Raw genomic sequence first — 72,089 nt, 5'->3', positions numbered from 1 at the left:
CTACCGCTCTACCGCTCTCCCGCTCTCCCGCTCTCCCGCGCTCCCGCTCTCCTGCGCTGTTCCTAGCTCCCGCCATGAAGTCTCCGCTGCGCTTTGGAGCGCAGAGCGGAGCTTAGACTAAGACAGTTCGATTTCTGAAGTTCCAGAGAATAAACCGCGGTCGTACCCCCGCCTACTTTTTACCCAGTTTAACTTCTTGTGAACTTTTTATTTCCGACTAAGGGGCAAATACGCGTTCGAGTGGTTTCTCCCCTACAGCTTCATCAGCACCAGCAGCAAACCGCACCAGCAGCAAGCCATCGAAGCCCAGCGAACCAGCCCGCCGACGCCGACCGTTTTCCCGCCGTCGCCTCCCACGCCATTCCACCAGCGCCAGCACAGTACCCCGCTGCCCCCCGGCGTACATTTTGGTCCTTCGAGCCGGATAAGATAAGTAAAGCTTTTCGTTATATTAATTGCCGGTCTGCAGTCAGCCACTCGAAAATAATTCGTTTGACTTTCTGTACGATTTGTCTAAAATCCTAGTCCGATTAAATCCGACAACGGCAATTAAAAATTACTTCGCCATTTTTTTCTTCGATTTTCCTTTTGCTACGTGCGGCCATATTGCCAATTTTTTCCGACTCCTTTTTTAATTGCATTTGGCCGCTCATCCATACTTACATACACATATACAAAATCGAGAAAAAAAAATTCCAAGCTTAGAGAAAATATTGTGCAAATATAAGCCAAGCATACAGTGAGAATTATTAAATTTCTAGTGTTCTGCCAATTCAGGCCCCCAAAACTTTTCAAGATTTTTCTCTCTGTATATCCGCAGCCGCTAAAATACTTGCACATATTTTTTCGTTTTTCCAAATACAGTCCACACACAATAAATCGAAAACTTCCACAACAACACATACCCCGCCGGCAATAATTATTTAACAAATTTAAAACCGGCGAAAATTACATACATACAAATATATTACATCCATACAAATATCTACATCCATACAAATATCTACATCTATACAAATATCTACATATATACACATATCTACATCCATACAAATATCTACATCCATACAAATATCTACATATATACACATATCTACATCCATACAAATATCTACATCCATACAAAAATCTACATATATACACATATCTACATACAGTCACATATAATTTTTTAACTCCACCATCCCGTTCCGACTAATTAAAGTTTTCCGTCGGCCATCCGGTAAAAAATAATAAAATACAAAAATTACACCAACCGACGAGAAAATTTTTTGGTCATTGTGTTTTATTTACCATCAAACTTTTTTAGTATTTTTTTGGTATTTGGTATTTACTCCGTAAAATTTATTTTATTTAAACGGGAAAAATACCAGCACTCCACTGCATGCATAGCATCCTCCGTCCACCATTTTTTTGGTATATTTTTAGTATTTTTTCCTCGAAATATTAAATAAAATTAAAGCAATACTCCAATATTAAATAATCAACCGATCGCATCCTCCGACCAACAAATTTTGGTATTTTTTCTTCATTTAGAAGTTTAAATAAAGGCGAAAATATTACAATTACTCCACCGGGGACTATATATATACACATAGTTGGTATTTTCCCCCCTCAATTTATCCAAACGCAAAAATACCAGCAAAAATATACCAAACTTGATCCCAACCATAATACATATACCAAAAGGGTTAAATATTATAGAATTACTTCTCAACGGGTGATATTCGAACTCATCACTCACTGTTCCTAATCCGTATTATTGGGTTTAATTCCGCAAAGTAACCAGGTCGGTGCTTGCTTCCAATTTCTATTTCTCCGATCCACAACTTTTTTGTCGACACCTCGTTCCACTGTTCCAGAAGTGGGCCAGGTTTCCTATTTATCCGACATAAACAAAGGCGAACAGATTCAGACCCAAATAAAGGTAATTTCTCTTTAAATGTCCGCTGGAAGTGATAACAACAAGTTGTCTATTCCACCTGCCGTAGTCCCAGGCATATCCGTAGATCCGCCCACACCCGAACTAACTGCCAAGACCTCGTCGCCCCGAAAAAGGGTCACCCGTGCAAACGTCAAAATGGCACTAACACCATCCCAGATCGCTCTAAGCAAATTTACTGAGGTCTCAGATCGGCTGAGTGAGTTTGAATCCAGAGCAAACACTCCTTCGCCGATCCCTCCTACTCTGTCTATGCTGAACATCCGCCGCGAAGAAATACGCGCGTTATGGGACCGCATCAAGGCAGAATACGATGAATGCACCGGGTGCATAGCAGAAGCCGGAGACAGTGCAGCTGATAGTTTGCCAGTTCTCAAGGCTAAATACGGCTACTGCTATTCCGTTTACGAGAGATGTGGGGCTCAGATCGCGGATATGATAGCCCAGGCTCCCCAAGTTCAAGCTGTTCCTACCCAGACTTACATTCCCTCTGGATGTCGGCTGCCTCCGTGCGATACCGAGGTTTTCACCGGAGACTATCTGCGGTGGCCGACCTTTAGGGATCTGTTTACGGCCATTTACATAAACAATCCAAGGCTGACGCCAGTCGAAAAATTGTTCCACCTAAATGCCAAAACAAGCGGCGATGCACACACGATAGTGTCAAACTCCCCCCTTACTAACGACGGCTTTCGCTCAGCTTGGGCTAACCTAACTGAGCGTTTCGAAAACAAGCGGTTGTTAGTAAATAGCCAATTGAAAATACTTTTCAATGTGCAGTCCGTTAATCAGGAATCTGGGTCAGCTATCCGTGAACTTCAACGTACCATCCAGGGTTGCCTTACGGCTTTAGAAATGTCCGGAATTGAAACAGAAAATTGGGATTGCCTCCTAGTGTACATGTGCTCCTCCAAACTTCCTAAGCTCACGCTATCCTTGTGGGAACAGTCCCTGCACAATAAGGCAGAGATTCCGACGTGGCAGGAACTGAACGCCTTCCTTACGGAGCGTCACCGGACCTTAGAAGCCATAGACGACGTACGGCCGTCGGGATCGAGTCAATCTCTGCCAAAAACATCCGCCCCCACTGCAGCGCCTCGAAGAATAAATTCATACGAGACAAGGGTAGCACCCAAGCCAAAAGGATGTGACCTTTGTAAGAAGGAAAACCATCCTGTCCGCACATGTGCACGGTTCCTCCAGATGACGGTCGACGAGCGTTCGGCATACATAAAGAAGAAGCAGCTGTGTCTAAACTGCTTCGCACGAGGGCACCAGCTGCGTGATTGTGAGAGCACTCATAGTTGCTTTACGTGCCGCGGCCGCCATCACACCTTACTACACAGAGGCAACTCCTCCCAATCGCCTTCGAATCCCGCCCCAAGACCCAGATCAAGACCAAGCACACCAGTTGCCACCGCTTCCCGGTCCACGGACTCGACAGTACAAAATTACTTCGCGACGGGGTATAGATCCGTCTTGCTGGGCACCGCCATAATTGACATATGTCACTTGGGGTCGAATTTTAAAGCTCGTGCCTTGATAGATTCAGGATCAGAGGCAACCTTCATTTCTGAGCGGCTGTTCAATCTAATTAAGTTGCCTCACCAGGTAATCCGAGCCCAAGTATCAGGCTTAAACCAGACAGTATCCGCTGAATCCAAAAAGCTCTGTCAGTTTACCATCCGTTCTCCGACCAGGCCTGGCTTGCAAATAAACACGACGGCCTATGTTCTTCCTCAGTTAGCGGGAAACCTTCCATCTTGTCCGATTCCGCAACAGTTTCTACGGGATCTTCCCGAACTGTCACTAGCGGATCCAAAGTTCTACGAGAGTGCACAGATAGATATTCTGGTCGGGGCCGACATACTGCCATCCATTCTCCTAAGCGGCACCCGGCCGAATATTTGTGGCTCTCTTCTCGGGCAAGAAACCATTTTCGGGTGGATCCTAACAGGACCCGTTCCTGCTCCAAGGGAAAATCAGATTTCCGTTTTTTCCACACGAATCTCCCACACAGTTGACACGTCCCTGGATAGGCTTCTCACCAAATTTTGGGAGGTGGAGGATCTGCCAGTAAAAGTAACAAAATCTTCCGATTTGGCTTGTGAGGAATATTTTCTCCGAACGACTACGAGAGACGATAACGGCAGGTATGTCGTAAGTCTTCCGTTTCGTGATCCTCAAAACGTAAAATCCGCCCTCGGTCACTCCAGATCCTCCGCGTTGTCGCAGTTCCTAAGAACCGAGCAACGCCTGAAGAGGGACTGTCAGCTGAAAGCCAAATACGACTCCGTGATTCAAGAGTATCTCGACCTCAATCACATGAAAGAGGTCCGTCCCACCCATAATTCTGCCAGTTATTACCTTCCGCATCATGCCGTGCTCAAGCCGGAAAGTACAACCACTAAGTTACGTGTGGTTTTCAATGCCTCCAGCCCTTCAGAGAATGGGGTCAGCTTAAATGATATCCTTCATGCTGGCCCAGTCTTACAGTCCGATCTAACTATCCAGATCCTGAAGTGGCGATATTTCCGATACGTCTACAGTGCCGATATCGAGAAAATGTATCGGCAGATATGGGTAGATCCGAAGCATTCCCCGTTCCAACGCATTTTATTCCGCAACAGCGAGGGGCACATTCGAGATTTCGAATTACAGACGGTAACTTTTGGAGTCAATTGCGCGCCATTCCTGGCCATTCGAGTCCTGCAAAAGTTGGCAACTGACGTGCAGCTCAGCCATCCAAGAGCGAGCAATGTCATTCGAAATAATATGTATGTAGACGATGTCCTTGCGGGAGCTGACTCCGCCGAGGACGCTAAGTCCATTGTTCGCGAGCTACAAAGTGCTCTAGATTCCGCGGGGTTTCCACTGAGAAAATGGACCTCCAACAACAAAGAAATATTAGCTCATATCCAAAGCGATCATCTTCTGACAGCCGACTTCCTCGAGATCGACACTGAGAGCACAGCCAAAACTCTCGGCGTACGATGGAAGGCGACGTCCGATGAGTTCTTTTTCGTCCCACCAGATTTAGCAACGGAAATCTCCCACACGAAACGACAAGTCCTTTCCCAAATTGCCAAGCTATTTGATCCAGCAGGCTGGCTCGCTCCATTTGTTGTGTGTGCCAAAATCTTTATGCAAGAGATTTGGCTTCAGGATCTAGGCTGGGACGATAAACTTCCAATTGAGCTGTGCCAAAGGTGGAACAGCTTTCTCCAGAGCTATTCGGTCCTAGACCAGGTCAGAATACCCAGATGGGTTTCCTTCCGTCCAGAGTTCCGCGTAGAGCATCACGGATTCTGTGACGCCTCGCAAAAGGCATACGGTGCTGCGATCTATGTGCGCGTAGAAGTGGGCCATAAGACGATGGTGCACTTGCTCACGGCCAAGACGCGTGTGGCGCCAGTCAAAACGGTGTCCCTTCCCAGGCTGGAGTTATGTGGGGCTCTCCTTTTGTCCGAGATGGCCGAAGCCATTCTTCCAAATATGCCGAGGCTGACCTCAAAATTCCACTGTTGGACCGATTCCACGATTGTGCTAGCATGGTTAGCAAAACCAGCGTGCCATTGGACTACGGTCGTTGCCAACAGGGTGACGAAGATCACCGAGTCCACTGAGGCGGCCAATTGGTCGCACGTTCAATCCGAACATAATCCAGCTGATTTGGCTAGTCGAGGAGTTCCCCTTCAAGAGCTGGTGGATAACCCGCTTTGGTGGCATGGACCCACTTGGCTGCAACGTCCACGCGATCAGTGGCCCAGCCAGGGAACCGACCTGCCGGTGACTGAGATCGAAAAGCGTGCCGTTAAAGTCCATGTGGCGTCTATGCCGTCAGAAGATTTCCTAGATCGCTTTTCCAATTTAGATAGAGCTTTGCGGGTCCTCGCGTATGTCCATCGATTTGTCCAACGATGTCGAAGACAATCACCGCCTTCCGGGGTCCGTCTAGAGGCCCAGGACGTTGCCGCCGCGGAAGAACTCATGACGATTTGCACTCAGCGCAGGTATTTTTCTGAAGAATACCGCTGCTTGAGTCAGAAGCGTCCTGTGCCCGCGGCGAGTTCGATTCTCTCCCTGAACCCCTTTCTAGATAAGAAAGGGGTAATCAGGGCATGCGGCCGCGTAACGGCCTCCGACAGTTTGCGGTATGATGAACGACATCCGATAATCCTGCCGTACGAATGTGCACTCTCGCGGCTTCTGGTCAAATTCACGCATCTCATTACGTTGCATGGTGGCAACCAGTTAGTGGTGCGTCTCACTCGGTCCAGATACTGGGTTCCGAGAATAAAGAACTTGGTGAAGGCAGTGGTTAACTCCTGCAAGGTCTGCGTTATCCACAAAAAGAGATTGCAAGTCCAGATGATGGGAAGTTTTCCGAAAGAGCGAGTGTCCTTTTCCCGCCCGTTCACGTACACAGGGATGGACTACGCCGGCCCGTTTGACATAAAAAATTATACCGGAAGAGCTTGTCTCATTACGAAAGGGTATGTGTTGGTTTTCGTTTGTTTTTCTACAAAGGCCATCCATCTAGAGCCTACATCCGACTTAACGACTGAAAAGTTTCTGGCCGCTTTCGCTCGTTTCGTCTCTAGAAGAGGGTGTCCTCGCCAAGTCCAATCCGACAATGGAAAGACCTTCGTCGGCGCCTCCACCGTGCTTTCCCGAGACTTCCTGCAAGCTGTTAAGGAGTCTGTGACCGATGCCTATAGTCATCAGCAGCTCACCTGGCAATTCATTCCTCCGGGGGCACCCCACATGGGAGGCCTATGGGAAGCTGGTGTCAAGAGCTTCAAGACCTTGTTTTACAAGTCCACCGCTACGCGGAAGTACACCTTTGAAGAGCTGTCCACCCTCCTAGCGAGAATCGAAGCTTGTCTGAATTCCAGACCGCTATCTCCCATGTCCGAGGATCCAACTGATCTCTTAGCGTTGACACCAGGGCACTTTCTTGTTGGTGGACCTCTTCTATCCATAGTGGAACCTGAAGTAAAGGGCGAATCCAAGTCCATTCTGAACCGGTGGCAGCACTTAAAGTCTCTCCATCAACAATTCCGCACTCGATGGAAGGATGAGTACCTTAAGGAGCTCCACAAGCGCAACAAGTGGCAAGTCCCCACAGAAAATCTGCGTGTTGGCGATCTGGTCGTCATTAAGGATGACAATTTGCCCTCAAATGAGTGGCGACTCGGAAGAATAGACTCCGTTTTTCCGGGAGCCGATGGTAATGTCCGCGTAGTCGACATTCGTACGACACGCGGCATTGTCAAACGTCCAGTGACCAAGGTGGTTCTTCTTCCAAGAGAGCCGCCCAAAACTACCTCGTAACGAGCCGCGTTTCTTACACACCCTAGTCCGTAGCCATTTTCCACGTCAGTGTTAATCAGCCGTTTGTTTTTTTCCTTATCCACACTCTAAACAGGAAAATGGCTCCCCGTCCACGTAGCGCTCAGGCTCTGGATAGCAGACGTACTCGAGGTACTCAGTCCTACCGATGCCGAGTCTGCCGCGGAATCCATCCTCTTCGGAAGTGTCAGAGGTTCCTAAAGCTGAGCGCAGAGAAGCGGCTGCGGGCAGTGCTTATTAACAAGTACTGCGCGAACTGTCTCGCACACGAGCACTCCACCGGGAGCTGTCGTAGCGGTGACCGGTGTAGAACGTGCAACCGGGATCATCACACGCTGCTGCACATGCATGACCTTGGTTCCCGGAAAAAGTCCGGCTCCAAGCAAAAGTCCCGCTCCAAGCAAAAGTCCCGCTCCAAGCCACAGCCCGCTTCTCCGCAGCGTTCGCGCCGGCAAGATCCGCCAACTCGCCAAACGCCTGCTCCTCCATCGCGCTCAGCATCCTCGACACCAGCTCCGTCGCTCGCCGCACTTCTCCAGCGGCATAGCGTTAATGTCCTCCCGACTGCTGTGGTGATCGTCGAGACCGGAGAGAAGAAGTTCGACACCGCCGCACTCATCGATCCGTGCACCCCGACAAGCTCCATTGATGCATCCCTGGCCGCTGCGTTGCGTTTGCCGACAACGAACGTGGGCGACGAGAGCATATGCACGGCGACGATTCGCTCGAAGGTCGACGAGGCCATCAAGCTGGAGGTGGTCCTCAAGATCGAGCCTAACGTGCGCATCCGCACTCCCATCCGTGCGCTCAGTGAGAGCGTCGTCCAAAAATTTAAGGAGCTACCGCTCGCGGATGAGGTTTTCCACCGGCCAGCCACGATCTCATTGATCCTGGGCGCCGACGTCTACCCGAAGGTGATAAAGCCGGGCTTTCACATGGTCGACGAGGGACTGCCGGTAGCCCAGAAGACGGTGTTCGGGTGGATCGTCTCCGGCGCCTGTACGCAGGCTTGAGGCGTAGGCGGCTGGCCGAAGTTCCGTCCCCGTTATTATTTTTGCAACGCTAGCGATTGCAAGGGGGGCGGAATGTTCAGGCCCACTGTCCGGCGAATCTGGACTGGCCCCGCTATCCAGCTGCACCAGCTGCACCGCTCTACCGCTCTACCGCTCTCCCGCTCTCCCGCTCTCCCGCGCTCCCGCTCTCCTGCGCTGTTCCTAGCTCCCGCCATGAAGTCTCCGCTGCGCTTTGGAGCGCAGAGCGGAGCTTAGACTAAGACAGTTCGATTTCTGAAGTTCCAGAGAATAAACCGCGGTCGTACCCCCGCCTACTTTTTACCCAGTTTAACTTCTTGTGAACTTTTTATTTCCGACTAAGGGGCAAATACGCGTTCGAGTGGTTTCTCCCCTACAGCTTCATCAGCACCAGCAGCAAACCGCACCAGCAGCAAGCCATCGAAGCCCAGCGAACCAGCCCGCCGACGCCGACCGTTTTCCCGCCGTCGCCTCCCACGCCATTCCACCAGCGCCAGCACAGTACCCCGCTTATTTCTTACTCCATCCCTCTGTAAGAAACATGTCGGTTATTAATCTTCGTTCCAAACGCAGATTTTCGCTTGGTTCCCATAGATAGATGTAAAATAGTTCTCACAATGTAATCTTTCTCAGATGTCAACTATTTTTCTAGTTCTAGTTTTCTAGTTCTATTATATTTGTATACTATTTGTATGAGTATGACATCATTGTCTAAGATTCTGAATAAGTTTAATAAACTCTTTAATTACAATACTCATCTGATGAGCTGCTTGGACTTTGATTACTTGCTGTTATAAACTGTTATGAGCTATTCTTAGATGGTTACTATCTGCTTGGTAGATGTCTATTAGTTGCTTATTAGTTTATATTAGCTGGTTACTATATGTTTAGTAGATGTATACAAGATGTTTAGTATCTGGTTTCTATATGTTTAGTAGATGTATACAAGTTGTTTACCAGATGTGTCCAAGTTGCTTACTAGCTATTTAGTATCTGGTTTCTATATGTTTAGTAGATGTATACAAGTTGTTTACTAGCTGTTTAGTATCTGGTTTCTATATGTTTAGTATCTGTTTACTTGATGTTTACTTATTATTATTAGCTGGTTACAAGTTGTTATTAACGTCTACGAGCTTTTGTAGTCTTTTGTTAAGAACGATCAAAAATTCCTGATCACTAGACGACTTTCGATGTGAAGTAAAAACTTACACTCTGATTTTCAATGTGTTTGCTATGTACGTGAGAAAGAACGCAAAGCCAAAATATCTTAAGATTTATATATAAAACTTAGAGGAACATATCCGATTATGTTGGGGGAAGATGTATCCTGTGATTGTAAAACTAATTAAGAAATAAATTGTTCACAAGCTGTCTAAAAGCTGTTTAGAAGCTGTTTTGATAAACAATTTTGATTCATAATGACAGATACTAAGAATATATATTAATATCATCCACTTTAACTAGTATATTGTTAAAATAAAACATTTCCATTTTTAATGTTCTTTCATCTTATGTAGGTATAATAAATTAAATCTTAACTACGATAGCTAGCCTTACATCCCATAACTATAGATATTAGCTACAATAAAATGTCTAGAAAGAACAAAATATATGAATGTCAAAAACGATTTAAAACTAACTATAATTGTGAAAGTAATTGAAATCGCTCCGACGTAATACAGTAAAAAACAAAAAACACTGTGATTATCCCATTTTCTATCACCATAACAAATGTGTATACCCACACCTAAATGACCAATTGTATCCTTTCTCCAAAAATGTCACCGATAATTTAAATCCCATTAAGCAAACCACCCATTGCTAACCGTACCATAACCCCAGAGTCAAGTTGGTTACCTACAATAAACACCGATGGTGGTGTAAAGGATTGCTAAAATGCCTCGACGCAGGCGCAAAGGTCATAAAAAAAGGTCATAAAATATATTATTAGGAAAGTATTTATACCCGTTACTCGTAGAGTAAAAGGGTATACTAGATTCGTCGGAAAGTATGTAGCAGGCAGAAGGAAGCGTTTCCGACCCCACAAAGTATATATATTCTTGATCAGGATCACTAGCCGAGTCGATCTAGCCATGTCCGTCTGTCCGTCTGTCCGTCTGTCCGGATGAACGCTGAGATCTCGGAAACTATGAGAGCTAGGCTATTGAGATTTGGCGTGCAGATTCCTGAGCTTCTTACGCAGCGCAAGTTTGTTTCAGCACACTCTAACGCCCACAAACCGCCCAAAACGGTGTCTCCTACAGTTTTGATGCTAGAATAAAAATTTTAACTGAAATGTATTGTTCTCATCAATACCTATCGATTGACCCAAAAAAAAGTTTGCCCCGCCCACTTTAACGCCCACAAACCGCGAAAACCTGTGACGCCCACAGTTTTCATGCTAGATAAAAAATTTTAACTGAAATGTATTAGCCTCGTCGATACCTATCGATTGATCCAAAAAAAAATTTGCCACGCCCACTCTAACGCCCATAACGCTTAAATCTGTATACCGCCGGTAGCTGAGTAACGGGTATCTGATAGTCGAGGTACTCGACTATAGCGTTCTTCCTTGTTCTTATTTGCGAACAATTTATAACTGTTACCAACAACACTAATGCTTGTTCCAAAGGATTTGCTTAAATGGTCAAAGGTCAAGGTATTGGAAAAAATTCATGGAATATTATCCCTTCATAAAAGAGGTCATAAAATATATAATTAGGAAAGTATTTTTTATTTGCGAACAATTTATAACTGTTACCAACAACACAAATAGTTGTTACAAAGGATTGCTAAAATGCCTTGATGCAGGCGCAAAGGTCAAGGTAATGGAAAAATTCATGGAATATTATCCCTTGACCAAATACGAAATTTCTTCTATTTGGATAATAAAAAAATATATATTAATTCAATGCTTTGATTTTTCCATCAAAATGCTTGATAAATCTAGTTGTATGATATTCTCTAACTAACTAACTCTCTAACTATTCTCAACTAACTAATGAAGTAATAAGTTTTCATGTGTCTATTTAAATTACCAAAAACAGTATTAGTCTTCTCTCATAAAATTGATCTTTTGGATCCCTCTTATTCCCCACCGGTGAAATGTATGTTCCTCATATTTAATAATGATGGTTTGTCAACCCCGACCAACCTCCGCAACATAGATGGATACTTGTAATTCATATTTAAGATATTTCCATCCTTCTCTAACTAACATCCTTTTATCCATCATGTCAACAGGTTTAGAATTGTATTGCATGCTTCAACCCCTAGCCACAACCACCACTGTAACAGATTTCACTTTTCCAATGGCTGCCCCAGCTACCTAAACTGTACATTTCTTTTGATTTTCTCTTTTTCTTTCTAAGCAATGAACACAATTTGTAAACTGGTTCTGACCTCCCTCTTTTATGGCATCCTCTACTTTATTTTCGTTATATTTCTGATCTTTTCCTAACAGTAGGTTGTTAAACTTTTATAATTTTATGGGATTATTGAGCACCCGAAATCCCAGATAATAACTCATAACATGTAACTAGCAGAATATAGTCAAAGATATCAGACTCTAAAAAGACAAGATTTACCTACTATTCAATTTACCATCTACAATCCCTGGAGAAGAGTTTAGTATTTGCAGTTTAATTTTCTAATCTATTGATTTCACAGATTCCCGCTGGTAAATACCAATTTTTAACAAATGGCTGCCAACTCCATACCATTCAGACACTGATTTACAACCTCATAGAACTGACTCTCAAGGTATCTGTAATGCACAATATATTTCCGTCTCTCTTCTTCTAATCAATATTAAAAAATTTCAAAAACTGGTTTTGGGGTTCATTTTATTCTTAGAATTAAATTATTAAAAATTATTAAGCCAACAGAGATAATTATGTTTTTGTGATAATATCCCATGAATAATACATAATTCTTCTTTGTATATTTTCAAAATTATTTATTTCAGAAAATTATTCATTAATCGCATTCAAATAATATTCATAATATATCTTACAATTTTTTAGATTTATCAATAGAGTTTCCCAATTATTAATATTACATGATATTGCATCATATCTATTTTTAAGATTAAATATTAAGATAGGGTCGTCCTCGCGAGACATAGCGCTGACCAACTCACATTGGTCTGCCTCACCATTAAGTTTAAGACATTCTAAGTCTGATATTGAATCCCTTATACGAAAAATCATCTCCTTAACTTCCAGTAGCAGTCGTGACAGCGGATTATTTTCGATTTCCGCATCGTGAAGATCAATTTGGTGTTGTAATTTGGTTGTCTCCATCATAAGCTCGGTGATTCGATTTTCCACGTTTTCAATATCAAAGAGATGGGAATCGATATTGTTTTCGCTCTGCAAATCCACCAAGCGCCATTTCAGGATTTCCAACTCTTCTATAGTATCGTAAAAGATACTACCGAATTCCCGTCGCAACTCCTTGGAAACCTTTAAAATTTCCTTAAAGATTTTTATTTCAATCAACAAATTTTCATTTATTTTAAAGTCAGAGTGGTTGATTTGGCTGTTGATTTCAGTCATCTTTTGTCTTTCGATTTAAATTTTGTACTGTTTTAGGTTTTGTAAACTCATCAACCAGGAAAAGTCAGAACGTAGAACCACATTTCTCCTTAACACATACATTTTTTGAAAACTTAAAAGGAAACCGTTTTCTCTTTCTATAAGCGCGTGAGAAAAAATTTTCAAATATGATTAAATAAAAACGTATTTGACTAAATAAACGATCTCATTTGTTTTTATGTATATTCTGTTAGGAACCACAACCACCACCACCATTTTGACCACAAGACCGTAGACAGGTAACACTAATAGATTTCATCTAAAACCCTAATTGAAACAAAAAAAAAAAAACGCCCACGCATAACAAAACAACGTTTTTGTGTATATTCTGTTAGGAACCACCACCACCACCAACACCCCTCTTACACTCCTACGCTCACTTTCCCATCTAATGCTCGCTAAAGAGGGGGAGGTTATCGAACTCACGCTTGTTTCACACCACAAAAGTATGCGGTCTAATATCCCTCAAACCAACACCTTTTGACCACAAGACCGTAGACAGATGTCACCTACAACCCTAATTGAATCAACAAAACGCCCACGCATAACAAAACAACTTCCCTTCCTCCTCCTCCTCCGCCTAAATATAATTTTACAAATTCATACGCATGACAAAACACCCCTTGTAAAACGAATAGTTTTCTAAAACTGAACTACTTTCCACATTTCTCCTTAACACATACATTTTTTGAAAACTTAGAAGGTAACCGTTTTCTCTTTCTATAAACGCATGAGAATAAATTTTCAAATATGATTAAAGAAAAACGTATTTGACTAAACAAACGATCTCATTTGTTTTTGTTCTGTTAGGAACCACCACCACAGTCACCATTTTGACCACAAGACCGTAGGCAGGTTACACTAACAGGTGTCACCTACAACCCTAATTGAATCAACAAAACGCCCACGAATAACAAAACAACGTTTTTGTTACACTCCCACGCTCACTTTCCCATCTAATGCTCGCTAAAGAGGGGGAGGTTACCGAACTCACGCTTGTTTCACACCACAAAAGTATGCGGTCTAATATCCCTCAAACCAACACCTTTTGACCACAAGACCGTAGCCAGGTGTCACCTACAACCCTAATTGACTCAACAAAACGCCCACGCATAACGCCTTCTAACCCAAGTTAGAAGCAACATAGTGACCTGTGTGCAACCATTGCACTCCACAAAATCCTACGCATGACAAGACACCTCCTATCACACACGCAAGCCAGGTGTCACCTACACCCTAATTGACTCAACAAAACGCCCACGCATAACGCCTTCTAACCCAAGTTAGAAGCAACATAGTGACCTGTGTGCAAACATTGCACTCCACAAAATCCTACGCATGACAAGACACCTCCTATCACACACGCAAGCCAGGTGTCACCTACAACCCTAATTGACTCAACAAAACGCCCACGCATAACGCGTTCTAACCCAAGATAAAGGCAACATAATGACCTGTGTGTAACCATTGCACTCCACAAAATCCCACGCATGACAAAACACCCCTATCACACACGCACCTTTAGCGTGAGAAAAAGACAAGACAAAACAAGACATATCAAAACACCACTCTCTCACACTCCTACACACCACTTTCTAACCTCATTAAGTGACCTGTGTGCAACCATGCTCATCTAACTAGGGTCAGCAACACCCCCCTTTTTGACTTAATTATGCTAATTAGGTCATAAAAACACCTGTGTGCAACCATGCGTGACTAATTAGGGTCACCCCCACCTCCTTTTTTGACATGATTTATTACCTAGTGAGCCAGCTCCCGTATTACCTATCTACTACAATGATGACATCTCGGAAATATTAAAACATGAACAAAAACAGATGAGAAATATATCACGCTAGAGCGATTTCCCAAGTCGATGGGAAACAAGTATTAAGCAATCAAGTCGCAAAATGAGCAAATATGTTTTTAATAATTACGGCACTTTAATTAGGGATAAAAAACTTGTTTTACCCGCTTATTAAATGTTCAGAAATCCACTTGTAAAACAAGAAGAACGCTATAGTCGAGTACCTCGACTATCAGATACCCGTTACTCAGCTAATGGGACCAAAGGGAAATTGAGTACGATGAATATGTATGTACGTTCTGGACCAATTTTTCATTGTATGTTCTGGATCAGAATTGTTATTGCTGGTGCGGGCGCTTATCGCGAGCGGAAGTTGTTGTTGTTGCTGCTGGGCGGGGGTGTTCTGGAGAGTTCTGGAATGCTCTGGAATACTCTGGGTCTCGTCTCGCAAACTAGTATAAATTTGAGATGTAGAGTTCTACAGTAATTCAGAAAGCAGAAGTTATCAGCAGCAGCATGTCTTACTTTGCAGATAAGTGGAACGAGCTTGGCGCCATCTCTCTACCCCCAATAAACAGTGTTAAAGCTCTCCCGTTCAACACACCGATCGCGATACAGAACGCCGAAGTAAAACGGACACGCTTGGTGGATAATATTATGCTTATGTGTGAAGACTTTTTGGTATTCCTACCAGAACGCTTTAGTTCGCTGCCACCGAAAGCTGTGAAGCACATTGCGACGGGGGGCTAAAAGCAATTCAAACATCAAAAGGAAGGCGACAATTACACTTTAAACTTTTATAACGAAGAAGAAAAATAAAACGAAAAATCAAAAAAATTTTTTAATTAACATTTAAAAACAAAAAAAAAACAAAAATGGCTGGTGTTTTACATAACAATAACAATCCTGGGCCTAGTAACAATCCTGTCGCTAGTGAAATACGATATTGTGATGTCTGTAATCTAAATGTTGCTAAAATAAGTTGGTCGCATCACTTACGCACCAACTTGCAGAAACAATTATCTGGTGCGCAAATAAGTGATAACTTGCGGTGTATAAGAAGTGCATTTCGCAATCGTATTGAATTTTATATAATGACAAATCACAATAAAGAATGCTTGGATATCAAATTTTTTCAACAATCAATCAAAGAACAAGGGATCACTCGACTCCAAGAAGCTCAAAAAAAACATGTCAATATCAAATTTAATTTTGAACAATTCTGTAATTATGTTTTGATTAAAGTGAGTGAAGATCATTGTGAAATAAATGTAAAGTCATTTCAAACAAAAATGCAAGCCTTAAATCCAACAACGAGTCAGACTGAAAATCTAAATGAAATAATCAATAATTTAAATGACTATATAAAAAGTGAAATGAGCGAGTTTCAAGAACGAGACAGTCGTTGGTCCCTAATTGAAATTGATTTAGAAGTTAATATAAATAAATATCAGCTCATAAAGGGCTTGATTTTCATTGATTTGCCAAGAGAAATAGTAAACAGAAAAGCCTGCATCAACGTGCAAAATAGAGACGAATATTGTTTTAAATGGGCATTAATATCGGCTTTTGTGAAATTTCCTTATCATAAGAATCGACCCAATCAATATAAACGTAAAGGCATTTACAACATTAGGTCGGATATAATAAATATAAATAATAAATCGTTACATTTTAATGGGTTAAAATTTCCCACACCGGTCGACAACATAAAAATATTTGAAGAAAATAATCCTGAAATTAGTATAACTGTGTTGGGTGTAGACACCATATTTTCGTATAGCTATTTAAATTCAGTTGAACGCTTGTCAGATACACAATTACCGTCGCGCGAGAATTTGTATAATCAATTAACTGATAGACAATTTTCTGAAGAGAGTTATCAGCACGCTCACAACGTTTGGAATGCCTTCGAGTGCACAAATTTATTAGATTATTTATTGTTATATTTGAAGGTAGATGTGCTGTTGCTATGTGATGTCTTTGAGAATTTTAGAAAAGTATTTAAAAAAAGCTTTAACTTAGATCCTTGTCAATATTATACAGCTCCTGGTCTGTCATGGGGCGCTATTTTGAAGACAACTAAAATTGAATTAGAACTACTCACAGATATTAATATGTATAATTTTATAATAACAAGTATTAGAGGCGGTCTTGTTCAATGTAGTAAACGTCATTATATTGCAAATAACAAATATCTAAATAACGATTACGACTTTGAGAAAGAATCAAATTATATTGTATACTTAGATGTTAATAGTTTATATTCCAGCTATTCCATATACAAATTTAAAATGGCTAGAAAAAACAGAAGAGGGAAATTTTGAAAATTTTGATTTAAACACGTGCGTAGATGATCAATCAATTGGTTATATTTTAGAGGTAGATTTGGAGTACACTGAAAACTTACACAGCCAGCACAATGATTTACCATTTTGTTCGCAAAACAAAAAAAATGAAAATATGCAACAATCAAAATTGATTGCAGACTTGACAAGCAAACTATAGAAATTTACAGCAATGTCTTCGGCATGGACTGATTTTAAAGAAAATTCATCGAATATTACAATTTGATCAATCTGATTGGTTTAAAAAATATATTGATTGCAACAATCATCACAGAACATTGGCTGTTAATGATTTTGAAAATAATTTTTTCAAAATGCTAAACAATGCAGTTCATGGGAAGACTATGGAGAATGTTGACAAGAGAAAATCATTTAAATTAGTGTCCAGATGGGAGAAAAAATTGGAAGCTAGGGCACTTATCTCAAAATTTAATTTTAAGAATATATTACAATTAGCCGATGATTTCTTTGCAATTCAAATGAAAAAGTGCATGTTCTCTATTATAAGCCTTTCTATATTGGCTTCACCGTTCTAGAATCAATTATCAAAATTTAAAGTGTACAATTTTCACTATGACTATATGAAGCCGAAATATCAAGAAAATATAAATTTAATGTATATGGATACTGATTCTTTTATCTATGATATTAAGACTATAGATTTTTATGATGACATTCGTTTTGAAATTGATCAGCATTTCGATACTTCAGAATATGATAAAGAATATGTTTTTAAATTACCATTGATAAACAAAACAAATTAGGTATGATGAAATATGAATGCAGGGGGAATATAATAAAAGAATTTATTCGGCTCAGAGCTAAAATGTATTCAATAAACACCTGTAATATAAATAAAGCTGAAACAACGGAGATCAAAAAAATTAAAGGAGTAAAGGCGAATGTGACGTCAAAATTAACTATGATGATGATTATGATTTAAAATTAAACCTTTTTAAAAATCTCAAACGTAATGTTAACATTGAAAATTTATCTTTAACAGCAGCAGTCCAGCCTAATAACAAGAGATTCAAATTACCTTTTAATCTGCTACAAAGAGATTCTGTGCTTGAAAAAAAGTCGTAAGGTCAATGGACCCAAATTTCATAGATTAAAAAAAACAGCACAGACATCGTCGTCGAACATTATAAATTTTAAGCCAAGACCACACACAGAAAAAAAAACGAAGTGCTCACACAGAAAATTTACCTCTGCCTCAGTCTTCTTCTTCTTCTTCTTCCTCTAATAAGAGATTAAAATTAATCGAAAAAAGAGACTCTATGCTTGAGAAAAGTTTTTTGATAAATGGACCCAGATATCCAAGATATAACAAGACAAAACAACAACCACAACAACAACAACAATTTGATCAAAAAGGAAAATCAAATTGCAATCAAGAGAAAATTTTCGATGAAATCACCGTTTTTGCGTAATATTCAGCTTTTAAAAAGTCAAAAACAATTGGACATGTTGTATGGTCTGAATATAAACGAAAATGGTGAACGGTATTTTGCCAATAGTAAATTGAAATATAATAATAATACAATTATTATTGATAAGGAAAAATTGGAAATTGACTCCTGGTATATTTCAGCCCACGAAGCCCACGCATTATTCAAATCTGGACTTGAAAAATTAGCGAGATATTCTGTCAAGAACAAACGCACACCAACGAAAATATCATAATAGTTCACAAGTTAAGGGGTCTAAATCATTTAAATATCAGCATATTATAAAAAATCTATTCAAACCGAAAACACAACTTATTGGTAAAGGTTTGCTTACAACACAAACAGCAGCAGCAGCAGCACCAACAACAAAATCTTACTCCCAGGAGGATAGAGGATACAAGTATTGGGATGATCCGAATGAATTAATCGAGAGATTGCGATTACTATTAGCATCCGAGAGTGCTGGAAATACCAATCACAAAACCGAAATTATAACCATCATAGAAGAGCTTAGAGAGGCATATATAATAAAATGAATCAGATTAATAAATTTGGTGAAAGCTCTTCGTGCTCGAAGTCCTTGTCGTCCGGTGGAGGAGAAGGAGGAGGAGGAGCAGGAAGCGGTTCAAGTCTAAAAAAATATATCTTAAATCGACAAGAGAAACGGATATTGACTTAAACAGCTTGAGACAGAGCATAAATATTTTAAAAAGCAAAATAATTACATTAGAAGCAAGCCTTCAATCAGATGTCACTGAAAGTGCGAATTTTATAAAATTAGCGTTAGAGGACTACTCTCAAGTTATTTATACGAAGTATATAGAGCGATTAGAAAAAATATTCAACGGCTTCGGTCGTTCTCTTCAAATTACTCTCTACACAGCTACCAACGGATGAGATAAAAAGAATTAAAGTACAGTTCCCCATTATTGTTAAAGGTATTGAAAATAAACAAAATGAGTGACAACAACAACAACAACTTGAATGCGGATACAAGACAACTCACCGAAGAGTTGCATAGACAAGGACGAAAAAATTTTATCAGACGACGTGTGATAATGAAGGGGATAGATGATTTATGGCAAGCCGATTTAGTTGAAATGATACCCAATCATTTATATAATAAGGGATATCGTTATCTTTTAACTGTTATTGACACGTTTTCGAAGCAAGCATGGGCTGTTGCTATTAAAAACAAAACAGGAGACAGCGTCACAAAAAGTATGAAAAGCATTTTCGATGACGCACAAAGAAAACCGAAAAACTTACAAACAGATGATGGCAAAGAATTTTTCAAGAAGACATTTCAAAATCTGATGAAATTAAATCATATTAATCATTATTCAACGTATAGTATTTTAAAAGCCATCATCGTTAAACGATTTAATAGAACCATCAAAAATATGATGTAGAAAGAGTTCAGCTATTAAGGTAGCTACAAATGGATTAATATCTATAAGGCATTGATTGCTTAATATAATAACACATACCATAAAACAATTCTGATGGCGCCAAGCGATGTAAGTTTTCTAAATAAAGAATTACTCCTCCAAACCGTTTACAATCATCTGAAAATCACTCATAAGCCAGTTTTCAAAGTTTACGATTATGTGCGAAAAGGTAAATATAAACATGTGTTCGAAAAAGGTTATACTCCAAACTGGACAACTGAGATATTCAAAATCAAACGGATACAAAATACCAGTCCCATTACGTATATATTGAAAGATTATCAAGGAAATGATATTAAGGGAGGATTTTACCAATATGAGTTGATGAAAACTAAATTTCCCGATACATATCTAGTGGAGAAGGTTATTAGACGTCGAAATGGTAGAGCATTCGCTAAATGGTTAGGATTCTCATCAGAGCATAGTTCCTGGATTTATTTGTAAATACACACACAATACTATATATGTGTATGTGTAAAGCCTTTAAACATTTCATTCCCTCCCGAACCGTTAAGATGTCGATAACATTAACACTAACAGGCAATACGTCAGTACTTGTTGCAGATTATTTTCCTCCAATTGAACTGGATCAGAACTATCAGTGTGCGTTAATCAGTCTGGACACTTATAATTCAATTCCAAACGTTGACGTAGGCAATAATTTATTTCATATTCAGCGATATTAATGACCTATTGACGCGAAAATATAGAAAGTTAACACAGAATGAACCCGACGGAAGTCCCAAATTTTATCTAGTTCCAAACTATAACACTTTGCAATCGGAAATTTTCTCTGCAACTGATATAATATATTTCAATAAGGAAAAGTAAATCGGTTCTTTATTGGGATTCACTTGGAATACATTAAACCCTAATATATTACAAACTTCTGATAAGGCAATTGATATCACAAAAATTAATACCATTTGTGTACAATGCAATATTATAAATGGAACATTGTAAACAACGAAACAGCACACACACTACATCAGTTTGCACTTAGTCCTCGTTAGTCCTGGATATAAAATAACTGAGGTACCACAAAATGTTATACTTCTACCAGTAAACACAAAAGAAAGACATTCGATAACTTTAAAAATCTGTGATCAAGACGGTAATCTGATTAATTTTCGCGGTGAAAGAATTACAAAAAAAAAGATTATATACAACAACAACAACAACGTCTATAAAAAGGCATTATCACTTACTTCTCCCTCACTCGTTGAACAGATTACCAACGTTGAACAGATTAGCTATTCGACAAAAACAAGAACGACGACGGCGACGACGACAAAAACAAGAACAAATCCCATTAACGGAGTGCAATAAAACATTTTTATTGAGTTTAGGATTCAAATTAAAAAATGGCTCATATAATTAACGTGCTCGAGAAACCGACTATTGATAATTCAATAATAAAGAAAGAATATCATAGTTATACACCCTATTTGCGGTCGTATGAGAACAATAACGAAATTCGGATTGCCATACAAAATCAAGATTTGTATGTGTTGCCAAGCGAAAGTTTTCTTCACATTCAAGGACATATCACAAAAGTTGATGATAAAATCAAAGCCACAATAGCTTTATTGAATAATTATATGGCGTATCTATTTAGTGAAATACGATATGAATTAAATGGTATTGAAATTGATCGAACACGACATTTGGGTGTAACAAGCGATTTAAAAAATTATTTATCAATTAAACAAAATAAGAACACTTGCTCGAAAATTCTGGTTGGTCCATCACAAACAATTTGAAACTTGAAAGAGGAAACTTTAATTTTTGCGTGCCGTTGAACCTGTTACTTGGATTTGCTGAAGACTACAATAAAATACTGCTTAATGGGAAACACGAGCTAGTTCTATTAAGAGGAAAAGATAACGATGGTGTTTATAAGAGCACTGCTGAAGCTTTAACAATGAGTCAATTGAAAATGACGATTTCGAGCATTGTTTGGAAAATGCTTCATGTACAATTGTCTGATGCTTATAAATTGTACATGTTTAATGTGATAAACAAACAAACACCATTATTGATTCCCTTCAGGAGTTGGGATATATATTATAACCCAGTAGTTCCACAGACTACTACATTTATTTGGAGTGTTAAATTAGCTGCTGAAGCTGAACGCCCTCGATATGTTATTATCGCATTTAAAAACAATAAGATTGTGATTTATTCAATGTGAAAGTATATCTAAATTCGGAAGTATATCCGTTTGACGGATTAAATCAATATTTTACTTATAATAGATATGCACTATTATACGATATCTATATCCATTTTCAAAAAGTTACTACGGCTGTGAGTTACAATCGTTATTATCGCTAGAGACTTATAAAAATAAGGCACCCATTATTTTCTTAGATGTAACGCATCAAAATGAAGCAGTAAAAAGTGGACCCATTGATATACGAATTGAGATTAAAACACAAAGTAATATCGCTCCAAAAACATCTGCATACTGTCTCATAGTTCATGACAAATTATTCGAGTATAAACCGCTATCAAACGAGGTTAGAAAAATATAATGTATATGTGAATATTTTTTCTATTTCGTTCTCTGCGAGAATGCAAGCAAGCAAGAAAGCAGTAGTAGTCGAACTGCAATCTAGAAACTACAATCAAAACGGAAATAAAAAAATAAATTAAAATGAGGCAAATAAAAAACATTGCAATTATTTTACTATTCGGTTATAATTCGGGAGAAAACTGTAATCTTCAGCTTCATCCAGCTTCACAGGATACTCAGCTTCATCCAGCTTCACAGGATACTCAGCTTCATCCAGCTTCACAAGATTCTTTGTTTCCAAGACACACAATATGTCTACTTCATTCATTGAGGAAACAAGTCACACAAGAATCGATTTACACAATCGATTACTAGACACCCAAAACGAGCTGCAAGGGAAAATCCAACAGCTCATTAAGAATTATGGCAAGGATTCTGCCGACCGACGCCACCGAGACGGCTATTATTCCGGTAAGCTAAATCAGTTAAACGATCTCTGGCAGCAGTTTTGCGACCTAGATAAAGAAGTCCAGCAAGCGGCATTACCCACTGGAAGTGAGTACTCTTCACGATTAGTAGCACTTAAGGAGGTGGTCGAAAAATATCAGAATATCTTTCTGGACAACATGCCGACTGGAAGCGGGCTTCCAAAGGCCCCGAGACGAACGTCGGCCAACATCAAGATCACAACAAGAGATCAAGTCAAAGGAGATTCCGCAATTGACACGGTGATCCGACAGTTGCAGAGAAGATGCAACGAATTGGAGTCATCATTAACATTAGCCTCGAACGCCCCAACCGTTACCCCAGCCCTACAAAGGCACCTGGATCTGCATTGGGCGTTACTGAGGCAGGCCCACGACGAATTGGACAGCACACCTGGGGCCGCAGCCCTGGCAGAAGCAGAGCTAGCTCAATTCCACACATTATACGAGGAATACGAAATGAACCTGCTTCGGGAAAACGACGCGCCAATGAGCCTAAACTTGGCACTTCCGCCAATTAGCATTCCGGAGTTCAACGGCGAGTATCTAGACTGGCCACGGTTCCATGATCTCTTTGTGGAATTGGTACATAATAAACCATATTCGGCCAGTCAAAAACTACATATTCTACAGAGTTCGCTTCGTGGTGAAGCGAGAAACGTCTTGACAGACACAGCCTTCTCGCAGGGTGGCTATGACGACACCTGGTTGCGTTTAAAGGCCAGGTACCAGAACGGAAAAATACTAGTATTCGCCGCCATAGCAAAAATGGTTGACTATAAGCCTATAGGCGGCTGTTCGCGCCAACTAAGGGCCTTACATGACACTATCAAAAACTCAATGAGTACTCTTAAAAACCTCGATGTGAGCACAAAATCCTGGGATCCACTCCTGTGTTTTATTATCAGAAGGAAACTAGACCAGCAGTCTCTAGCTGCTCTGGAAAATTCAGCGGATGCACCAACGGAAATTCCAACGTTAAAAAGTGTACTAACGTTTATTGAACGGCGCGCTTGCATGCTGGAGACGATAAGCGCTCAACCTACAGCATCACTACGCCATCAGTCAGTTTACAACGAAGAGAGCTGTAAGATTTGTCACCTAGGACCACATAATCTTAGAGCATGTAGCCGTTTCCAGGAAATGGACCCCAAAACACGGCGCCAAGCCATTATTCAAAGAGGAGCATGCACAAATTGTTTCTCTACAGCTCATATGGTTGAAAACTGTGGATCACCGACCAATTGTCGAGTCTGCCAGCAACGGCATCATTCACTGTTACACAAAGGACCGACTAGCAATCCAGTGGCCGGCGCAGTAACCATTGCAGGCTACGACCACGTAGGAGGATATACCATGCTCGCGACCGCCAAGGTCTCATTACAAGGGCCAAACGGTCAATTACAAACATGTCGCGCTGTAATAGATGGTGGATCACAGGTGAATCTTATCTCAAGGAGAATGGCAGATCTGCTATCTCTTAAAGAAAGGTCATCGATTGAAATATCTGGAATCGGAGGAAAGATATCAACAGCAATTAGATCAACACTAAAGCTCTCATCATGTACATCAGGGTTTGAAAAACTATTAGAGGTATTTATTATGCCCACAGTCATTACAGACCAACCGTCAGTACCGATTACAACCGATCTTAATATTCCCGAGGGACTGCCATTAGCAGATCCTGACTTTCGGCAACCTGGACCCATTGACCTAACCTTAGGGTCTGAGGTGTATTCTCGTGTAATAACCGGTGAACTTCTTGAACTAGGACCTAATAAACCTTTGGCACAAGGCACTAGGCTTGGTTATGTAATCATAGGTTATCTCAATAAAGAAACCTCATCTGATACGGAAATCAACCCTATTCTGGTAGAAGGCAGAGGTGATTTTGCAGGACCGAACGCTGCTTATGAGCCAACAAAAGATAAAAATCCGATGAATATAGAACCGACTTCTCATCAATCTAAAACCTACAAGAAGTCTGACTTTGGTTCAACATTTCTAAACCTAACCAAGAAATATCTTAGTTTTGTTGCAGAATGTCCACATACCATAGACGTGCCAAATAATCAAGTTCTACGAGAGCACAATTTCAGTCCCCACGATAATGTCAATTTTATCGCAAAGGGGAGTGTTAAGCAGCATCAAGACGATGTGAAGGACCTGAATCACAAACATGAACCGCAGTTGAAGGAAAGATCCACCTTGGTCAATGATTTGTTAGGTGCTTCCTATACAATTCGGTCAAGGGCTGACCGACATCACGACTTAATTGAGGATACCCCTCAATGGGGGGGAGAATGTTCGTACCCAAAGGTACTCAACACGACCACACCCAACAAATCAAGCAGTAGCCAAGATGGGAACAGTACCAGGCGCTCAGTAGCACCCACTGCATATGAGAATGGCTGATCAGCATATTATATGTCTCACTAACTCACCGTCTCACCGACTCAACGGCACACTGACCCCCCAATGCAGTCAGCATATTTTGCAGTGTCAGCCAACTACGCAAGGTCAACTACGCAAACTGCTACCATAATCATAATTCCCTGACCTACTTTATAATATAGCCTACTTCACTAATCATTACACTAAACTTCCGTGGTCCAAGTAGTATATAAACATGTACCAAATGAAGAATAAATCAGTTATCAACACACCTCTTAACTCCGCGGTTCTACTTCCTACATCTGGGAATAGGGCTCGTAATACACTATCTCAACTAGCAGCTAACCACGTTAGCTCACCCTCAGCGCAGCTCCAGCATCGCCTGTGGTCCGGCATCACAGTAACCATCGTTACCATTGCCGCGACGCGATCGTCCTGCCATCATAGCGTCCCCGTGCCAGCGACAAGTGCTCATTACCCCCTTGTCCCGCGGTGTGACCCGGAAGTGTCTACTTCGGTTAGGCACAAACAAATCTTATTCCGAATCCTGAATTTGCTTCTGTTCTGAATATCACCAATAATATCAATACAAATACAAAAAGTGTGAAATTTAATAAAACATTATCGAACAACGAGGTGTTAAAAGTAAACCTCTCATTCGAATTTATGAGAGAACCATCAACGCCAGCAGCATCAGCACCACCACCACCAACCACAACAATAAAACCCAATGAGTGGATGGAATTGATATCGTCAACACCACCACCAACAACAGCAACAGCAGCACGAACATCAACAGCTAGTTATGAGGACAATGCCGAGGATAATATTAAAGTTACGGTGGATGAAGTAATCGAATTGTTCCAAGCAAACCTAATAGAAAAGGAGAAAAATATTGTAGGAATATTGAATGCAACAGTACCATTCTATAGGCACTTTAATCTCCAATATAAAGAAACGGCTATATAAATTCGTTGTTTGTATAAAAGCAATTACGAGAAGGAAACTCTAAATTTAAAATGCACGCAATATATTGAGACAACCATAATTGAACGTTTGTTGGCAAACGGTGAGATAGAACAAACATTTGTCGAAAAAACCCTCAACACCCTGAAGCACATTATCCTCAACGAAGACATCAACAACTACATATGTGCAAACTGAGACGATGACAATCACTTGAGAGAGGAGGCACGCGCTAGAGGTCGATGGCAACAACAGACGCAGCCAATAATCGATATTCTGTGGAGAGCCGGAGCCCGAGAGAAAGAGCAGACAAAAAAAACTTTTTTAATCTTTTTTATAAATTTACCTATATATATATATATACTTAAGCACAATTCTGTGTGTGTGTGTAAAACTAGTGTTGCTAAGCTATCAGCCCAAAACAGATGCAGCTAATACCTGATAATCAGTTCAGAGCCAGAGCCAGAGCCCGAGAGAGAGACGACAAAAAAAATGTACGAGTATAATCTTTATACCTATATACTATATAGACATACATGCATTCATGCATTTTTACCTTAATAACAAATCTGTAAAACTAGTCGCTAAGCATTCGCCCACAGGGAAAGTATATAATCGCATAAAAAAATTAATAAAATACAAAAAAAAATGAAAATAATTATGGTTTTGATATTATTATTTTTGTACTTTGGGGTCGTCGTCGGAATAGCGCAAGTAAAAAGCGAATATGATATAAAAAAAATTCCTTATCAAACGGAAATTAAATACTTTAGATTTGATCTCGTTTTCAAAGTAAATTTAATTTTTGAACTTAATACCGCATCTGTGGAAGTGATTCGAGAAAACAGAAAAAATTAACATGATAATAGATCTAAACGAGATTTGGTACTATACTAGCGAATGCCTCATTCTTTCCCCACGATCGATGAGGCAGTTGAAAATTTCCGCCGAGAGTTAATTAGAAAAGAAGAGGATATTGGTGGAATAATTGATGCGCCCACTGTGGTTTGTAGATATTTTAAATTAAGATACTTGAGAAGTATTGTCAATATTCGATGCAGTTATCATAGCGATTTCAAAAATAAAACATTACGAATATATTACCAATATAATGCTGTAAGCAATACCAATAAGCGAAACCTTTAGAGAAAAATTATTTGTTTGAACGAGACTTTACCAACGATGAGGAAGATGATGATGAACCCAACCCCACCAGCCTTCAGTTAGTGAGACACATCGGAACGTATAACATCAATGATTATAAACAGGTTTTGCATATGAATATTCAATAATAACAACAACATAAAAACTAAAAAAAAGAAATACGTTTACAAAAAAAATTATTGATTTCATTCAAACATATCTACACAGTCTGTCGCCCGAGGATAAAGAAACTCTCCAAAGTATACATATGCGATTAGAGCATATTAAAAATTTGAATATTACCTTTAATCAAATGGAAACGAATAAAGAGATGAGTACAACTTATGCTGCTGATGATGTAGTAGATTTTGAAAAAGAACAAAATTCCAAGTACGTTCAACAAAAATTGGTTGATGAACATGACGCATTAAAAATTATGACTTCCTATCAAATTTTGTTAGTATACTACTAAGATATATATTTATCTATCACTATATATGGGATACAATTATTTTATTTGTTTTATATATTCTAGATCGACATCATCATCATCATCTAGTATATCCGAATAATAGTGTGTGTGTGTGTTATAGAGCGAGAGATTATAAAAAGGAAAATTAAAGCAAGATAGAATGCGATATATAGTATAGATTCAGCTATAAAATTGACTGTATGTTGGTCAGTAGATTTAGTTTGTTGGAAAATAATCTGGTGTCTCTCTCTCTAGCATTTCGAACAAAAAAAATGCGTTTTCACGTATTCCTATTACTGTTAGTATGCGCAGTCGCTGGAATCACTTCAAATTAAACAACAACAACAACAACACGAACACCACAACCCCCGACAATAACAACAAAAGCAACAAAAAATTTTTATCACACATCTAAAAAATTTAAAGCCAATTTTATTTTTTCTATCATACACACACTTATTGCGCAGTTGTGAATTTAAGTCGCATTTTTTTCACTAAGCATACTGTTATTACACACAGCTGGTATAAATTTAAGAAACTCATTATACCCGTTACTCGTAGAGTAAAAGGGTATACTAGATTCGTCGGAAAGTATGTAACAGGCCGAAGGAAGCGTTTCCGACCCCATAAAGTATATATATTCTTGATCAGGATCACTAGCCGAGTCGATCTAGCCATGTCCGTCTGTCCGTCGGTCCGTCTGTCCGTCCGTCTGTCCGGATGAACGCTGAGATCTCGGAAACTATGAGGGCTAGGCTATTGAGATTTGGCGTAAAGATTCCTGAGCTTCTTACGCAGCGCAAGTTTGTTTCAGTAGACTGCCACGCCCACTCTAACGCCCACAAACCGCCCGAAACTGTAACTTCTACAGTTTTGATGCTAGATAGAAAATTTTAACTGAAATGTATTGTTCTCATCAATACCTATCGATTGACCTAAAAAAAAATTTGCCACGCCCACTTTAACGCCCACAAACCGCGAAAACCTGTGACGTCCACAATTTGCATGCTAGATAAAAAATTTTAACTGAAATGTATTGGTGTCGTCAATACCTATCGATTGATCCAAAAATAAATTTGCCACGCCCACTCTAACGCCCATAACGCTTAAATCTGTCTACCGCCGGTAGGTGGCGCATTTTAATCTCGCTTTGCTGCTTGCATATCTCCATTTCCCTTTGAGTAACGGGTATCTAAAAGTCGAGGTACTCGACTATAGCGTTCTTCCTTGTTTTTTTCTTCGTTATTACACACAACCTAAAAAAAAAAAAAATCATGCAAACCACATACTCAAATAAAAAAAAATTGAGCGTGGGGGTAGAAATAAAAAAAATTAATATTTTTTTTTGCATTGAATGCAGTTATTACACATTCGGTGTTTAAAGGCATATCAAACAAAAAAAAACAAATACTTTGTATTGCAAGTGATTGTTTTTTTTTTTTATATTCATTTATTCCCTACAATTATATACAAGTAAAAATTGAGTTTAAGAACAGGAGTAGGGGGCCGTGGTTGCGCGGTATCACCGCAAGGTATTGCTTCGCGCAATGGTAGCCACCTAGGCTGTAGCTTCTCTCCTCTCGTTGTCGGTGCGACGCAGAGTTCGCAGTACGCTCGCTGCGTAGGCTGCCGTCGCTTCCCAATTCGCCTCCTTCTGCAGCATGAGGGGCACAAAGGTTTCTGGCCGAACTCTTGCCCCGGTGGTCTCCATAAGTATCTGGCGGTCATAGCCAAAGCGGCGATATTCAAAAAGGACATGCTGAGCGTCCTCGACAATGCCACTGCCGCACTCTGGGCAACCGTCCTCCGTGTCGTGCCCAAAGCGCTTAAGGAAGCTTCGGAAGCAGCCGTGTCCACTCAGCGCCTGCGTGAGGTAAAAATCCACCTGGCCGTGCTTCCTATTTAGCCATGGCTCTATGCTGGGGATGAGCTGGTGCGTCCAGCGACCCTTGCTGGAGATGTCCCAGGCTGCCTGCCAGTTGACGACGCTCTGCATCCTGGCCCTTCTCTTCACCTCGGTCTTGGTACTGCTGTCCGCCTGTTCGCCTGCTAGAGCCGCGCGAACCTCCTTGGCCTCCCGCACCAGTTCACACAGGGGAACTTGGCCTGCGATGACAAGGGCTGCGTCGTCCGAGATCGTCCTGAAGGCACTCGAAATTCTAACGGCGCACAGGCGGTACGTCGAGTTAACACCTCGCATGTAGCTGCTCACAGCAGTGGCCTCAGCCCACACTGGAGCAGCGTACAGCAACTGCGACTTAACAACAGTCGCGAGGAGCCTGCGTCTGTCCTGCGTCGGTCCCCTGGTATTTAGCAGGATCCTGCAGAGCGATCCTGTGGTTTCGCTTGCCTTCTTGTTTACGAACTCCAGGTGTTCGCGGTAGGAGAGGCGGGTGTCCAGCATGACTCCCAGGTACCTTATGGCACGCTGAGAAGTTATCGTTGTCCCTCCGATCTGTTGTTCTCATCAATACCTATCGATTGACCTAAAAAAAAATTTGCCACGCCCACTTTAACGCCCACAAACCGCGAAAACCTGTGACGTCCACAATTTGCATGCTAGATAAAAAATTTTAACTGAAATGTATTGGTGTCGTCAATACCTATCGATTGATCCAAAAATAAATTTGCCACGCCCACTCTAACGCCCATAACGCTTAAATCTGTCTACCGCCGGTAGGTGGCGCATTTTAATCTCGCTTTGCTGCTTGCATATCTCCATTTCCCTTTGAGTAACGGGTATCTAAAAGTCGAGGTACTCGACTATAGCGTTCTTCCTTGTTTTTTTCTTCGTTATTACACACAACCTAAAAAAAAAAAAAATCATGCAAACCACATACTCAAATAAAAAAAAATTGAGCGTGGGGGTAGAAATAAAAAAAATTAATATTTTTTTTTGCATTGAATGCAGTTATTACACATTCGGTGTTTAAAGGCATATCAAACAAAAAAAAACAAATACTTTGTATTGCAAGTGATTGTTTTTTTTTTTTATATTCATTTATTCCCTACAATTATATACAAGTAAAAATTGAGTTTAAGAACAGGAGTAGGGGGCCGTGGTTGCGCGGTATCACCGCAAGGTATTGCTTCGCGCAATGGTAGCCACCTAGGCTGTAGCTTCTCTCCTCTCGTTGTCGGTGCGACGCAGAGTTCGCAGTACGCTCGCTGCGTAGGCTGCCGTCGCTTCCCAATTCGCCTCCTTCTGCAGCATGAGGGGCACAAAGGTTTCTGGCCGAACTCTTGCCCCGGTGGTCTCCATAAGTATCTGGCGGTCATAGCCAAAGCGGCGACATTCAAAAAGGACATGCTGAGCGTCCTCGACAATGCCACTGCCGCACTCTGGGCAACCGTCCTCCGTGTCGTGCCCAAAGCGCTTAAGGAAGCTTCGGAAGCAGCCGTGTCCACTCAGCGCCTGCGTGAGGTAAAAATCCACCTGGCCGTGCTTCCTATTTAGCCATGGCTCTATGCTGGGGATGAGCTGGTGCGTCCAGCGACCCTTGCTGGAGATGTCCCAGGCTGCCTGCCAGTTGACGACGCTCTGCATCCTGGCCCTTCTCTTCACCTCGGTCTTGGTACTGCTGTCCGCCTGTTCGCCTGCTAGAGCCGCGCGAACCTCCTTGGCCTCCCGCACCAGTTCACACAGGGGAACTTGGCCTGCGATGACAAGGGCTGCGTCGTCCGAGATCGTCCTGAAGGCACTCGAAATTCTAACGGCGCACAGGCGGTACGTCGAGTTAACACCTCGCATGTAGCTGCTCACAGCAGTGGCCTCAGCCCACACTGGAGCAGCGTACAGCAACTGCGACTTAACAACAGTCGCGAGGAGCCTGCGTCTGTCCTGCGTCGGTCCCCTGGTATTTAGCAGGATCCTGCAGAGCGATCCTGTGGTTTCGCTTGCCTTCTTGTTTACGAACTCCAGGTGTTCGCGGTAGGAGAGGCGGGTGTCCAGCATGACTCCCAGGTACCTTATGGCACGCTGAGAAGTTATCGTTGTCCCTCCGATCTGTTGTTCTCATCAATACCTATCGATTGACCTAAAAAAAAATTTGCCACGCCCACTTTAACGCCCACAAACCGCGAAAACCTGTGACGTCCACAATTTGCATGCTAGATAAAAAATTTTAACTGAAATGTATTGGTGTCGTCAATACCTATCGATTGATCCAAAAATAAATTTGCCACGCCCACTCTAACGCCCATAACGCTTAAATCTGTCTACCGCCGGTAGGTGGCGCATTTTAATCTCGCTTTGCTGCTTGCATATCTCCATTTCCCTTTGAGTAACGGGTATCTAAAAGTCGAGGTACTCGACTATAGCGTTCTTCCTTGTTTTTTTCTTCGTTATTACACACAACCTAAAAAAAAAAAAAATCATGCAAACCACATACTCAAATAAAAAAAAATTGAGCGTGGGGGTAGAAATAAAAAAAATTAATATTTTTTTTTGCATTGAATGCAGTTATTACACATTCGGTGTTTAAAGGCATATCAAACAAAAAAAAACAAATACTTTGTATTGCAAGTGATTGTTTTTTTTTTTTATATTCATTTATTCCCTACAATTATATACAAGTAAAAATTGAGTTTAAGAACAGGAGTAGGGGGCCGTGGTTGCGCGGTATCACCGCAAGGTATTGCTTCGCGCAATGGTAGCCACCTAGGCTGTAGCTTCTCTCCTCTCGTTGTCGGTGCGACGCAGAGTTCGCAGTACGCTCGCTGCGTAGGCTGCCGTCGCTTCCCAATTCGCCTCCTTCTGCAGCATGAGGGGCACAAAGGTTTCTGGCCGAACTCTTGCCCCGGTGGTCTCCATAAGTATCTGGCGGTCATAGCCAAAGCGGCGACATTCAAAAAGGACATGCTGAGCGTCCTCGACAATGCCACTGCCGCACTCTGGGCAACCGTCCTCCGTGTCGTGCCCAAAGCGCTTAAGGAAGCTTCGGAAGCAGCCGTGTCCACTCAGCGCCTGCGTGAGGTAAAAATCCACCTGGCCGTGCTTCCTATTTAGCCATGGCTCTATGCTGGGGATGAGCTGGTGCGTCCAGCGACCCTTGCTGGAGATGTCCCAGGCTGCCTGCCAGTTGACGACGCTCTGCATCCTGGCCCTTCTCTTCACCTCGGTCTTGGTACTGCTGTCCGCCTGTTCGCCTGCTAGAGCCGCGCGAACCTCCTTGGCCTCCCGCACCAGTTCACACAGGGGAACTTGGCCTGCGATGACAAGGGCTGCGTCGTCCGAGATCGTCCTGAAGGCACTCGAAATTCTAACGGCGCACAGGCGGTACGTCGAGTTAACACCTCGCATGTAGCTGCTCACAGCAGTGGCCTCAGCCCACACTGGAGCAGCGTACAGCAACTGCGACTTAACAACAGTCGCGAGGAGCCTGCGTCTGTCCTGCGTCGGTCCCCTGGTATTTAGCAGGATCCTGCAGAGCGATCCTGTGGTTTCGCTTGCCTTCTTGTTTACGAACTCCAGGTGTTCGCGGTAGGAGAGGCGGGTGTCCAGCATGACTCCCAGGTACCTTATGGCACGCTGAGAAGTTATCGTTGTCCCTCCGATCTGAATATGCGCCGACTCCACTGCTTTCCTGCTTGAGATCAGCACCGCTTCGGCAGGAGCAGAAGTTTTTGACGCTTCCATCTGTCGGGGAAGGTCCCTTCCAGCAGGCACGAGTTGTAGAGCGATGCTACCAATGTTCGGTGTTCGGGACCAAATCCGGCCCGGGTGCCTTCCTGCTCTTCAGGTTCCTTGCCACGGACAATAGTTCCGTCATATCTGGCTCTCAATTTGTCGCGTCCATCGGGGGATGCAATGGCGGCGACCCTCTGGAAACAGCACTTGGACAATGCCTTCCAGGACCGCCGGGTCAGTAGGCGACCTGTTGCCGGCATTCACACGCTTGACCACCGTCTTGTAGGCTCTTCCCCATGGGTCGTTTTCCAGCTCGTCACAGAGCTTGAGGTAGCTCTCCCTCTTGCTGTCCCGAATCGCCAGTTTGAGTGCCTTCTTTGCACTCTTAAAGCTAGAGTTGCAGGCAGAAATGTTTGCGGTGCCTCTCGCCCTTTGGACTAACCTCCCGGCTCGAAGGCAGGTCCTGCGCAAGCTAGCGATTTCCTCGCTCCACCAGTACACTGGCGCGTGATGTTTCCGAAAGGTCTTACGCTGCTGCATGCTTTGGTCACAGGCTTCCTCCAGTCTGGCTGCCAATTTGTTCGCTGCTACATCTGCCGAGTCCAGCTCAGATACAGCCAATCCCTCCAGCTGGCGAAGGTCTGTGTCCTAAAGTTGTCCTGGCGGTAGGCTTTTCTTGGCCCGGTCATCGGCTGGCTTTGGCACGGTGGACCGTCAACTGTCAGCAGGATGGCCTCATGGTCGCTGGCCGTGAACACCTCGCCTATCCTCCAGCGTGTGCTACGGGATAACGAGCTGCTCGCGAACGATAGGTCTATGATTGAACCGGCACCAGCTCTGTTGAAGGTGTGCTGGGAGCCCTCGTTCAACAGGACGATGTCCAGTGACGCAATTGCTTCAAGGATGGTGCGCCCCTGGCGTTGGTATAGAGGGAGCCCCATTCCTCGGCCCAGGCGTTAAAGTCGCCTCCGATCACCACGTTGCTCCTTCCTCTCAGGTCGCTGATCAGCTCGTCCAGGATCCTGCTAAAGGACGCCAGTGGTAGGGGGGCCAGGTAGCAGCTGTAGATCCATGTGCCGCCTACGTTCGCTTGGACAAATCCCTCTACTGCCCTCGTGTCCCGCATTGGTGGAACACTCACACCGCAGAGCCACAGTGCCGCTTTGCCTGTGCGATCCGTGACCCAATCGCTGCTGCTTTCCACTCTGTAGGGCTCACTGAGTATCGCCACCTCAGAACCCAGCTCGCGCACCGTCTGCTTCAGGAGGTCCTGCGCGGCCCTACAATGGTTCAGATTTAGCTGAATCAATTGCATGACGGTCGAGGTCTCCCTGTCCCGCTGGTTGTGGCTGGGCAGAGTCAGCTTCCTGCCTGGTGCCTGGTCTCCTTTCTTCCTGCCGCAGAGCAGAATAAGCATGAAGGCTCCTTGCTGCACTTGGCTGCCTTGTGCCCTTTTTCACATCTTATGCAGCAATCGCTCCTGTCCACTAGGCTCTTGCAGTTAACTGCAATATGCCCGGATTCCAAGCATTTGAAACATCTTGGGGAGCCTGTTCTTTCCCGGATCCTGCAGATGGTCCATCCAATCCGCACCTCGCCACGATGGAGGACGGCTTTCCCCAGGGAGTAGGGCAAACTGAGCACAGCTAACTGCGACTCCGCGTAGCCTCGACGCAGACTCCAAACTCTGATGCGCTCCGCGTCGATACCATACTGGCTCGCAATCGCAGCGCAGATTTCCTGCTCCGTCGCGATGGAGTCGATGTCTCTTATCTCCAGAACGAGCAGTTTATTCTCGTCCGACATGGCTCGCACTGACGCTGCGTCGCCTAACACCCTCGCAATGCTCTCCTTCATGGCTTCTGCACTTTCTGCGCTACCTTTGGCCACCTCGAGCAGTAGGTTGCCGTTAATGGTGCGGCGTACCTTGGACACACAGCTTCCCAAGTCCGACAGCTGTTTATCTTCCCTTCGAGTCACCATGGCTAACACCTCGCTGTACGATTTCCCGCTCGCCTGGACAACGACGGCGTCGGGTCTGGCGTGACGCGTGGCCCTCGGCTTTTTCTTGACCACCTCCCACTCAGCGACCGGAATTGCGGGGCTCACAGTCTTACTGGCGCCAGCGTGCGTCGCATCTCTCTCTTGTGGCCCTTTTGGCGGGTTCTTTCGGGTGCTCCTGGGAGCTTTGGCACTTTTCTGCTGCGTTGGGCGCGTGGATGGTGGGGCCACTTGAGCCGCGGATCCTCCAGCCACAGTCGGCTGGCTTATCCTTCGCCAAGGCTCCGTTTGCGCTGCAGAATTCCTCCTCCAGACAGGCGTTGTCTGCTGTTCTTTGTCGGCGCTCTGCAGTCTTCGAGAGCATTTCGCGCACATAATTGCAGCATCTTGCCCATTCACCCTGGTACTGTCGTCCTTGCCGCCCTCTCTGTTCGCCTCTACGATGTTCGTGTGAAGCGCCTTCATGCGCACGAACGTCTCCCTCGTGGCGACAGTTATGTGGCGCGCCGTCTTGTCCATCATCTTGGTGGATACCTCCTGCAGAAGCTTCCCCAGCTCCATGAGATCCTCCAGGCAGGTTGCCTCGTGGGAGGCCTTGCTCCTTTTGGCCGGCGTTGTCCTCTGCGAGTTAGCTGGGCTCGCAGGATCACGTGTCCTCTTAGGGGTTTCCTTAGCTTCCTCGGGCAAGTGATTGTGTGTGTGTGTGTGCACACACTTATTGCGCAGTTGTGAATTTAAGTCACGTTTTTTTTCTCAAAGCATTCTGTTATCACACACAGCTGGTATAAATTTAAAACACATTTTTTTCTTCGTTATCACACACAACTTTAAAAAAAAATTCAGCAAGCCACCTACTCAAATAAAAAAATTGATAGAAGAAAAAAATAAATAATTTTTTTTTTGCATTGGATGCAGTTATTACGCATCCGGTGTTCAAAGGCATATCAAACAAAAAACACATACTTTGTATTGCAATTGATTGTGAAAAAATACAGCATCCTCATACAATCAAGCAGAAATTCTCAATAAATAGCGCTGGGCAGTCAAATTCAAAGGCAGTTCATAATTGACTTACATTGCCTAAGTACGTGAACAATATAACCCACCACCAACATCCAGACTTAGAACAAGAACTAAGCAAGCAGAAAACATGGAGTCACAAAAATAACCCCAAACAATAAAATTCAAGCAAGTAGTAGTAGGAGCAGAAGAAGCATCCGGTTCAAATTGGATCAGCAAACCTCCACCGAAAGTGCTTCGATGCGGCAGTTGCAAATGCGTGTGTTACAACGGGGGTGTTGTTACGTAAGCTCAGAAGAAGAAGAAGACAACGATGACTTCCAGATCTTAACTAAAATTCCTGAGGACACCATTGAGGATGATAACGTAGGTCTCCACCATAATCATACCTGCTGCGCCTAGACAAAAAAAAACATAAAAAAAGAATGTAAAACTACAATTTATTCTTCATCTTATTTTTTATTTATATTTTTTTAATCAAAAAAAATAAAGGACCCCAAAACGCACGTTTCTAAATCTAACATTGATGGTGATGGTGATGGTGCTGGTACTGATGATGGTACTGCTGCTGGTGCTGCTGCTGCTGAAAAGGAAGATCCGCGACCCAATAAGATGCTTAGATCCACCATTGTTAACTCTGTTTCTAAACGAGGATCTAACAACATTGAAGACGCTGTTGATGTTGCCGATAAAGAAATTCAAGACCTAAAGGACGAAATTGAAGAATTTTGCAGGGACTATGATGATGTAATATCTAGCACCGACCTGAGGACCTTACATACCATAAAAAAACTGTTGACAGTAGGAACAGTACTGACGCCAGGAGACTACAGGGCCTTACGTCCCATCAGGGGGCAATTCATGTGGGGAGCCTTTAATCTAATGCAACGGTATCGCTTTTTGCGTGAAACTTGTCAAAAAACACTAAAAGTATTATTGAAGATGATGACTACATTTACGGTGCGGGGTACATATTAAAACAAGAATTTAGTAGTTACGAGAAAGAAACCTGCGTTAATACAGATGATGTTGACGACTTAAAGAAAGAAATAGATTAATTTTGTATTGAGTGTGAGGATATTCTACCCGGTTTTGAACTAAAGACCTTACGTAACATGAGGAAATTGATGACGGTAGGGGCGCATATATCAGACACCGATATGAAGATTTCGCGCAACATCAGAAAACGCTTCAAAGTAGGAGTTTATATTTTAATGCAACGCTATCAGGATTTGGATGAGAGAATTGATAGACGTTATTAATTATATACACATATAATAACCTATATATATATATATATATAAATATCAATAAAAAAAACTTATTTACTCCTGAAAATGTAATCTCTTAATATGCAACGTTCTCATTTCAGCTTACAGTCACAAAAAAAAACAAGGAAGAACGCTATAGTCGAGTACCTCGACTATCAGGTACCCGTTACTCAAAGGGAAATGGAGATATGCAAGCAGCAAAGCGAGATTAAAATGCGCCACCTACCGGCGGTAGACAGATTTAAGCGTTATGGGCGTTAGAGTGGGCGTGGCAAATTTATTTTTGGATCAATCGATAGGTATTGACGACACCAATACATTTCAGTTAAAATTTTTTATCTAGCATGCAAATTGTGGGCGTCACAGGTTTTCGCGGTTTGTGGGCGTTAAAGTGGGCGTGGCAAATTTTTTTTTAGGTCAATCGATAGGTATTGATGAGAACAATACATTTCAGTTAAAATTTTCTATCTAGCATCAAAACTGTAGAAGTTACAGTTTCGGGCGGTTTGTGGGCGTTAGAGTGGGCGTGGCAGTCTACTGAAACAAACTTGCGCTGCGTAAGAAGCTCAGGAATCTTTACGCCAAATCTCAATAGCCTAGCCCTCATAGTTTCAGAGATCTCAGCGTTCATCCGGACAGACAGACGGACAGACGGACAGACGGACAGACGGACATGGCTAGATCGACTCGGCTAGTGATCCTGATCAAGAATATATATACTTTATGGGGTCGGAAACGCTTCCTTCGGCCTGTTACATACTTTCCGACGAATCTAGTATACCCTTTTACTCTACGAGTTACGGGTATAAATATATTGTTTCTGTGCAACGATCTATGGCTAATATTAATATTCACATAATATGACACTAGAGCGTTGAACAGAAACCATATCTAATACCTTTGACGACCGTTTTTTTTTGTATTCCTTTTTTACTTTATTACTACTACTAATAAATATACATTTAGAAAATAAATGGGCGTAAACTGCAGAAGTTGTGCGGTACGGCCGCAAAGCAATGCTCCGCACAACCGCGGCAGCTTACGTGTCCAGGCCTCTTCTCTCTCTCTCGGCTATCCTGAGTTTTCGCATTACAGACGCGGTGAATTTGGCCGTCGCGTCCCGCTCCATTTGGCCTCTTAGCATGGTTTGCACTAGCGTGCTGGGGCTAGTGCTGACACCGGTCCCTGATTCCAGGGCGGCCCTGTCCTCTACGAACCGCACGCACTCGAATAGGACGTGGCGTGCGTCCTCCTCGATTCCAGAGCCGCAGGATGGGCATCCGTCACTCGTGTCGTGTCCGTACTTCTTCAGGTACGACCGGAAGCATCCGTGACCACTCTGGATCTGGGTCAGGTAGAAGTCCACCTGCCCATGCCTCCTTTCCAGCCAAGGACTCAAGACGGTAATGAGAGCGTGGGTCCAGCACCCAGAGGTCGAGGAGTCCCATCTCTCCTGCCACCGAGAGATGGATCCCTCTCTCGCGGGCCGTCGCGCCTCGCGCCTAGATTGGTCTAAAACTTCTGCAGCCTCTCTTACTAGCTCTTGTACTAGAACTAGATCAGCCATGACCAGCGCCGCTTCCTCGGAGATTGTCCGGAAGGCACAGGATATCCTTGTGGCACATAGTCTGTGCGTGCGAGCCACGCCACTCATGTACGAGGGCGTCTTTAGCCCATACCGGGGCGGCATAAAGTACTTGGGACGTAACGACGCTCGCTATGAGTTTCCTTATATTCAGGAGAATCCGCGCGAGCGATCTGGCGGTCGCTGCAGCTTTTTTGTTGGCGTACTCCAGGTGCTCTTTGTAAGACAGCCTGGTGTCTATCATGACGCCTAGGTATTTTATAGATCTTTGAGAGACTATGTCAACCCCTCCGATCGTCAGCTTGGCCGTCTCGACGAGTTGCCGGCTGCCTATAAGAACGCCCTCTCTTTTATGTGCCGCGAGTTGGAGCCCGGCAAGTGACAGCCATGACTCCACCTTCCTTACCGCAGTGTTGGCCATGTCCTCCACTTCGGCTATCGTCTTGGCCACGATCGTGATGGCGACGTCGTCCGCGAAGCCAGTCACGTGGACGTTGGCAGGCATGGGAAGCCTCAGCACTCCATCGTACATGGTGTTCCACAACAGGGGGCCCAGGACCGATCCTTGTAGGACCCCAGCAGTAACAATGTACTCTTTCGGGCCGTCGCTCGTATCGAAAAGCAGCACCCTTTCGCCGAGGTAACTGTCGACAATCCTGGTGAGCTACTCCGGGATCCGTAGCCGCCTTAGTGCCTGCATGATCCTCGTCCAGTTCGTGTTGAACGCGTTTTTGATGTCGAGAGTGACTAGAAGACAGTCCTTCTTCGTGCCGCCTTTCCAACGCTTCCCGCGTATGGCTTCCGCAGCTGTCCCGGTGACCGTTCGGATCGCGTCCAGCGTGGACTTTCCTTTCCGGAAACCAAACTGGGTGGCGGATGGGCCACCAGCCGCATCTACGGCCAGGTTTAGCCGTTTCGAGATGAGCTTCTCGAACACTTTGCCAACAGTGTCAAGCAGACAAATTGGCCTGTAGGAGAAAGCTTTACCAGGCGGCTTCCCAGGTTTGTTGATAAGTAGCAGCTTCTGTACTTTCCATCTCCGGGGAAATGTTCCCTCGTGCAGGCATGCCTTGTAGAGCTCCGCGAAAGTGCCTGGCCGAAGCCCAAGCGCCAGCTTCATTGCTCTGTTGGGCACTGCATCGGGTTCTGAGGCTTTATTGTTCTGCAGGCTGCGACCTGCTTCAGCAACCTTGGCCTCCGTTACTTCCTCTATCTCCCCCGTAGGCGCCGTTTCGTGTTGTATGCTTTCCTTGGCGCTACCCGAAGGAAACAGTGTGCGAACAATCTCGCTAAGGGTTTCAGGGTCCTTTGGAGAGCGGCTGCCTGCGTTTACTCGCTTTACCACGGATCATGTTCAGCTGCGTCGCACAGCTTCAGGAAACATTCCCGTTTGCTGTCCAGGATGGCGTGCTTAAGGGTCCTCCTGGCTTCGGCCCTGTCGGTCCTTCTTGACCGTTGAAGAGCTCCTCTGGCTCTGAGGCATGTCCTTTTAAGGGTCGCTATCTCAGAGTTCCACCAAGGTACCGGCTTCTGAATGGTTCCCGCATCAGCATCCCTCCCCTGCACGCATCCTCCAAGCTGGCTGCTATCCCATCCGCGTTGGTGTTTGCGTCTGCTTCCGTGAAGCAGTGCATGTCGGCGAGGCACCTGCTCATCTCCTCGGCGTTTAGCGTCTCCTGGCGGTAGCCCTTGACTGCTCTGTTCCGGGTTCCTGGTCCTGTGCGTGTGCCCACTGTGCATAGGATTGCCTCGTGGTCGCTGGCCGTGAAGAAGTCGCCGATTCTCCAGTGAGAGCGTCGGGCTAACGCGGAGCTCACAAATGTGAGGTCTACGATAGACCCAGCTCCAGCCCGGTTAAACGTCTCCTGCGCCCCTTCGTTCAGCAGCGCAACGTCTAGCGTTGCAAAGGCATTGAGTAGGGTTTGCCCCCTTATGTTGCTGCTGGGGCACCCCCATTCTTCGGCCCACGCGTCGCCTGCGATGATAGCGGGGTAACGGCCCCTTGCGTCGAAGGCGATCGTGTCCAGTGCATGGCTAAAGTCCGTCCGCTAGATAGCAGCTGTAGACCCGCCTTACATTCCCTCACTGACTGCAGGAGTAGGTCCTGCGCAGCCCGGCAGTGATTCAGGTTTATCTGGATCACTTCCATTCGCGGGGTTTGGCTACGGCTCTTTTTGCGGCGTGAGGACACCGCCTGCTTCCTGCTTGGTGGTTCCTTGACTTCGGTCCTCCTTCGGTGCATAAAAAGCATACGCTCTCGTTGGGACATTGAGCGATTTTGTGCCCCGTCTTGCCGCACTTAATGGAGCACCCGCTTCTGTTCACTTTGCTATGGCACTTTATAGCAATGTCCCCAATCTCTAGGCACTTGTAGCACCTGGGCTGCGAGTCCCTCTCCTTTTACCCTTGCAGAGAACCGCTTCTGCGTCTTTGCTGGGCAGTCCAACCACTGCCGTCTGAGTGTCTCTGTGTGATGGACGTAGACTCCTCAATATAACCGATTCGGCGTTCATGGCGAATTGGTCCACCAGAGCTTTGGTGACATCTTCGGCCTCAACTAGCGGGTCAAGGTCGCTAATCACCACCGTCCTTGTCCTCGCACTTTCGGATAGCGATCGCACCGCAGTCGCTTCTCTTAAAACCGCCTCAAGGCTCTCTTTTCATGCATCCGTGCTGGTGTCCTCGCTTCTGTTGAGCTCCAGAAGAAGGTTCCCGTTCGCTGTGCGCCTGACCTTGTTTACTCGGGTGCTGAGGTCATCCCTACGGATGACCAACGCTAGGACTTCGCTCTAGGTCTTGCCATTCGCTTCCACTATAAGGGCGTCCGGGCGTTGAGGCTTTCGCGCCCGCTTTTTTGGAGCAGCCTTTCCCCAGGCGGTGGTCGCGTCCTTTCCAGCGCTGCCTCTCGCGGCTGTTTTTTCTGTGGGGCCTCGGTTTTTGCTCCTCTTGTGGATTTATCCTCTTTTCCTGCTGGGAACCCGATGGCGCTCTTCGCGCAGACGATTGCGCTGGTGGAGTTGGGGGCTCTCCCCCGTCTAGAACCGTGCCGGGTTGACTTAGCCTTCGCCACGGGTCTGTTTGCGCCGCGCTGCTGACCATGGGGCCTTGTGTCGCGTTTCGCCAGAACTCCGTTTGAGCCGCATTGTCCTTTTGGAGACAAGCCGGAGTCTGTTGCTCCTTGCTCTCGCTGTTTCGGAGAGGGCCTTTGCATTTGTTGCACTCCGTAAGCTCTTTTTGCTGGTGGGAATCTCCAACTTGGTTGAAGGAGATCACTGCACCTTCTTGGAGGGACTTCATCCTCGAGAACATCGCTTTCATGGTCACATTGATGTGACGCACCTGCATTACGCTCGTGAGGTGGAGGACTTCGTCGAGGAGCGCTCCAATCTCCGCAAGCTGTTCTGGTCCTGCTCCTGGTCCGCTTTGGTCCTCTTAGCAGAGGCAGTTCTTTGCCCACCGGTTGGGCTGGCTGGGTCTGCATTTTATACCTACTGCCAGGTTGTTTGCATTTTAAACCTACTGCCAGGTTGTTTGCATTTTATATCTGGTGCCAGGTGACGTGACTGCCGGCCAATATGGCACAGACGCAGACCACGCAGCCCCCCAGTATGGGTCAGACGCTACGTGGGTTCTTGGCGATAAGATCGGTGTGCGCGGATCGAGGTTTCCACCGGTGGCCGCGGATTTCCCCACGACTTTCCGATGGAGGTTATTCCGCCTCTACTCGGTTGCCAGAACCCCGTTTCACGGTGTACCGCGTTAGCGGGGAGGTTGGCAATCAGTCTGCTCCTTGACCTTTGATACCAGTAAGACTTCTGCCGTGCAGAAGTGGTGTCACTTGTTCGGCCCCGGACTCCTTGCCAAGGAGTTCGAGCAGCAGCCCGATCGACAAGTGCAACCCGTAGCGGGTAGCAGTCGTCAGCTAGCAGCAACGCACAAATGTAGGCAGTACATTCCTACGTTGGGTGCCGCACCAACACGACATCTATATGTAGGGTCTCGGTCTATCATGGCAGGGAGCTTTTGCCAGCTTGCCCTGCGATCAGCTGGATCTGCTGACGTTGTGCAACACTGCTCAGGCTAGCTGAGCGTAATGCGGAACAAAGCGTGGGAAGCTGAAGAGAAGGTGCAACAACAATATTTACCCGCCATCTAGAATCACTCAAGAGAGTGCTTCTTGGTGCCCCTTGGTTCCCGAGGTATCTCGATGTCAGCCTAGATGCCTTCTGTAATTCACGGTGGGTTTGCCTTCATGTGCAAAAACAAGTGAGTCCCTGAGCCGCCCACTGGAAGCCGCGTGCTGCCGCGCCGCTGTATGTGGCGCACCTTCACTCACTGCACACACTTCTTCTGAATTGCAACGACCGTGTGTGTGTGTGACGTAAGTTGAAGAGTATATTTTTTTCTGTGTCGAGGAGGAAGACCTGCTATATTTAAAAGATCTTTTTACGCGATTAGAAAAAAATATATTTTTAAAGCCTTCAAAAATGCGGAGAAAGTGACGTGAGATAAGGAGTATTTTTTTTATATATTTAATGAAAGAATTCTTTCGGCGACAACAAAAAAAATATATTTTTAAAGCCTTCAATAATGTGTAGAAAAAGCCTTTAAAAATGTTTTTCGTAAAAAAAATGAGGAAAGGGAAGTGAGATAGAGTTTTTTTTTGTGAAAAAGATTTGCTATATATTTAGTAGAAGAACTCTTTCCGCGATAACAAAAAAAATATATTTCTATAGCCTTCAATAATGTGTAGAAAAAGTGAAGTGTGTGATGCTATCATGAAAAAATATCTGGTATATATAATAGATGTTTTACCCGTGATTACAACAAAAAATATAATTTTAAAGCCTTCAAAAATGCGGAGAAAATGAAGTGAGATAAAGAGTATATTGTTTTATTGTTATAGTGAGGAGAAATCTAATAGATTTAATAGATCTTTCGTCACGATAACGTCAAAAATGTATTTAAAGCCTTCAAAAATGTGGAGAAAGTGAAGTGAGGTAAAAAGAGTAGATTGTTTTCTACACTCAAAGGAAAAACCAAGCACATTGGCCTTTTTTCAAGCCCAAATGGTCACAAAACTTCGACAGGTACGAAATGGGCTTATTTTTCAATTTCAAGAACGATATGTTCTTAAACCGGCATTCTCAATTTGAGAACATTTTTGGGCGAAATTAAGAATGTGTTCTACTTGATTTAAGTAAGAAATCTTCTTTATTTAAGTATAAAGACAACTTTATTTTAGTACGAATTGTACTTTAAATAAGTTTTAGAATTCTCAAATCAAGTATGAATTGTACTAAAATAAAATATAATTAATTCCGTAATATAGCCATATTTATTCTTAAAACAGGTCAAAAATGTTCTTAAATGAACTATGGCCAATGCTTATATTAAGATGATATGCAGCTTGCATCAAAAATGTATAATTCTCATTTTAAACTGGACTTAGTCTTCAGAAAAGAATTATTCATACTACACTCAAAAACAGTATGTAGTCATTTTAAGTATTAAAATGCATTATCTTTAACATAACTTGGCCTTATAATAAGAACAAAACATGCTCCATTAAAGAGTTTAAAATTCTATAATCCAGCCGAAAAAGTTCTTCACAGAAGAACTTATAATTATTCAATTGAGAAGGCATTGGGCTTGCAGGAAAAAAAGCTGTTTTTTTCTAGTTTTTGTTTTATTTTATTGTTTTAATGTATCGCATCATTGATTCTTATTGTAAAGGAAAGGAAAGGAAAAGGAAATAATACAAACAGTTTTGTAACTTGCGCTATATGTTATATATACTTCAGCCTTATATAGGATATAAACTCTTGAATGTTTTTTACGTATACATTTTCAGTGTTATTTCCAACTTGGTATGCACAAAAGTGGTTATCATAACTCAATAAACTAATTTCTTCGCAAACAACAAAAACGTTATTACCAAAATTAAAAAAACTTAAAATTTTAAATAATTTTGTATGGACTTCTCTAGCCACAAGGAAATATTTTGTCTTATATATTGTACCCTTATACGTAACTTGCTTAAAGAGATTACATAATTGATAAAGAGTAATGTTTTTTTCACAGCTCGCAATTCTAGTAAAGTAGTCAATGTTCTTTAGAGCTACATTCAAACTATTGGAAAAAGAGAAAATTGGTTCAAAAACTTAGCAAATTTTAAAGCCGCCTTTTTAGCAATAGAACATGTCGGATTGATTCTGGAATGAATGTTATGGGTATATAATATGGACTCCCTTAATTTAGACTCGAGGCGCATACTCCATAGATATTTTAGTGGGCCGCACTTCTTTATTTCCGATGCGTAGTGCACCATGAAGTGATTTTTAGGCTTTAAAGCTCCATACAATTGAGTATACAAAACATGATGTGATTTTACGTACTCCTCTAGCTTTGACAAATCTTCCGATACTAGCTCTGGCTTAAAAAGTAGATTAACAATTTTTAATAAAATTAATATTAATTGCCAGTCAGCATTATCAGTTGGAACAAGGTCGCCAATCATTAAAGGCAAAAAATGAAGAAAGCCTTTTGTTTGTGCCTAACCGAAGTAGACACTTCCGGGTCACACCGTGGGACAAGGAGGTAATAAGCACTTGTCGCTGGCACGGGGACGCTTTGCTGGCAGGACGATCGCGTCGCGGCAATGGTAACGAAGTTACTGCGATGCCGGACCACAGGCGATGCTGAACTGCGCTGAGGGTGAGCTAACGTGGTTAGCTGCTAGTTGAGATAGTGTATTACGAGCCCTATTCCCAGATGTAGGAAGTAGAACCGCGGAGTTAAGAGGTGTGTTGATAACTGATTTATTCTTCATTTGGTACATGTTTATATACTACTTGGACCACGGAAGTTTAGTGTAATGATTAGTGAAGTAGGCTATATTATAAAGTAGGTCAGGGAATTATGATTATGGTAGCAGTTTGCGTAGTTGACCTTGCGTAGTTGGCTGACACTGCAAAATATGCTGACTGCATTGGGGGGTCAGTGTGCCGTTGAGTCGGTGAGACGGTGAGTTAGTGAGACATATAATATGCTGATCAGCCATTCTCATATGCAGTGGGTGCTACTGAGCGCCTGGTACTGTTCCCATCTTGGCTACTGCTTGATTTGTTGGGTGTGGTCGTGTTGAGTACCTTTGGGTACGAACATTCTCCCCCCCATTGAGGGGTATCCTCAATTAAGTCGTGATGTCGGTCAGCCCTTGACCGAATTGTATAGGAAGCACCTAACAAATCATTGACCAAGGTGGATCTTTCCTTCAACTGCGGTTCATGTTTGTGATTCAGGTCCTTCACATCGTCTTGATGCTGCTTAACACTCCCCTTTGCGATAAAATTGACATTATCGTGGGGACTGAAATTGTGCTCTCGTAGAACTTGATTATTTGGCACGTCTATGGTATGTGGACATTCTGCAACAAAACTAAGATATTTCTTGGTTAGGTTTAGAAATGTTGAACCAAAGTCAGCCTTCTTGTAGGTTTCAATTTGATGAGAAGTCGGTTCTATATTCATCGGATTTTTATCTTTTGTTGGCTCATAAGCAGCGTTCGGTCCTGCAAAATCACCTCTGCCTTCTACCAGAATAGGGTTGATTTCCGTATCAGATGAGGTTTCTTTATTGAAATAACCTGTGATCACATAACCAAGCCTTGTGCCAAGGGTTCATTAGGTCCTAGTTTAAGAAGTTCACCGGTTATTACACGGGAATACACCTCAGACCCTAAGGTTAGGTCAATGGGTCCAGGTTGCCGAAAGTCAGGATCTGCTAATGGCAGTCCCTCGGGAATATTAAGATCGGTTGTAATCGGTACTGACGGTTGGTCTGTAATGACTGTGGGCATAATAAATACCTCTAATAGTTTTTCAAACCCTGATGTACAGGATGAGAGCTTTAGTTTTGATCTAATTGCTGTTGATATCTTTCCTCCGATTCCAGATATTCAATCGGTGAACCTTCCTTAAGAGATAGCAGATCTGCCATTCTCCTTGAGATAAGATTCACCTGTGATCCACCATCTATTACAGCGCGACATGTTTGTAATTGACCGTTTGGCCCTTGTAATGAGACCTTGGCGGTCGCGAGCATAGTATATCCTCCTACGTTGTCGTAGCCTGCAATGGTTACTGCACCGGCCACTGGATTGCTAGTTGGTCCTTTGTGTAACAGTGAATGGTGCCGTTGCTGGCAGACTCGACAATTGGTCGGTGATCCACAGTTTTCAACCATATAAGCTGTAGACAAACAATTTGTGCATGCTCCTATTTGAATAATGGCTTGGCGTCGTGTTTTGGGGTCCATTTCCTGGAACCGGCTACATGCTCTAAGATTATGTGGTCCTAGGTGACAAATCTTACAGCTCTCTTCGTTGTGAACTGACTGATGGCGTAGTGTTGCTGTAGGTTGAGCGCTTATCGTCTCCAGCATGCAAGCGCGCCGTTCAATAAACGTTAGTACACTCCTTAACGTTGGAATTTCCGTTGGTGCATCCGCTGAATTTTCTAGAGCAGCTAGAGATTGCTGGTCTAGTTTTCTTCTGATAAGAAAACACAGGATTGGATCCCAGGATTTTGTGCTGATATCGAGGTTTTTAAGAGTACTCATTGAGTTTTTTATAGTGTCATGTAAGGCCCTTAGTTGGCGCGAGGAGCCGTCTATAGGCCTATGGTCAATAATTTTAGCTATGGCGGCGAATACTAATATTTTGCCGTTCTGGTACCTGGCCTTCAACCGCAACCAGGTGTCGTCATCGCCACCCTGTGAGAAGGCTGTGTCTGTCAAGACGTTCCTCGCTTCACCACGAAGCGAACTCTGTAGAATATGTAGTTTTTGACTGGCCGAATATGGTTTGTTATGTACCAATTCCACAAAGAGATCATGGAACCGTGGCCAGTCTAGATACTCGCCGTTGAACTCCGGAATGCTAATTGGCGGAAGTGCCAAGTTTAGGCTCATTGGCGCGTCGTTTTCTCGTAGCAGGTTCATTTCGTATTCCTCGTATAATGTGTGGAATTGGGCTAGCTCTGCTTCTGCCAGAGCTGCGGCCCCAGGTGTGCTATCCAATTCGTCGTGGGCTTGCCTCAGTAACGCCCAATGGAGATCCAGGTGCCTTTGTAAGGCTGGGGTGACAGTTGGGGCGTTCGAGGCTAATGTTAATGATGACTCCAATTCGTTGCATCTTCTCTGCAACTGTCGGATCACCGTGTCAATTGCGGAATCTCCTTTGACTTGATCTCTTGTTGTAAGCTTGATGTTGGCCGAAGTTCGTCTGGGGGCCTTCGGAAGCCCGCTTCCAGTCGGCACGTTGTCCAGAAAGATATTCTGATATTTTTCGACCAGCTCTTTAAGTGCTACTAGTCGTGAAGAGTACTCACTTCCAGTGGGTAATGCCGCTTGCTGGACTTCTTCATCTAGGTCGCAAAACTGCTGCCAGAGATCGTTTAACTGATTTAGCTTACCGGAATAGTAGCCGTCTCGGTGGCGTCGGTCGGCAGAATCCTTGCCATAATTCTTAATGAGCTGTTGGATTTTCCCTTGCAGCTCGTTTTGGGTGTCTAGTAATCGATTGTGTAGATCGATTCTTGTGTGACTTGTTTCCTCTATGAATGAAGTAGACATATTGTGTGTCTTGGAAACAAAGAATCCTGTGAAGCTGGATGAAGCTGAGTATCCTGTGAAGCTGGATGAAGCTGAAGTTCCTGTGACGCTGGAAGAAGAAGCGTATCCTGTGAAGCTGAATGAAGCTGAAGTTCCTGTGACGCTGGAAGAAGAAGCGAATCCTGTGAAGCTGGATTAAGCTGAAGTTCCTGTGACGCTGGAAGACGAAGCGTATCTTGTGAATCTGGATTAAGCTGAAGTTCCTGTGACGCTGGAAGACGAAGCGTATCCTGTGAAGCTGGATTAAGCTGAAGTTCCTGTGACGCTGGAAGACGAAGCGTATCCTGTGAAGCTGGAGTAAGCTGAAGTTCCTGTGACGCTGGAAGAAGAAGCGTATCCTGTGAAGCTGGATTAAGCAGAAGTTCCTGTGACGCTGGAAGAAGAAGCGTATCCTGTGGAGCTGGATAAAGCTGTGAGTCCTTCAGTGGGAAGGGGGTTGCTTGAGTGTGATCTTTTGTTGTTAAAGGATCACGTCGGGGTCACCAATGTTTGTGCCTAACCGAAGTAGACACTTCCGGGTCACACCGTGGGACAAGGAGGTAATAAGCACTTGTCGCTGGCACGGGGACGCTTTGCTGGCAGGACGATCGCGTCGCGGCAATGGTAACGAAGTTACTGCGATGCCGGACCACAGGCGATGCTGAACTGCGCTGAGGGTGAGCTAACGTGGTTAGCTGCTAGTTGAGATAGTGTATTACGAGCCCTATTCCCAGATGTAGGAAGTACAACCGCGGAGTTAAGAGGTGTGTTGATAACTGATTTATTCTTCATTTGGTACATGTTTATATACTACTTGGACCACGGAAGTTTAGTGTAATGATTAGTGAAGTAGGCTATATTCTAAAGTAGGTCAGGGAATTATGATTATGGTAGCAGTTTGCGTAGTTGACCTTGCGTAGTTGGCTGACACTGCAAAATATGCTGACTGCATTGGGGGGTCAGTGTGCCGTTGAGTCGGTGAGACGGTGAGTTAGTGAGACATATAATATGCTGATCAGCCATTCTCATATGCAGTGGGTGCTACTGAGCGCCTGGTACTGTTCCCATCTTGGCTACTGCTTGATTTGTTGGGTGTGGTCGTGTTGTGTACCTTTGGGTACGAACACCTTTCATTTCACTCGCAGACATGTTGAGATTACAATTTTTTAAGCGGGCATCATATTTTGCAACCCCTTCAAAAATGTCATGCATTATATCAAAGCTGAATCTTTCAGTTACATGAAAATTGGCTAAATCATTAAATATACACTTAGAATTGACTCCTGTTAGTTTCACATTATTGTCAAGCAAATCTGAATTATAATTAGTTTTGTTTCTTAAGGAATCTTTCTTTTCATGCGAGTCAAATTGAGTTTCTTGCTTTGATCGTTTCCAAACACGACAAAATCGAGTCGAGTTAAACAAACGAACAAAGCCGTTCACAGAATTTACTGCTAAGATATCCCCTATAACTACACCTAATGAAAAATAAACGTTAACCGCTTTAGATCCTACCTTAACTGATATGCCATTTTCTAATTCCTTGAGCTTTTGAACTAGTGGAGAAGTGCTCCTTTCTATTCCATATTCTTTTATATCAGCTGTTAAGATAAAAGCAGCTGGAAATATGTATTGTAACTTTGATAGAAGATAACGAGGCATTGTTGGAAAGCTATTATAAGCTCCACAAATGGACATTTTATGACTTCACAACGGATTGTCTATTTCAAAGTCATCGAAGTACAATACATACGAAATCATAACTTACTTTGTTTTCTTTTTCCTTTTTCTTCTTATTCGATTCTCAATGTAACTTTGCGACCACGCTACTTTGAAAAACAAGTTCAGAGTGACCAACTATTACAAAGGCCGTAATAACGCGCATTTTTTTTTAGTATTTTCCTAGGCTGTATCGAAACGGCCTCCATTAGGCTACATTTAAGTGGCCACTCATAACATTTTTTTTTATATTCATTTTATCTTATTTTCTTATTTTCGTAGGCTGTATCGAAACGGCCTCCATTAGTCTACATTTAAGTGGCCACTCATTTTTTTTTTTATATTCATTTTATCTTATTTTATTATTTTCGTAGGCTGTATTAAAACTGCCACAATTAGGCTACATTTAAGTAGCCACATTTTTTTTTTTAGTATTTCTTAGGCTACATTTAAGTGGCCACACCTTTTTTTCCGTTTTTTTTTTTTTACCATGTATGTACATATGTACCAAAATAACACACATACAGCCGAAACGAATTTTATTCTTTATCGGTCTTTTTCTATTTTTTTTTCGGTTTTTTCTCTCGTCGCCAATGTAATGACCTGCAAATTGCCCAATTATTACAAACCAACTGCACGCAATTACTAAGATATACAAACAATATTTATTATTTCTTCGGTGCGATCCGCACTTTACAAGTGTATATAAACGACTGACTCAATGAGCGCCAGTATGCTCTCCGCTCTCAGCAACGCTCGTAGTGACAGGCTGCCACAGTTACAGTTTGTCAAATAATTCTTTGCAAAAGGAAAAATGTCATTAAAATTCATTTTAAAGTTGTATTTTTATTAACAAGAATAGGACCTATTTAATTTTTTCTTTTATATTATGGTTAAGGTGCTTAATATCTACAACTATGAATAAAAAACAGAACATATTTCAGCATGAAACATAGGAAAAAACAACAAAAACAAAAATTCAGAACATAATCAGTTGTCAATTAATTCTTTGCAAAATGTAAACAGTAGCTAAAGAAAGACACAAAACAAAGTAACGGTAACTAAATTTCGAGAAAAATGAACACGTTCGTTTTTGTTATGTTCTTATCTCCCATGATCATTAAGAATTAACTATTAACAAGTGCACAAGTGATCCTAATCCGCTGTTTAAACAATGCCCGGCAAAAGAGTTGATGAAAACCTTATTCAATTAGTTTATTACAACTATTACAATAATAAAACGGCAAAGGAATTATCAACTATGTTTGATATTAAACTAAGGACAATTTACAACATAATTAATCGAGCGAAAATACAAAACCGTCTGCATTTAAACAATTCTCCAGGCAGGCCACCAAAGCTTACCAGACGAGACCATTCAAAAATTTTGAAAAATATTAATAATAATCCGCAAACTACACTTAGGCAGTTGGCTCTGGACTTAAAAAATGATTGCAACAAAACAGTGAGCCACGAGACCATCAGAAAAGTTCTCAACACACACAAATACTCTTCCCACGTAGCCAGAAAGAAACCTTTGCTTTCTGCTATTAACATCGATAGGCGGCTAAAATTTTCTATTGCCAATGCTAACAGGCCGGCGGAGTACTGGAATGACGTGATTTTTTGTGATGAGACCAAAATAATGTTGTACTATCATGATGGACCCAGCAATGTTTGGAGAAAGCCCAACACAGCCTTAAAACAGAAGAATATCATACCAACAGTGAAGTTTGGAAAGCTATCCGTAATGGTTTGGGGATGTATTTCATCCAAGGGCGTCGGAGAACTCCGAATTTTTAACGACATTATGACCAAAGAATTTTATTTGGATATTTTGAAAAAAGAATTGACCAAAAGCGTCGTTGATTTTGGCTTCATTAACCCTCAAAACCCAAATAAGCTTCAGTACAAGCTTTATCAAGACCCCAAGCACAAATCGTGGATTTGTAGGAACTGGCTGCTGTATAACTGCAGCAAAGTAATTGACACTCCTGCCCAGAGTCCTGACTTGAACCCCATCGAAAACTTGTGGGCTTTATTAAAGAAGAAGGTGGCTAAACGCGGTCCGACCAATAAAAATGCTTTGATCAAAGCGATCCATGAGGAATGGAAGAAAATACCTGAGTATTATGACTTAAATCAACTTATTCAATCTATGCCTCGTCGCCTGAATGCTGTCTTGGATGCCAAAGGACACCACACTAAATATTAGAAAAATAACGGTTATATTTTATATGATTTCGTTTCGAATTTAACCAATGCTTACATTTTGCAAAGAATTAATTGACAACTGATTATGTTCTGAATTTTTGTTTTTGTTGTTTTTTCCTAAGTTTCATGCTGAAATATGTTCTGTTTTTTATTTATAGTTGTAGATATTAAGCACCTTAACCATAATGTAAAAGAAAAAATTAAATAAATCCTATTCTTGTTAATAAAAATACAACTTTAAAATGAATTTTAATGACATTTTCCCTTTTGCAAAGAATTATTTGACAAACTGTATGTTTGTGAAAAGCAACTGCGATTCACCATCTGGTCCAAGCTGCATTCAAAAATATTAAATACTTGTTAAAACTTCAGAAATTACTTACTATTGATTTTCTCCAAGACAGCAGCTTCTCTCGAAATCTTAACTTAGGACCCAAAGGTGGAACGGCTTCCTTCAAATCTTCCTCAGTTAAAATATTTTTTAAGTCATCATATTGAATTTGTTTACCTAAGAATGTTTAATTAATTATATTTCAGTCTTAAATCTGTACATGCTTACAGTGTATAACATTAATATTCGGTTTTTTTTAACCATGTTTATTCTTCAAATTTAAAGAAAAGTATTAATAAATAAGCTTTAATTCTGCATCATTACATTTTTTGTTTTTCTTAGTTTTAAAACATTTGTTGACGTTTGAAGTTGAAAAAAAAACCGAATATTAATGTTACACACTGTATATATGTAAATATATAGATACACTGGCAAAACACATGGTCAGGTTTGCTTAAGTTCTTGCGATAAAAATGATAATTCTGTAAGAATCTTTAAAAATGTAGTATAACTTGTTAAATAAAAACCCGCAAAACTTTATTACTGGATCGCAATTATTAATGCAAGCCTAAACATGTGCTTGCCAGTGTATCTACATATGTATATATGAATGTGTGTTGACAAGCCACAACACGCGGTTTTTTTAGTATCACTCAAAACTGTACAAATTCATATGTGCATAAGCAAAAAACTACGAAAAGCGCGGCTTTTCTTGCGGTATGCGTCTATGTACATGCATACTTATACATGTAATTGGTAGTATTTTGTCAGATGTGTGTATGTTTAGAGAAAACGAAAATGCGCTTTAGCACTCAAAAATGTACACACCCATATACAATGTACATGTAAATATGTACATAAGTATGCACATAAATAAGTACATAAGTTAAAAGTTTGGATAGTATTTTTATTTAAAAAAAAATACAAACTTTATTATTTGAGTTCAGATTTACAACTAACTTTTCTTATGTTAATAATTAATAATGTAACCTAGGTGCTGCTGCTGCTGCCTCTGCTGACGTTCTCTGCTATCGTCATTGAACATCGCTGCTGTTGTTGATGTGGTCGGTCCTAATTGGTTGCTGTCGCTGATATTGGTCAACTTAATTTGGCAATAATTGTTGTTGCCAAATGCACTCGGCGTTGGGTTCAATCACCCAGCGTTGAAGCTTTCCCACGATCGTAAGGTGGGAAGTGCAAGCTCAGCGCACGTGGCTGCTGAACTCAATTGGGGGCCTATTGGGCAACGTTCTGGCCAGTATAGGGTTACTGTTGGGAAATTGGTGCCTATGCTTTTCTCGCGCTTATAACCAATTTGTTTTTGTTTGGGATTTTGCGCGTGTGGCGATACTCTTACTTGAGCATTTAGCATTCTAGGTGTTAACTCCTCCCCCCTTAAACGCGACTGTCCTCGGTCGCAACGTAAAAGAGTACAGATCCGGAAGGGGATGGCTCTTCAGTTGTTTTCGCTGGAGCTGGCAAGCCTTCTGTTGGTTTGCGCCTTCGCATGAATCGTATGATCAGTCCTAGGGTAACTACAAATAGGATGATGGCGGATCCATAATTCAGGGAAGAATCTATAATTCCTTCGCTTCTGAGTTTCTCTAGTACTCTTGTGTTGTTTATGTTAAGTTCCTTGACCATTTGTAGTGACAGTACTTCATCTATTTTCGACTTTTCCGCTGTTAATTGAAAAAGTGGGGGTTCCGGTTCGACCGTGCTGGTTTCTTTTGACTTGTAGATGTTTTCTCCAATTGTTACTGTAGAGTTCCTGTATTGGATTATAAATGAGCCCTGTAGTTTTAAGAGTTTTTCGTCCAACGATACAAGTCCGCTAAAGTCGTTCAGCAGTAGAGTTCCTGGCAATATTTCCTCGACATCGGGAATGTGTTGATTGTTGACCCTTTTGCATACTGGTTCCTTAAGGTTGAGCAGAGCATTTACGCAAGTATCGTTACTTAAGTCTAGCAATTTTTCGGAATTACAAATAGTTTTATCGTTATGTGCCTCGCAAGGTTCTGTTATTGCGAATAGCTGTTTCTTACATTCTAGTAGATTTTCATATTTTAGATCGTTAATTATATGGGCTTTTTTTAGTGCTTTTACTTTTAATGTTCTGCAAGTATCTTTATTAATTGTTGGTAGGCTAATAATGTAAATGAGTTCGTGGCCGTTGGTGGCAAGTTTGACTTTAGCAAATTCTAAAAGTTCTTCTATGTCGAAAAATAAACTGTTTTCTTCTTTAAAAATGTTTTCTACAATGTTGGTTTCTTTTGCTGAGAAAATGAATGAATTCACTGTGTTAGATTTTGCCCAAGTTATTGCGTACAGAATGTTTGTAATTTCTTCTTTAATTAGTTGTATTTTGTATTTTAAAATATTGGCATTTTGGTCTATTATTCCTTCCGAGCTTTGAGTAAATTTTATAATTGCATTTGTGGCATTACTGAGTTGATTTATTTTTTCGTTAATTAGCCGGTTTATTACTACTTGCCTGTTATTATTTTCTAGCTGTTCATTTATCTTATTTTCTACGACCTCATATTCATGGTGATCTGGTGATCCTGCCAGCCACTTCCATGCTGTCCCTATTGCTTCTATTGCTCTTTTTGGTCTTTTTTGTGTTTGCAATCTGCGTAAGTCGGATTTGATTTGTTTTAGTTCGTACGACAGATATGGTTGAAGCGGGTGAGATGAAGTAAGTGATTTAAATGATTCCTCTAAAGTTGTAAATGTCTCTTCGTAGCTGGTCAAGTTGAAAATGTGGATGATTTTAAACGTTCCGTCTTGTTTGGCTGCTAGTCCGGTTTCAAGTGAAATGAGTTGGGAGTTTGAATAGTCGAGGACCGTGGTAATACCCAGGCAGGTTGGTAAAAATAGTCTGCAAAATTATGTTTTAATATTATTTTTATGAATTATTTTTCCGCTTTGAGTTTTAATGGTGGTGTTTTTATTTTCTGCTACTTTTTCTTTTTTATACCTAGGTGTTAGTTTTGACCCTAATCTTTTGTCGATTTTAACGTGTACTATTTCGCCTGGCCTGAAATGTTTTGGTAGGTTCTTGTTTTTGTTGTGGTATTCTAAGTCATAAAGTTGTTTCTTTTGAATTTTTTGTATTATTTCCTCTCGTTGATTTCTTATATCTTCTGGTGTATTAGGGATTGTGTTTCTAAAAAAAATGTCTATGGGCTTTTATTTTGTTACTGAATGTATTGATTTATTGTATTCCTGGACCGCCTGAAAAAGTAAATATTCTAATACCATGCTCCCGTTGTGTTTTTTTAAGCACTTTAAAATTTCGGATAGTGTCGAATGGAACCTTTCTACTTGTCCATTACTTGTTGATGCGTATGAGGCAGTGGTGTGCACTGAGATTTTAAGTTGGTCTTCAAGCATGAATTTTATAGCTGCAGAACTTAAAGAACGTTCGTTATCCATTATTATCCATTTCGGCATACCGAAAGCTATAAGCATTTCTCTTAAGGGGTTTTTAATGTCTTCAGCTGCTCTTGACTGTAAAATTTTTACTTGAGCGTATTTGGAAAATTTGTCAATACCTGTTAATACGCTGTTTTTTTCTGTGATATAAATATCTACATGGACTATTTCTCCTGGATATTTGGGGATAGGTGTTGGTTGAATTTCGCCCTTTGGCGGATGCCTATCGTATTTAGATTCTTTCCAGATCTGGCAGGACTGAACTATTGCTTGAATTTTCTTTTGAGCTTGCGGGAAAAAATAATTCTTAAGTATTTGTATTTTATTTTCTTTCGCATCTCTATGCGCTCTCTTGTGTTCTAGAGTTATTAATTCATTTTGTTGTAATTCGGACGTGACGTCGTCTACTTGTTTTCGCGTGAACCTTACTTTATATGAACTGAAATATGTGGGATAAATATTTTGTATTTTTCCCATTACTTCTTCGGAAGTAAAAATTCCGTTTATTAACCTGGGATCTAGTCTGCAGTTAGGATTGCTATTATTTGTTCTTCTGTGTACTCTCTTCTTTTTACTATGTGTCTATGGTAGGTTGGGAATGGAATTTCAAAAGTATCTGAGTCCGTGTCGTCCATGAGTAGGAATAATTGATTTTTGAAAACATTAATGGGAGTTTCTACAGAAAATATAAGATTGTGAGATGAGCTTTCGTCGCTATGAATGGTTGCTGTGGAGCTGAGTGAATTTATTTCGGCCGGGGCCCTAGAAAGTGCGTCAGCTACTACATTAGCTACTCCTGGCTTGTATTTAATTTCGTGATTATATTCGCCAATAAGGTCTCTCCATCGTTTCAGTTTCGCGTTATGGTTATTGACACTATTTGAAAAACTTAGGGGCTGGTGGTCTGTGTATATTACCACTTTCGAATATCCGTAAAGATAATGTCTTAGGCTTTGAAGTGCCCACACGATGGCTAACATTTCCCTTTCGTTTGTTGCGTAATTTTCTTCGGTTTTTGTGAGTGTACGTGAGATAAATGTTATTGGTCTATGGTTTTGTTCTAAGACTGCGCCTATCGCATAACTTGACGCGTCGGTTGTAAGCTGAAATTCTTTTCCAAAATCTGGGTATGCTAGGGTGACGTCTCGGGAGATAAGTGTATTTTTTAATTTTTCGAAAGCATTTATTGCTTCCTTGTTTAAGTTAATAGCTGTCCTGCTTGATTTATTTTTTGATATGCGACCTTCTTCTCCTCTGAGGAGAATGGTTAGTGGTTTTGCAATTTTTGCATAATCTCAAATAAATCTTCTATAATACCCTGTCATGCCTAAGAAAGATCGTAGATCTTTTAACGTTTTCGGAATCGGAAATTTTGCAATTGCTTTTATTTTGTCACTATTTGTCTTAACTCCGTCTTGTGAGATGGTATACCCTAAAAAATCTACTTCGTTTTTGAAAAAATGACATTTCTCTATTTGTACCCTCATGTTGGCATTTTGTAGGGTTGAAAATACTTTTTCGAGGTTCTGACCGTGTTCTACTTCGTTTTTGCTAAAAACGATTATGTCGTCCACGTACACATAGCAAAATTTCCCTATGTATTCCCTCAGGATGTCGTCCAAGGCTCTTTGAAAAATAGATGGCGAGTTTTTTAGACCAAATGGGAGCCTGGTGAATTCATATTTTCCACCGTTTACTGCAAAGGCTGTTTTTTCGATATCCGTGTCCTTTAATGGGATTTGATGAAATCCACTTTTAAGGTCTAACATTGAAAAGTATTTATTATCCCCTAGCTGTGCGATAATTTCGCCAATCTCTGGGATAGGGTACCGATCAGAGATAGTGACGTCGTTGAGTTTCCTGTAATCTATTACTAATCTATACTTTTTTTCTTCGGACTGACCTGACTTTTTTGGAACTACCCAAACGGGTGCATTATACGGAGAACATGAAGGTCTAATAATGCCATCTTCGAGCATTTCGTTTATTTGTTTTTCTACTTCCTGTCTTAGTGAAGCTGGGTATGGGTAGTGTTTTCCATAGACTGGGGAGTCTGATGAAGTTCTTATTTCTCCTACTACTTTAATTGTGTATGCTAATTTTGTGTCTGGGTCGGCGAATAAGTTTTTGTGGCTTTGTACAAGGTTTTTTATAATTATTTTTTGTGACTCGGTCATATGACTGACTTGTGGTCCTATTGTGTTAACGGCTTGTGCGGCTAATTGGTGAATTTTAATTTTCCTTTTGTTTTCAAGAATGAGTGTATCGTTTTTGACATCTATAATTGCGCCTAATATTTTCATTGTATCGTTGCCTAATATGCCATGGAATGTTTTTAGTGTATCTAGTAGAAAAAATTTCATTGGTTTATCTGAGATATTGGGGAGTTTAAGAATCGTGTGTTGTGTAATATTATTGTTGCCTCCCACAGAGCTAACTGAAAAGTTTTTCTCGTTTGGTTTTGGGTTTGGTACCAGTTGTGGTTGGATGTAATTCTGGTTTGAGCCTGTGTCTATTAAAAATTTTAAGATTTTTCCGTTCCCCGTCGTTACTTTAAAATAAGGTAGTGAGGAACGATTTATTCTAAAAAATAGAGCTCGGACAAGTCAATGTATTCTTGTTGTTCTGTATCAGTTTGCCAAGTAAATTCTTCTTGAAGTTCGCCTATGTTATTATGTTCTGCCATTTCGTAATATTCCTGCTCTGCACTATTTGTATCTTTTTGCGTTTCCTGTTGTGTAGTAGTTTCGGACTCGGTTTGAATATGAAATTGTCTTGGCATCTTGCTAGTGTTCTGAACATTAGCAGTGCTGAGAGGTCGTTTCCCAGAATAATCGTTGTTCGCCGACTTATTCATATATTTAATATGACGCGATCGAATTGATTGATCAACTTCCATAGGTATTGCTTTTGGTTGGGGTCGGGGGGGGGGGTGTCGGGGAAATATAGGGTGTTAATTGTCTTGCTTGGCCTGAATTAGCTTGATTGTAATAATTAGGTTGGGTGGTTTGTGTGAAGGGGAATTTCCCGGTTGCGGCTACTACTTGCATCTGTTTAGGGTTGTGGTATAGATGGGGATGAAAATTTTGTTTCGCTCCTACCATTCGGAACGGTTGGTGAGTTCTTGGTGGTAATGTAGGCGGTTTTCCAGAGTAAATGTTTTTAGATGTTTGATTGTTTCTAGTGGTCTAGTTCTCGAGCAAACTGCATAGGTGTAGTGCGTGCCCCAAGTCGTGCGATTCTTTGATTGCTAACAGTTGGGCTAGATTTCCGTTTAGGCCTCTAACAAAAGTGTCTAGAGCTTTTTCCCTGTACATAGTTGTTAAAGATTGTATGGTTTCTTGTGAAACGTCCATGTTACTAACTTGGTTCAGGATGAGGGATAGCTGTTGGTAGACTGTTTGGTAGAACTCGACTATAGTATTGTTTCCTTGAGCGAGGGCATAGAGCTGGTATTCTAAAGTTTTACACTCTTTTTCCATGAGGAATATTCGCTTTTGTGATGATGAATTTATATTTTAAAAAAATTTTTCTGATAGTTACTCAGAATTCGGAATGAAAATAGTTATTTATTTCGTGCTGTAAAAATTATAAGGTTTGATTTAGAGCTTAGAATTTAAGTGCTCTGTGTTTTCTTAATTCTTAATATAGATTTTTGATCCTTAAATAATTTTCTTTAAATTTGATAGGTAACGATTATTTGTAAAAATTTTTGCGATCGATTTAATTTAATTTTAAAATTCTTTGATTCTTTGTTTATCAATTTAATTATTCGTTAGTTATTATACTTTTCCTTTTCACGGAATTTGTTTGTCGCTTGACAATTATTGTTTCCTTTTTATACCCGTTACTCGTAGAGTAAAAGGGTATACTAGATTCGTCGGAAAGTATGTAACAGGCAGAAGGAAGCGTTTCCGACCCCATAAAGTATATATATTCTTGATCAGGATCACTAGCCGAGTCGATCTAGCCATGTCCGTCTGTCCGTCTGTCCGTCTGTCCGTCTGTCCGTCTGTCCGGATGAACGCTGAGATCTCGGAAACTATGAGAGCTAGGCTATTGAGATTTGGCGTGCAGATTCCTGAGCTTCTTACGCAGCGCAAGTTTGTTTCAGTAGACTGCCACGCCCACTCTAACGCCCACAAACCGCCCAAAACTGTGGCTCCTACAGTTTTGATGCTAGAATAAAAATTTTAACTGAAATGTAATGTTCTCATCAATACCTGTCGATTGACCTAAAAAAAAGTTTGCCACGCCCACTTTAACGCCCACAAACCGCGAAAGCCTGTGACGCCCACAATTTTTATGCTAGATACAAAATTTTAACTGAAATGTATTCGTCTCGTCATTACCTATCGATTGACTCAAAAAAAAGTTTGCCACGCCCACTTTAACGCCCACAAACCGCAAAAACCTGTGACGCCCACAATTTTCATGCTAGATAAAAAATTGTAACTGAAATGTATTGGTCTCGTCGATACCTATCGATTGATCCAAAAAAAAATTGGCCACGCCCACTCTAACGCCCATAACGCTTAAATCTGTATACCGCCGGTAGGTGGCGCATTTTAATCTCGCTTTGCTGCTTGCATATCTCCATTTAGCTGAGTAACGGGTATCTGATAGTCGAGGTACTCGACTATAGCGTTCTTCCTTGTTTTGTTTGGAATATTTGCTTAATTTTATGCTTACAGAATAATCATATCTCGGTGTGCTCTCGTGCCGGTAATCTTGGTGTTTTTCCTTTTTGTCCCACGTTGCAGCGTTTTCTTCAGAATGCGGGTCTACTGGGGCACCTCCTTTACACCTTTGTTTGCACGTTCCCTCCGAACGGATACTAAAGGGAATCACAGCGATAAAGTTTTTGCCTGATATGTCCACCAGGTACAAGTCCTTTTTGCAGGAGTGTCACTTTGTAGCGTTTTCTGGAACGGCACTTTAATTGTGGCACTTCCGGGCTTCGGTGGTCGGTTTTTTTTCGTACGGATTAGGCAGGATAATTTTACCGAACCGGCAGGATTTTTTTACTGCTCGTCGCGAAGCGCGGAACTTGTATCTTTCGCGAACTTTTATATCAGGTCCCTGTTCGGGCGCCTGTTAAAAGTTTAGATAGTATTATTATTGCAATTGACCATTTCTTATTCTGATTGGTCAACTTAATTTGGCAATAATTGTTGTTGCCAAATGCACTCGGCGTTGGGTTCAATCACCCAGCGTTGAAGCTTTCCCACGATCGTAAGGTGGGAAGTGCAAGCTCAGCGCACGTGGCTGCTGAACTCAATTGGGGGCCTATTGGGCAACGTTCTGGCCAGTATAGGGTTACTGTTGGGAAATTGGTGCCTATGCTTTTCTCGCGCTTATAACCAATTTGTTTTTGTTTGGGATTTTGCGCGTGTGGCGATACTCTTACTTGAGCATTTAGCATTCTACAATAGGTGTTAACTCATATGTATTTAGCGAAAAATAACTATAAAAAGTGCGCCCTTTTCGCGGAAATGTTCTATGTATGTACATATTTAATTTGTAGTATTTTGCCTGTATAAGTGTGTTTGCTCAATGTAGTTTTCCAGGAAAAAAACCACGTGCTGTGCTTTTCGCAGGAATACCAAGTGCACCATTATTACTTAACTTTAATTCACAATAACACATTGGATGTCGCATTATTATTACTTACTTTCGAGGTAATCCCGAACATCACTTTCGTCACTTTTTGCACTGATTTTCACATAATTTTGGCACACGCGATCAGATCAAAAGTGAATGGCTCCTTTCTAGAGCTGGGGCTACCATTTAATTGTATCGATATATCAAATATCATCTCGCCTTGGTATCGAGATTTTTGTTCTATAGCAGTGCACTAGTGGTCGGTACAGAAGTGGGGGTGTCGCCCACATTTATACCAAGAAATCACTTGCTAAATTTATAAATTGTTTGAAAAATACACATAAAATAAGGAATATATTCATTTTAACATATAGTACACACATGCAGAAGAAATATCCATTTCAAATTTGAAGGATTTACCTCTTGTCGTTCAAGAGATATAAGTGCTGTTCGCTTGCAGCGGCTGAGTTTGACAGCTGTTTTTTAACAGTGGCCTGTTAAGTTAACATTTCCGTTATGTAACATAACATTTTGATCTGTTCTTAATTCGATAACATCAATTTTTTCGCAATTTTGAATACTTTTGAAAAACAGATTTATGCCAAAAAAACAGGGCAAAGTCCCCATAGTGCAGTGGTCGGGACACACATATCATCACAAGTTTGTCTTGTATTAGTGTGAGTGTAACAAACACAAAGTTTGCGGCGTGCTGAACCCTGACGATTCTCTGCTTTGCACTGAGATCCTCTGTCGCAGCAACAAAAAAGCGCGGCGAAGCTGAGAAAAAAATGACCCGAAGACCCATGCCGAAGTCACACGACCATCTACGTTATACGTGAGCGAGCAGAGGATGGGCAGAACACTTCCCTATGCTCACTAGATAGGCCGCTGCCGACCCCTGTTCTATAATAAACTTTACCTATTATATATATTTATATATTATATATATATATAATATATATATATATTAATATATATATTAATTAAGGGTTCTTTATACGTTTTTAATGTTTTAATTCAAATGAATACTTTTAGTTTTGGGCAAGCTCCAAACTATCGATATTTTTTTCAGCCCATCGCTTACATAATAAGATAACACTTACACTTGTGTCAATTGTTTTACAACAAAATTGCACAATTGTGGAAAAATCCAGACGTATTTTTGTTTTCCGTTCGACAGTGCATATGTATATGAGGACAATTATAAATTTTATATTTCTTTCTCCGATCTAAGCACAAAATGTGGTTGTTTGGAGAACTTCATTATTAATTATAAATACTTTTCAATTCGTTATGTTTTTTGTTCATATGTACAATTTTCAATGTTTTGAATATGCGATTCAGAGTATATATGGGCAAATATTAATTTTCTATTTCTTTCTCCGATCTAAGCACAAAAAGTGCTTGAGGATCTGTTTTATAACATTTTTTAATGTTTACGATCGAAATGGGAAATATTTTTTATATATTTTTGTCTACATTACACAAAATGCAAATGCTCTTTAAATTAAGCAACTTTTGTTATTTTATAGCAAACATAATAAGTGCGTTCTATTATTGACTTAAGCACAATCTGTACTTGTTGATATACTTTTTATTTTTGAAGTTTTGTACTATTAATGAGAATAATTCAATCCTATTTTAAGGATACTAAAACCTAGGCTAGGCGATCGTCTACCGTCATTTTTAGGAAGCGTGGACATATACGCACGGAGTAGTTGGGGAAGACGGATTCTGGGACAATTAGCATATTAATTTTATTTTTATTTTATTTATTTTGTATCATAATAATACATTTGTTCATTTATTTTGGTATTGCGAACATTTTTGTTATATATAGAAATTAATTTTCTGCTTTGATTCCGGCGATTTGCATAGAAGAAGCAGGCGCACGTTTCCGACGTCATTTCTGGATTACAAAATGTAAAGTGTTCACCATAATTCGTAGTTTTGAGGTCATGTCCACCTCGATTCATGAACCTAGTTTTTGTGTTAAGAAGGTATTGAAAATGCTGACCAATTATCTCTCCTTCAAATTGTTCAATAAATTGGTCAATTTCCACATGAAATTTTATTTTGTTGTTTTTATTTTCTTGTAGGTCTTTACACATCTAGTCTCAACTTTAAAATGATGTATAACAATTATTTTATTGTTTTCGAGCTACTTTTAAAAAATGTCAAAATAATGTATGCATTGTTTAGAGCACAAACCCCGCCCCTAAGGTGTGTTTCACAATAGGGAAACCGGTTTCCTTTAAACCTGTTTAATGACGGACAGCTCATTTCCTCGATATTAATGAGCTGACGACTCCCAAAAAACTTCTGTAGAAATCGTTCATTTTCCACACCTTTACAAATAATTTGTTTTCCGCTTGTAATTGTCCTTAGATACTTTCGAGTTTGTGGAAAACTGTTCTCTCCATCGTTCCAAAAAATTTTGTGACGTGTTTTGGTTAACCAAATTGCAGTCTTTCGAGATTGGAGAGAGCTTGGTAGTACTAATGGGAATAATTCATTCCTATTTTAAGAATACTAAAACCATTTTTTCTGAAATTAAGTACTTTTAGTGATCACATTAAGAATGTTCGTCCTTACCAAGAAACATTTTTTTTTCCAGAATATATTATACTTAGGTTAAGCAGAAATCGTGAGCGCTATCGCAGGGCAGAGTATTTGCAAACGAGAGTGAGAGTGTGAGGACAAGTCCGATGACAAGCGGGAGGGGAAGTGGGAGGGGAAGTGAGCGCGGTTGCAAAGTCGGAGGACAAGCGGGAGGGGAAGTGAGCGCGGTCGCAGAGGGACAAGTCCGCTGACAAGCGGAAGGGGAAGTGGGAGGGGGAGTGAGCGCGGCCACAAGAGTGTTTCACAACATTCCAGAACACTCCAGAACACTCCAGAACACCCCCGCCCAGCAGCAACAACAACAACTTTCGCTTGCGATAAGCGCCCGCACCAGCGCTAACTACTCTGGTCCAGAACATACAATGAAAAATTAGTCCAGAACATACATATTCATCCCACTAAATTGAGATATGCAAGCAGCAAAGCGAGATTGAAGTGCGCCACCTACCCGTGATATTAATATGTGATTATGTGGGCGGTAGACAGACTTAAGCGTTATGCACGTTTGAGTTGGCATGGCAAACTTTTTTTTATCTGTCGATAGGTACATTTCAGTTAAAATTTTTTATCTAGCATGAAAATTGTGGGCGCCACAGGCTTGAGCGGTTCGTGGGCGTTAGAGTGGGCGTGGCATATTTGCGTAACAAACATGAGCTGCGCAAAAGGCTACGGAATCTAAATCTGAGAACTCATTTCTCTATCTTTGATAGTATCCGAGATATCCACGATCAAATTTATGATTTTTTGAAGTTTGTGGGCGGTTTGTGGGCGTTAAAGTGGGCGTGGTCCCCTCCTGAATCAAACTTGCGCTGCGCAGGAATCTCAGGAATCTGCATGCCTAATCCCAGTATTGAAGCTCTTATAGTTTCCGAGATCTCAGCGTTCATACGGGCAGACGGACATAGCTAGATCGACTCGGCTAGTGATTTTGATCAAGAATGTATATACTTTATGGGGTCGGAAACGCTTCCTTCTGTTTACCCCTTTAGTCTAGGAGTAACGGGTATAAAAATAAGAGAAAAAAAAAAAAAAAAAAAGACATCAGACAAGATTTGGCCATTTAAATAAATGGTAACAATATTGTTAACAACTCCCACTTAAACGGTTCATTTTTGATAACATTTAATAGTACAACCGAAATTAATAATATTTCATATACCAATTTGGAAAACAAAATTCTTAACTACATAACTACGAACCACTTCAAAAATGATGAAATATCCGATTACATATTATCAAATAACTCAGAACTTTCTTTGGATAATATAAACATTTTAAATCCTTTCATTAAAATTAATAATACTATACGAACTTTGGGGTTTTGACGGGACGTCCGTATGTAGGAGAGTGTGGTGGCCCTTTCCACACTTGTGGCAGTGATGACCACTGCGGCAGGAGTCCTTGGAATAATTGTGAGCCAAGCAATTGGAGCAGTACTTTTGGATATGTACTTCCTGAAGGCGATTCTGGGGGCTTAGCCGTAGAAAGTGGTGGCACTTCCGTAGAGGATGGATCTTTTGGCAGACTCGGCATTGGTAGGATTTAATACCTCGAGTACGTCTGCCATCCAAGGCGGGTTATGGAACGCAATATTCGGATGGAGTATTCTTAGGAGGGACTTTTTGTACGGAAACTTGCGCTGAATAGGACGAAATGTGTGGAACTGGGACGGATACTGGCCTTGGAGGGTCGGATGGGATCGGCGGAGTAGTAGGGCCGCTGTTTCGATGCAGCAATGTGTGATGCCGATCTTGGCAAGTGAGACAGTTGTGAGCGCTTGTGCGATCCCGGAATTGATGGCTGCTTGCAAAGCATTTGGAGCACAACTGCTTCATTTTTAGGAAGCGTGGACATATACGCACGGAGTAGTTGGGGAAGACGGGTTCTGGGACAGTTAGCATATTAGTTTTATTTCTATTTTATTTATTTTGTAGCATAACAATACATTTATTCTTTTACTTTGGTATTGCGAACATTTTTGTTATTCTCTCCAACTCTCCCGTGTGCAGTCGCTTTATTGAACGCTCTATAAAATAAACGATATTCCACGGAAAATATCATTTATAAAATTGAAGAAAGTCTAAAACTGCCTAATATACCACCAGCCCTATCCGCGAACAACACAACATAGTGCTAATAAACAAAGTTGATTCTATAAATCAGAAAATAAATTCTTGCTGAACAACAAGTGCGGTTGTGCGTGCACCTTCAGTGAGAGACAATCGGTGCGGCAGCATCTTCGGAGTGCAAGAGAGAATCAGCTACGCTATTGCCGATAAGGCAGCTATTCACTATTGTCGATAAGGCAGTTTGTCGGTAAAGCAGTGAGTGGTTGCAAGCTAAGCTATTACTTAAACTTAAAGATTAAATCCGAAAGATACAATACAAACACAACCGACCTAACCTTAACCAAATCAAACAATAAATACACTTAAAAAAGTCATGGGTTCTTCTGCTCCACCTACTAAACGTACCCGCAACAATGCTGGAACTGCCAGCGAACGCATCTCGGATGTAAATTCGCCTCAGCTTCTGGAGCTCCTAAAGACTCGCTTCGAGGAACAAACCGAGAAAATTGAGTCGGCCGTTCGGGAAGCTGAACAGCGAATGCTCAGAAGCCTTATGGAATATAAACTATAATGAATTAAAAACGGAATTTTTGTGTTGTGACTGGTCATGTATTTACCATCTTCGTCATGTAGATTGTCAATTAGAGGCTTTAACCAACAATGTCCAGTATTTGTTCAACAAGTTTGTGCCCCTAAGGACCAAGGTGATTAAGCCAATGCAAAATCCATGGTTCAGTAGTGAAATTAAAAACCTAACCCGTCAGCGAGATGTAGCTTACCTCCGGTGGAAGCGATACAAAACTGATGAATTTCGAAAACAATACAAAGAGGCTAGGGTAAAAGTAAACAAAAAGATAAAATCAGCAAAGAAAGAGCATTATAACATACAATTTAATAATTGTGTTAACTCAAAAAAAAGATGGAACAAACTAAAACGGTTAGGTATTGGAAAGTGTAAGCAACAGACAGAGTCTGAGGTGGATGTCGAATTAATAAACAAAAAGTTTTTGGAAATAGATGTACCTGAAGCAACATGCAATCCGTACCTGAATACTCAACCCCTCTGTGATAATAGTTTTAGCTTTATATGTATAAACCAAAGTGATGTCCTAGCTAGTATTCTGCATGTCAAGTCTGATGCTGTTGGTCTCGATAATATGAGTCCAAAATTTGTTAAGCTTTTGCTCCCCTTAATGTTGCCCCATATTACATATATTTTTAACACGGCTATTACAACGTCTTCATTTCCGTTAATATGGAAAAACGCCAAAATTTTCCCAATTCCTAAGCCAAACAATGACTATAGACCTATTTCAATATTACCTTTTCTATCAAAAGTCTTTGAAAACCTTATGTCCTCACAGATTCAACTATACTTAGCTAATAATTCTCTACTTGACGAAAAACAATCAGGATTCCGTAAGAAAAGGAGTTGTATTACTGCAATCACAAATATTGTAGAGGATATAAGACAAGAACTGGACAGTAACTGCGTAACGTTGGAACGCAAGTTTCTTCTCTCCGGAACTTATCCAGGGGAGTGCCACAGGGATCTGTGCTAGGCCCTTTATTGTTTTCTATATATGTCAATGATCTCCCTAGTATCCTGTCTGAGTGTGAAGTACATTTATATGCTGATGATGTCCAAATATATGTTAGTAGACCCGTAACTGAAATACATGACTGTGTCCGTATAAGTAATTGTTCACGCCAAAAGGGCGTTTAATTTCAGGAGGCAGTGTCGAGCGGCAGTTTTATCCAGATGTCTACATCTCGCGCGCTCGCACTGCCGTCCGCTCTCCCTCTCCATCTCTCCCCTAAGTCTCCGCTCTGCTCTGGAGCGCTTAAGTTAAGTTAGGCTTAAGCAGTTCATGTTTCAAAGTGATACAATAAACACCTACGCACGTCGCGTAAAAAACCCAAAAGTACCCGCGTATTTTTATGCGTACCACTCGATCTTGGGGCTTCAACTATTTCACCGATCAAGCCGCACCGCCCCAACATTTTGGTCCAGTTCGAGCCGGATTTCAAAATCTTTGGACTTTCCTCTCCTGGAGTTTCCTTTGATTTTGTCCCAGCAGGCTTGAAACACTCCAGATAAGTTCCGCTTACTATAATTGCCGGTCATACAGCCAGTTTTTCGAACCCTATTTCGACTAACTTTCTGTATGATATATTGTCTAAATCCAAAAGAGATTAATCCGACGCAACGGCATTTAATATATGTATGTATTTCAATTCCGTTACTTGTGCCCGACAATATTCCAGTTTCCTTTGCCCACAGTTGCACACTTGAAACAATTCCAGTAAATATTTCAGTGCTACTATTCAACGAAAATATTTGTCAAATATATTTTCAATTCCAATCGTGTGTAAAATATAACTCAGCCGCAGTAAAAAATTCCCGGTCATAAAATTTTCCCTTAAGACTTGCACTCTTTATTTTTTTACTGTGTTCCAGCTGCATGTGTATATTTACAAAAACAATCTAATACAGTCCACTCCAACTACTTTTCTCGACCTATAAATACGGCTAAACTATTTCTAAAATTAAAAACAAAGTGACAATATCCACAAATTTACTCCAGCAAATCGTTTGCAATTTAGTTGTGCAGGTGACAAACAAACGCACCGACATACAAACATAAGCGAAGTCTTTCCAATTCCCGCAACGTTATTCCGCTATTCGCACTCCACATATGTACATATGTACAGTGTACATACATACGTATATCGCCAGTGCACAGTGGGTCAAGAGCTCACAAAAAGTGTTCCTTTCAAACAAACAATATTAAAGTCCTTAAGTCCGACCATCCGATATATTAAATATTTATTGCCTATCCGACAGTGTGACCGTATATATTTACAATCTTAATTGGTTCCTAAATTCCAATTTGATTCCAATCCGTTTCCTTACATCTGAATTAAAATTCGAAATTATTTAACGTCATGGCAACATCAGTAAAATCCGCTTTAACCCGATTTATGGCCACAGCTGACTGTCTGATTCACTTTGAGGCCACTGTGAACGCTCCAGGTGCTCCTACCCCAACGTTATCCGCCTATGAAATCCGTCGCGATCACCTCAATTCCTTGTGGCAAACGGTAAAGGCAGCATACGACATATGCTCCGACTGCATTATAGCTGCAGGCGAGAGCGCCGCAGACACAAAATCCATACTAAAGTCCAAGTATTACCAAACGTACTCCACTTACGAAATATTTGCCGCGCAGCTGATGGAACAAATCCAAAAGGGCTCCTCCCAAATACCTCAAGCTCCAGTAACTCCGTCCCAAAATTCCACGTCTTATGGCTGTCGGCTCCCTCCTATCGACACAGAGGTTTTCTCTGGCGATTATCTTCGCTGGCCGACTTTCCGGGACCTTTTCACGGCAATATACATAGACAATCCGAGTCTAACGCCCGTTGAAAAATTATTCCATTTAAACTCAAAAACAAGTGGCGAAGCTCACTCCATAGTTTCGAGATCCCCACTCACCAATGATGGCTTTCGCTCAGCCTGGAATAACCTAACTGAGCGTTTCGAAAATAAGCGATTGCAGGTGAACAGTCACCTGAAAACACTTTTCAATGTGCAATCCATAGCACAGGAGTCGGGAGCAGCCTTAAAGGAACTTCAACGCACTTTTCAAGGTTGCTTAACTTCCTTAAAATTTTCCGGTGTTAATATTGAGAGTTGGGACCCTATCCTGGTTTATATGTGCTCGACAAAACTACCAAAGCTCACTCTCTCATTATGGGAGCAATCCATTCAAAATAAAGCCGAAATTCCTACGTGGCTTGAGCTTGATTCATATTTGACGGAGCGCCATCTAACTCTTGAGGCCGTCGATAGCTTCCGATCTGCCAATTTCCACCACGTCCAGTCCAAAGACACAAATCGAGAGGCAGAATTTCCAAAAATAAATTCCTTCAACACAAGGTTAGTTCCGATAACCAAAGGCTGCGATCTGTGTTCGAAGAAGAACCACCCCGTGCGTATATGTCCACGCTTCCTACAGATGACGGTAGAAGATCGCTTAGCCTATATCCAAAGGAAGCAGTTGTGCTCCAATTGCTTTGCAAGTAGCCATCAGTTCCGGGATTGCACAAGCGCTCACAACTGTCTCACTTGCCAAGATCGGCATCACACATTGCTGCATCGAAACAGCGGTCCTACTACTCCGACGATTCCATCCGACCCTCCAAGGCCAGTATCCGCCTCAGTTCCACACATCATTTCGTCCTATTCAACGCAAGTTTCCGTACAAAAAGTTCCTCCTAAGAATACTCCATCCGAATATTGGGTTCCATACCCCGCCTTGGATGGCAGACGTACTCGAGGTATTAAATCCTACCAATGCCGAGTCTGCCAAAAGATCCATCCTCTACGGAAGTGCCACCACTTTCTACGGCTAAGCCCCCAGAATCGGCTTCAGGAAGTACATATCCAGAAGTACTGCTCCAATTGCTTGGCTCACAATCATTCCAAGGACTTCTGCCGCAGTGGTCATCACTGCCACAAGTGTGGAAAGGCCCACCACACTCTCCTACATACGGACGACCGATCTATACTTCCAAAATATTCCTGAGCCTACTATCCTGAGGTTCTTGCTACGGGTGTCCTCGCAAGGGGGGGGAGAATGTTCACGCCAAAAGGGCGTTTAATTTCAGGAGGCAGTGTCGAGCGGCTGTTTTATCCAGATGTCTACATCTCGCGCGCTCGCACTGCCGTCCGCTCTCCCTCTCCATCTCTCCCCTAAGTCTCCGCTCTGCTCTGGAGCGCTTAAGTTAAGTTAGGCTTAAGCAGTTCATGTTTCAAAGTGTACTAATAAACACCTACGCACGTCGCGTAAAAACCCCAAAAGCTACTCCCGTATTTTTTGGGTACCACTCAATCTTGGGGCTTCAATTATTTCATCGATCAAGCCGCACCGCCCCAACAGTAATAAAATGTTGTGGCTAATTGA

At 41.8% G+C, this 72,089-nt stretch overlaps 2 protein-coding genes and 1 long non-coding RNA gene across 3 annotated transcripts; all 3 read right to left on the bottom strand.

Moving 5' to 3' along the window:
- Window positions 1-38,921: 38,921 nt before the first annotated feature.
- On the bottom strand, window positions 38,922-39,999 carry LOC139352859 (uncharacterized). The gene is made up of 2 exons (XM_070995496.1): window positions 39,874-39,999; window positions 38,922-39,578 (listed from the first exon to the last, which is right to left on the bottom strand). Exons 1-2 carry the CDS (start codon window positions 39,997-39,999, stop codon window positions 38,922-38,924), a joined length of 783 nt encoding a protein of 260 aa, XP_070851597.1.
- Window positions 40,000-40,131: 132 nt separating this feature from the next.
- On the bottom strand, window positions 40,132-41,736 carry LOC136117687 (uncharacterized). The gene is made up of 4 exons (XM_065868664.2): window positions 41,436-41,736; window positions 40,992-41,361; window positions 40,810-40,902; window positions 40,132-40,723 (listed from the first exon to the last, which is right to left on the bottom strand). The coding sequence occupies exons 1-4, from the start codon at window positions 41,734-41,736 to the stop codon at window positions 40,132-40,134; spliced, it is 1,356 nt and encodes a 451-aa protein (XP_065724736.1).
- Window positions 41,737-51,438: 9,702 nt separating this feature from the next.
- On the bottom strand, window positions 51,439-53,552 carry LOC136117680 (uncharacterized). Its single transcript, XR_010655244.2, has 2 exons — window positions 53,438-53,552; window positions 51,439-53,388 (listed from the first exon to the last, which is right to left on the bottom strand). It is a non-coding gene; the product is annotated as an uncharacterized lncRNA (long non-coding RNA).
- Window positions 53,553-72,089: the final 18,537 nt, after the last annotated feature.

This window comes from Drosophila suzukii, chromosome 3 (assembly GCF_043229965.1).
Source record: "Drosophila suzukii chromosome 3, CBGP_Dsuzu_IsoJpt1.0, whole genome shotgun sequence".
NCBI classification, from domain to species: domain Eukaryota; kingdom Metazoa; phylum Arthropoda; class Insecta; order Diptera; family Drosophilidae; genus Drosophila; species Drosophila suzukii.
This window is presented reverse-complemented; position numbering and strand designations above follow the sequence as displayed.

Bases quoted from the DNA above. Each gene is read 5' to 3' on its own strand.
- LOC139352859 (XM_070995496.1), bottom strand. From the start codon at position 39,999: ATGTACGATGGAGTGCTGAGGCTTCCCATGCCTGCCAACGTCCACGTG. The intron at 39,579-39,873 runs GTAAGGAAGGTG...TTACGTCCCAAG, and splicing joins AGGACATGGCCAACACTGCG to TACTTTATGCCGCCCCGGTA.
- LOC136117687 (XM_065868664.2), bottom strand. From the start codon at position 41,736: ATGTCCCAACGAGAGCGTATGCTTTTTATGCACCGAAGGAGGACCGAA. The intron at 41,362-41,435 runs GTGGGCCGAAGA...TTGCAACGCTAG, and splicing joins GCTATCATCGCAGGCGACGC to ACGTTGCGCTGCTGAACGAA. The intron at 40,903-40,991 runs GTACCTTGGTGG...AAGGACCGACAG, and splicing joins CGGGAACCATTCAGAAGCCG to GGCCGAAGCCAGGAGGACCC.